This window comes from Folsomia candida, unplaced genomic scaffold (assembly GCF_002217175.1).
Source record: "Folsomia candida strain VU population unplaced genomic scaffold, ASM221717v1 Fcan01_Sc006, whole genome shotgun sequence".
NCBI classification, from domain to species: domain Eukaryota; kingdom Metazoa; phylum Arthropoda; class Collembola; order Entomobryomorpha; family Isotomidae; genus Folsomia; species Folsomia candida.
In genome coordinates, this window is record NW_019091198.1 from 3740562 (window position 1) to 3811532 (window position 70971).

The 70971-nt window shown below is 38.4% G+C and overlaps 2 protein-coding genes across 8 annotated transcripts in view; both read right to left on the reverse strand.

Annotated features, from left to right (window-relative positions):
* Positions 1-19060: 19060 nt before the first annotated feature.
* On the reverse strand, positions 19061-60575 carry LOC110850718 (serine/threonine-protein kinase pim-1). Of its 6 annotated transcripts, none has more exons than XM_022098241.2 (9): positions 60277-60575; positions 59743-59800; positions 59263-59583; positions 37405-37514; positions 36267-36314; positions 33965-34228; positions 30986-31085; positions 20938-21114; positions 19061-20192 (listed from the first exon to the last, which is right to left on the reverse strand). In XM_022098241.2, exons 3-9 carry the CDS (start codon positions 59474-59476, stop codon positions 19807-19809), a joined length of 1299 nt encoding a protein of 432 aa, XP_021953933.1. In that variant the 5' UTR covers positions 59477-59583; positions 59743-59800; positions 60277-60575; the 3' UTR covers positions 19061-19806. The 6 variants fall into 6 exon arrangements, with proteins under 6 accessions (XP_021953933.1, XP_021953930.1, XP_021953934.1 ...); XM_022098238.2 differs by having other exon boundaries at positions 59263-59588; XM_022098242.2 differs by having other exon boundaries at positions 59263-59455; positions 60277-60574.
* Positions 60576-63142: 2567 nt separating this feature from the next.
* LOC110851437 (protein SSUH2 homolog) overlaps positions 63143-70971 on the reverse strand; it is a 12162-nt gene continuing 4333 nt past the window's right edge. The window contains exons 1-8 of one of the 2 annotated variants that reach the window (XM_035853115.1): positions 70630-70971; positions 68444-68530; positions 64668-64792; positions 64467-64586; positions 64229-64390; positions 63882-64165; positions 63596-63809; positions 63143-63497 (exon numbers count right to left, since the gene is read on the reverse strand). The exon at positions 70630-70971 is cut by the window's right edge and continues 492 nt beyond it. In XM_035853115.1, coding sequence (XP_035709008.1) covers positions 63345-63497; positions 63596-63809; positions 63882-64165; positions 64229-64390; positions 64467-64586; positions 64668-64792; positions 68444-68530; positions 70630-70828 — 1344 coding nt within the window. In that variant the 5' untranslated portion in view covers positions 70829-70971 and the 3' untranslated portion in view covers positions 63143-63344. The remainder of the gene's footprint in view (positions 63498-63595; positions 63810-63881; positions 64166-64228; positions 64391-64466; positions 64587-64667; positions 64793-68443; positions 68531-70629) is intronic. The other variant, XM_022099212.2, reaches the window with a different exon arrangement.

A 70971-nucleotide genomic window follows, 5' to 3' on the forward strand; every position in this document is an offset into this window, starting at 1 on the left:
CGTATAAATCTCAGCTCCTTGTTGTTAATCCCGATGAAGTTCGTGTCGACTGCATCGCATCGACGGTATTTTAAGTAAGTAAGGCAGATAAAGTAAAGAAAATACGGACTTTTTCGGGAACGACTTTGATTTTTTGGTACACTGATTGTCCTCTGGCCATACTCTCTCTCTGGAGGAAATGAGGATGTACAAAAATCTCGGCTTCCTTACTTCCTTGTTTGTAACTAAGCAAACGACAAATCACAGCCAAACACACTCTGGAGACAAGTGCAAGCAATCTTCTTGCTTGCTGGACCATTTTGAAACCTCGTGCAATTGCTGGTTTAAAATGGATGAATCTAACGACAGGAGTAACACGGCTGGCTTCAAATACTGTCCTTTTAAGAGTTTTATATCCAGCCAGCCTGGCATCGTTTTCGGCACGGGTTGTTTGTGACCCAGGGTCGCTTGTGCAGTAAGCAACAGCGTACGTACGTATTGTTTTAATACGTAATAACGCAGCACATCTAGAAGAATGAGGAAGGAGGACGAACTGATTACTCTGTAATGGTACATAATAATGTGCTACGTATTTATTTGCCCCGTGAGGTCACTTTTACTCACCCACAGCAATAAAGCTAAAGAAACAAGAAGGCGGACAAGGTTACAATTATTAGTGCCTTTGTGGCCGGCAGCAGCAGCATACGACGAGTCTCAAGTGAAATGCAAATTGCTCACAGATTCCTACTCTCTTAATACGCTCTCCTTTATACATAGTCAAATTTAATTTCCTACCAAATCGAGTCTTTTGATGATGATAATCCGACATCACCACCACCACCAAAATCAGTCAGGCTTGCAGATTATTATGGCTGCAGTCTAATATCATTTTTGCCATGAGCGTAATAACCAATGTAGCAAAAAAGTTATTAAGAGTAAAAGTTCCAAATAAGTTATTCCGACCGGATTCTGCGTGGATAAAGTAGAATAAGTTTGTTACATATAAGTGGAAAAATTTTCAATTTAAATAGAAAATAACTATTTCTCGTGGTTATTTTTATACGATTTAATGAGCTTTAAGGGGCTTACATTACACACGTTGGCGGAGTCGTGGTTCACACAATGCAATAAATTTAGCATGCATATGGACAAATTACATTGTTTCATCGCCCATGGGTCGTCTTCCTTTACGGGAAGCAGCTTTCAGTCGAGATGTCGAGCCGACGAGGGAGAAGATCTTGGTTACAATGTTTCACACGTTGTTCATCTGTTGCTCCTTAGCAAACTTTGAATCTCAACACAATCTCCAGTTCTCGACCAATCTGTGTGTGTGGGTGAGAGACGTTGGTTGGGAGCGTGTGGGAGGATGTAATATAAGTCACCATAAGTCCAATAATGTATATTTAGATGGAGGTGACTAGAGAGAAGCACAACCATCATCAGTTCAATGCACAGGAGAAAACATGCCTAATAAAAATCGAAACCTTTTACATTAGGTTCTCTCTTCATTTATAAAAGTGCAATCTCTTAAATTCGGGTTTCATTACTTTTGGGAAATGGGAACGGGGACAGGCAAAATATATGGTCATTCACAAACCCATTGAATTCAATAGAATCCACACACACTCCCAGGAACAGTGCATACGGAGTTGCAGAGTGAAAGTCCACAAAAAGAGGTATAACATGCCGCCCCAGAACCATAAAGAGGAAAAGAGCAGAGAAGAAGCGTTACATAAAAACAAACTTTAGTCATCGTCACATGCACGGCCCATGCGCCATTTAGGTAGATGCGACTTGGCTTAGCTCCATTGACAAAGCAAGGACGACGACGACGACGACGACGACGACGACGAGGAAGAGCATGCAATTCAATGGCCAAGTGGAGCAAAAACACGAGTCGTACTTACAAGTGTTGCAGTCACTCAAGTATATTGCTTACTATGATGCGAGATACGACGGGATGGGTGTTGTTAAGCGGAGAAATTTTCAGGACAATAATCAGAGTCAAAGAGAAAGCCAAGCCAACTGCAACTTTATTTCATCCTGTTTATTATGATCGTCGCCTCTTCTTCCATATGGCACGAGGCGTAAAGACCTTTGCAAATAATTCCACGAAACCCAACACAACAACCGCACCACGACACATGGAAGGTTATCTCTTGCATGTTTTCAGCAAGTGCGGAATACGCTGCACTCTAAAATGTCGCATGAGACCAAAAGTCCATGTTGAATAAACAATCGCGGCTGGCATTATACAAGGCTTTTTTTGCGAATTCGACCAAAACCATAGTGCCTCAGTAAGCGTCAAACATCAATAAACACAATGTGAACTTGTCGACGTATTGTAATCGATTTACATGAAAAATGACATTTATGTGTCCATTTACTTTAGGGCCGAGTTCTGCTTTCCCCTCTGTTACATATGGGCATTACGTACGTAAGTAGCTGTAGTATGTGCATACGTCGTACGTACGTATTTGCAGAAATTGTAGCCATTTTAATATTCTTGGTAAAGCTCAAGTGCTTTTAGCACAAACTGATACATATTATTTATAATGATTATTCTCTGAATTACGTAGATATTTAGAACCCATCCGTTTAATACAGGTCGTTTCTGCACAATAACGTGGAGATAAATAGCTATGAATCTATCACGACGTGGTGCCGACAAATTTGCGTGCATCCATCCGACTGTCTAATTGGAAATTTCCGATGCTTTGAAGTTGCATAATGTCCCTATATCTACGTACATGGATTCGTTGAAAAAGTACGTACTACGTTGAAATATGTCGCATGATGATGACATTGCTCATTTGAAAACAAAATATCAGCATTATTTTCAAACTCTAGTCATAACTTTCACTGAATCATAAAAATGAATCATCATCAAACCCTTCCCCCGCAAGGATAAATATATTGTGAGCATTATTAGTAAATAAAGTAGGGTTTTTTCTTCATATCATCTTCTAAAAACAACTTTACTTCATGTCAATATTATCCCATAATAATATTCCAGAATAGAAAGGACGCAATTCAGGAGTCTTTTAATAGCACCAATAATGGCTCATCTGCCCCCATCCCACACCGAACGTTGACATGACGTGAGTGTCTCATACCCACCTCCACGTTGCAGTCGGTGGAAGGGATGGCAGGCAAACACAGACGGACGTACGTATGCAGCTCTCTTAGCCGACGTGGCAGGAGGAGGAGGAGGAGAAAAAACTGTTGGCAGTGTTCGATTGCTTTCACTGGTGGGTCCTTCTGGAGAAACCCGTGACGTGGGATGAGAAGGAGAAAGGAACCGTTGCGTCACCCTTTCTCCCGATGGCTCACCAAACCCGTGCTTCGTCAAAAACTGCAGCGCAGAAGGGAAAACCAAAAGTCCAAAGTTCACTTTCGACACGCAGCGGTTGAGACCAACCATGTGTTACCTAAGCTCAAGCGTTGTATAATTGGGAGACGACTTATACAACGAAAACCGTTACGGGGATAAAGTTCTGAGAAATTCCATAACCAAAAAGCACCCATTACGTGTCGCACTATTGTATGCATGCGTGCGTAAGTATGTAAAGTGAGAGGAGGCGAATTTTAAGAAATACAAAAAATATGTTACAGGTTGCTAATAAAATGTTACTCTGGGCGAAAGAAAATCTGAAAAATCCTCCTCCTCGTGTCCCTTCCTTCGAAGGAGCTTCGCTGGAAATCTACGTAGGATTTAGACTGCATCGCTCGCGCATCATTTTCCTGGAAAAGGTCGATGGTTCAAGTGGCGGCGGCGGTAACTGGTAAATGAGTTCCCTGACTGCTCCTGCTGCATGAGAATCGTCTGTGTGGTGACGTCAGAAGAGAAAAGTAGGAATGTCTAGCCTTGACTTTCTCCACAAACTACGAAGTAGTGAAAGGAAGGCACTGCTCTTGTAGTTTTTTTTGAGCTTGTGCATTAGCATTTAGCAGGAGACACGTCCCATGCTCATGATCGTGTCTCATGCAAATTTGTGTATGCATGCATTTGTGTAGAGAGAGAGTGGATTTCATCACATTTTTGTTTACTTAATTGCTTTCGTGCAGAAAGATTTCTACGCGGAAGTGTTGTTGACGAGGATGTGTGACATTCTTTCCTTCAGGTGCTGTGTTTCGTTTACATGCGTGCAGCGGAATTCCCTCCACGAGGAACAATACAATCGATATATAAATTTGGGCTCAATTTAAATTTGTGTATCCTCCTGCACGTGCTCCCGAGCTCAAGGACATTTGGGCAGAAGACAAGAAAGTGAATTATTAATGACAAAAGGTTTGGCGTAAGGTGGGTTTTCTCTCTTCCTGTCTTACTGATCAGGCCTCGTGTTCCTCCTGCTCACTCAAAATGTAGGCCACGCTCATATATCTACGTATTTTATTGAATTACAGAATTAATGGATCGATCTCTATAATAATTGAGTTGAATTGGCCATATAAATCAACCAGAAGGGCTGCATTGATACCAAAGTTTGCACTGAAACAATCAAAACTTTGTTCATAATTCAGGAAGGAGAATGCTTAATAGAAAAATAAATGCCAAAATGATGATAAGTAACTAGAGTTTGATCCGTTTGATGCCTAAATAACAAACTCACTCAGTTATGCAGTTTCCGATTATGGGCTCAAACATATATTTACATTGACAAACGTCCTTTTATCAAAGAGGTTGTAACACCTATAATTAACTTTGCGGGAGGATAACTGAGCCGACAAAAGGCTAGTATTTCTCCACAATTCATTGAACAAAACCCCGTAACATTCACTGGAATGGAAATTGATTGAAGTGTTGTCAATCATAGGTGCTTTCCGTCACATGCGGTGTACTATAATTTATCTTGCATGAGCAAAGGTTTGAAGCAAAGGTTTTGTTCACTTTTCCCAAGAAACTCATTTTTAATTTATATCACTCGCTTTTACCAGGTGGACTCGAAAAAACTCCCATTTCTACTAAAAAAAAATGAGGCGAATTAGGGTTTACGTACAGCCTTGGGATCATAGGGACGCAACGTACTTATCTCGAAACTGAGAAGGAAAGCAGCAGAAGGAGCAAAGAGATTCCTGGTACTCGTCTTATCGAGAGATTCGAGTTGTAAGGGAGCTGATGTTGCTGGAGGATTATGATACTCGGAACTCTTTGATTGTATGCTTGGTTAGTAAAAACCTGAACGCCATAATCCGCGTATAAGGAAAACGTGTGCCCTATTTTCACCACCACGCGCCGTGTCCCGCGTATTCTTGGAATTCATTGCTTTGATCCCCTGCAGATAAATGCGACTTAACTTTGTTACTCCCATTTCCAATCGTGTTAGTAAAAATTACACCCTTTTACCAGTGGACGACAAATTCTCGGAATTTTCCCTCCCGGGTAAACCATTCCACGTGCGAGGTGAAATGACGGCACTAATTGTAATCAATGAATTTCCTCTTCATAATGTAAAACTCAAGTGACGTTGACGTCTCTGTAAACTATGTGCTTAATAAAGATTCTTCTTCGCGCAATTCTCTGCATGCAAAAAAGTGATGTCAATACAAACAAATCAGGAAATCCTTTCTAGTTTTGATCAGATGAACCAATAGGCCAAGCGCTTGCGAAAGAAGACGAATCAATGAAAAAATCATGTAAAGATAGACCGTGCTGCTGCAAAGGCCTTGATTGATTGTCAAGACCTTCACCATTATAACTATAAAAACTTGCGAATTTCTGTATTTTTCGCTATATGTACGTTTCAACCATTCGGCATCCCACTCTAAATACAAGCGTATTCACTCTAAAATCCTAATCATAGTGAGGTTAACTGAATCTCATTTTCCCAATAAATCCATGTTTCATAACTCACTCAACATGTCGAATCGTCCACAGTGCTGCAAAGCCGCAAAATAAAAGCCAATTTCCATACTTAATAATGCAATGTTATTATGCACATGTCGGAAACTTGGCCAAATATTCTCGAATCGAATTAAATTATTGGAAATGAGTTCCCTCCTTCTCTCATATTGATTGATCTGTAAAGTGATACATCAAAAGGCTGCCGAAAGACAAAGGTTTTGACTGCCAGTCTCTCACCCACTCACTTTCAACAACAGGTCAAATCTTGTCATCTTGCTTACATATATGGACGCCATGCCTGCATTAATGCGAGATATGCACCATTAACATTCCTCCCTTTATTACGCGTCGTTATTGCAATGATTGATGTTAAATGCATTATTGTGCTCTCAGTATGTACCATTCGGAGTGTCCGACTTTGTTGTAGACCAATAATAGTAAAAATAATCATAAAACGTACCTGAAAAACTTTTGATGGGGCATCAATTCCTCGCCACAATCATCAATTAAGTAAATTTATTAAATTAAATTGCAATCATTGGAGTAAACTTTGTTGCTAATTTTGTAATTTAGCAATTCTAAATGAGCTTCCAGCCAGAAATTGAATCCAATTTCTATGGCAGTAATCCTCAATTTGTGTACTTATCTTGTATGTATTGACGTAAATACAACTTTACAACTTTGTGTAGAACTTAAATGACTATTTTGGCACGTTTTAATCCCATGTGTAAGTCTTACCAAGCTAATTATAAACTCACGCTTCCTGATTAAATTTTATTTTACTACGCAAGTTATACAGCTCCATTAAAATATTATCATTAATTAATAGCTCAGCCTGGTATGTGTAGTCAATTAAGGCAACATTTAAAACTTAGTTTCTCATCATTTAAACAATTTTACTGCCGTGTAAACGTTTCAGACTGGTACTTCACATAAGCTCGGACTCATTACAAATGTGTGTATGACGTAATAATTTTTACGTTTTGAGTCACAATGTTTCCTCCCTTTGCATACCTTCTAAATCATCTATGATTATTGTTAAAAAATATCAAATAGTAAATGATGGGGCAGAAAAGTAAGGCCAAACTCGTTGTATGTTGAGTCACATATCTTCTTCGTCACGAGTTGCATGATGCATCAGATACGTACGCTCACTCGCTTAATAGAGAACTACTACCAAACTAAACTTATGCATGTACAATACGCAGCCAAGTCTACTTTGTGAAGGTTGCTGGCAATCTTGTATTCGTATCGTGTCGTTTGGCTCTGCGTATTTATGTCTGAGACAAACTAACTGATATCCAGAATTGAGATCTAGAAATATCCGGAAATAACCACACTATGACAAGAGGTTAATAAATGTAATATGTAAATCTAATCAGTCACGGCTTGACGTATATGTTACATCGCATTGATGTACATGAAGCTTTGTTGTTGTTGCCTAGATTGAGCATTTATGCTCCATTTGCTCACTTTAAACTCACTTCCCTTTATTTTTATGCTCGTTTTATCATTTGATAGGAGGGAATTAAGCGTTATTACATTCAACAACAGTGTGTAGTATTTGTGCCATTGGAGTGTCACCCTTATGACATATTTAACATTAGAGTCAGTGCTAAATACATAAGTAAAATGCAGGTCCAACAAACAACATTGAGAACGGGTTAATGAAATATACTCGGCTTGATAACAATCCTTTGGGAGGAAAGTTTCTGCAGTATCTTGGAAAAGTTGTTTAATTTAATTTCACTGCGGAGAGAAGATGACTTCCTGTTTGTCGTCTGCGTTTGATGTATGAATTATTGTATGAATTAATTGCATTCAAAATTTGGATTTTCAATTTTTTGTGTACTTGTTTTACTTCCATCATCAATGCAAAATCGCTCATTATTTAGAAGAAAACTAGGAATTAGATGAGATGATCCACTCGCAAAACTTTCAACGGAAGCCGAAACGACGACGAGATTCTGTCCGGGGTTCGAGGCAATTAAACGACGTCGACCAAATTAGTGCATCACTGGAGTTGTTTGGTCTAAAAATTAATTTTCTCTTTCTTCCTCAAACAAACACTCAAGTCAGATCAGTCAGTCAGGGTTCAAGAATCCAAGTAAATATCCGACAGGTTTATTTTTATCCAAGGAGAAAGAAACAGAGCAAGAAGACTCGTATGCAACTTGTACATCGTCAACGAATGAAGATGAACCACGCCTTTGTGTCGATGCACAAACGAAGGATAGATGAATGGATGGATCCGAGCTGTCCAAACACTTATCCAACATCCTAAAAATAATTTTCCTTTTATCATAGTGTCACATTATTTTTAGGAGACAAAACAACTCTAATTATGTTATGCTGCAAGGATAATTTATAGAATGCCATGTTTTATTAAAAAACTTTATGATGTGTTATGCCACATAAATTAATTAGTCACACGTTAGAAGCCATACATACATACGTTGATATTTATGTACACACGGAGAACCAGCAGCTGACAGTAACCTTTGGTACGACGACTCCTGTTATGTCAACTGCAACAAGCAGCGCAGTAATTGTGATATACAACGTATGTGGATAAGTACGTTGCAACTATGTCTTTATGTGCAGAATATGCACAAATAACGTGAAAAAATAGCATGTATCTGTCCAACTGCGTACCTTAATTAGCTGTTTTTATTGGCAACGAAAAGGATGACTTTTAAGGGGCGTGAGAAAGTGAAAAGAGTTCAAAACCGTGACATTTGGAGGGGTAGGTTTTTTTCTGCTCAGCGTATTTTGAACTGCAGACTTCACACCTGGGTTATACCAGTCGGATCATAAATGATGCACTCACAGTTTTTGGCTATAGGAGGGCTGAGATTATTAATGTAGCTGAACGCCCCAAATTGTGAACCCAGACGGGGACGATGGATGGAGGAGAGATGCCCGACTTTAAATTAGGCGAATCTGAACGAAATGGAAATCAAAATGTGAGAAGGATACAGATTTTTATCCCATTGTGGTCGCGTTCGTGAAGGCATTTCATGAAAAGAACAACAAAGTTTGATTGTTCGCTCGTTTCTTGCACCGCTCCTCTCTTCTCTTCTCCGTACAGCAGAACAGGAGCGACAGCAAGGAGGATACTGTTACAGACCTAGATAATAATAAGTACAGTGTGAGCAGATCATGGGATAAGCGTTCCCATAATTTATTCATGCAGAGGGAAACTCCTGCCAATCTGGAGCAGATGAAGTAGGATCCCCAACCAACCAACCACCGCTTCGTACCAAGAGATCAGCCAGACTGAAATTGAGACCAATAAATCAAATCAAGTTGAAAATTGGTGTACATGCAATGCATCGTTGCATCACACTGTGTAGTGGTGGTAGAAATGGCCAAAATTATTACTAGGTGACAGAATGGGCCACCAGAATTTGTGATTCTCATCTTATCTCAAGCTGTACCAAATCTCATCGGCTTGGCTCAAACTCTCACTGCTTATTTCCCACCGGATCGTCAGGACAGGAAGAGAACGAACCCAGCCTTTTCACTTGGTGACCTTCTTCTTACGTACACAAATAATGGCTTTAAACCCTGTACGAAACTGCAACGGGAGGAACGGGATCTCATCTACATAGTCACCAACCACAGAAATTTATGGATTCGCTTTACTCAATTGCATCTTCATTCTTTCCCATCATTTTAGATTTGCAAGTTAATCCGAATTTGCAAATCCCTATCTCCAATCTTTAGCTGCTCTCTACTCCCAAAAGCAAAGGGTGAATAAGCTCCATAAAACTTGGAAACTGGACCAAAATAATAATGAGCGTACAGCAATTCTCATTTTAAAGTGATCGCCTACATGCATATTAATGTGACGTAGAAAATGCAAATAAATATATTTATTTCCAACGCAATTATTTGCAAGCATGTATTTAATCAGATTGGATGGAGGAAAGCACTGTGACGCATTTTATATCAAATTGCCTCGCAACATTTGTGCCCATACAAAATTTAGCTGCTTAAATAGTATGACTTGGTTGGTGCAAGATATTTAGCGAACCCATTAAGCACCACTCTTTATTTCATATCCATTTATTTATAGCTTTGAGTATAATGTATGAGAAGCTAAACTTGCATTGAAACACTTTTTACCCATTGCGATACAGCAAAAGTGAGTGAGCATTTGTATAGAAATAGATAACACACACATGTACATACACACGCTTATATGAATTCACCACAAATTAGAGATCGCGGATTGACGACGCCGAGCTGGATTTTTTTAGACTGAATCCGAGATTTATTTGGCAATGGGATGACAGGAAGACCGAGTCCAGGTCCAAATCGTCTGATGCTCTGAGACAGACAAAAGAAATTTTGATTTCAAGTTCGAAAGAAAAGGGATGAAGCAAAATGATGTGTGCAATTTGCGATATTTCCTGACTACGTAGTTATCAGTGGGGCAGAGTGGGAGGTGGTTGGGAAAGATGATAAATCTCGACTCGCCCTCGATATTTCGACACTTGATAAGCCAACCGTGGTGGTGACGATGGTATAACATTGCCCCCAAAGAGCACAATCTCCACTATAAATATTTCTCCAAATATCTAAACGACTTGACTGGCACCCCTCATTAATACGTGCTTGTCTTTGTCAGTCTCTCTTTTTTTTTTTACTTATTACACAATCTTAATTGATTCAAAGGGCAATTTACAAATCATGAAGTGGAAATAAAGCACCTACAAATTTTCCGTTAGTGGTTTGTTGCTAAGCACGCAGCCAAAGTCAGGGAGATTAGTTCTTCGTGCAAAACTCGTGGCGATTTTTATTTTAATCTGATTTTGAATTTAATCAGTGCTAAAGATATTTGGAATGGCAAGTTTGACTTTGAATAGTTCATCCAACTCGTGCTACGAGACAAGTTATCCAACATTAATTTGGCTACTTAACAAACATAAATGCATCCAAAATAATACGTCGCATAGCAGATTGGCATCACGGTTCCCATTTACCTCGTTTCGTGCAATATGTACATGTGTGTAGGTAGGCTTGCCAGATTAACATCTGCAAACAAACAGTGTAAGTGTGTGACAACAAATCGAAAGGACACTGTACCACCAAACGAATGCCAATGACATAACCAACTTTGGATTTATATGTATTAGTGGACATTACTAATTACTATTATTAGTAACTTTTTTGGCAAAGTGTGCCACAACCCACAGAAAGCTTGTAATTATTACGTGGAATTTCTGAGATTTGACATCATTTAATAGCTTTTCATAAAAATTATCTAGAACCAGTTACCGAAACATGAAGCTTCTTACCTATGTTTTATAAGCAACAACCTGAATATGTCATTTTTTGCAAGGGTTCTCTTCTAATTGAATTGAGAGAAGCGGCCTCTTGGACTTGGTCAAAAAGTAGTTGGAATTACAACATATTTTACTCCTTTCTATTTCAGGAACCAAATCAAGATTCATTAAGAATTGGTAGATAACTTATATTTATTTGTAATTATACGTTTGCCTTCTCTCGACACATAGTATTAATCGATGGACATGTTTAATAATATAGAAAAGTGGACGGCCTTTGTTTTATACTTTCCTTCGTAATTAAGTTTTTACATGGTAGCTGCTACTACTACATGGTAGCACCTGAAATTATACACACACAAATGAACTGCAGGGTTGTATTACTTGCACGCTATACGTACAAGTTTCTCAAATAGAAAATAAATAAGTAGGCATTTTTGGGCTAGGCTTCACCTTGTTGCATAACAAAAATGTTATTTTTACATCACAGCAAAAAAAATTATGGAGGTGCAAATCTCTAAAAGTCACATTTTTTATTGGTTCAGCTACCAAGTCCCCACATTCAGTGTCCTCATTGCTCAACAGGTGAACACTAACCAAGCAACCAACCACCTACGCTGTTCAAATAAACCAAACTACAAATTGTGTCCCTACTTAGCTTTGTCATATATCAAAGGGCTAGCACAGCAAGTAGTAGTGGTAACCTTTCATCCTTAGAATTGCACCTGACTGATTTTGACAACTACTTTGTCCTTGTACCTGGAAGTTAGTTTGTGCTCCCAACTTCAAATGATGCCTCCTTCATGTAAAGCCCTGTTGTTGTGTGGGCATGTTCAAAGTGATGAGATGATGATTAGATTCGCATCATAGCATAAAATTGATTAGTTGACTTATTTTATGTGTTGTTGGTAAGTATAATCTACATCAAAATGGATTTTGTATTCGTTACAATCCTTTTCATCAAATTTCATAGAAAATTACAAAATGACCTGACAACAAACATGAACCAAACTAGATTGAACATCAAAAAGCGACACATTACTTTGGGTTGGGTGAGCCTATTTACCAAGAAAAGTTAAATAGAATCTTGACACTTGACGTATCAAGCCAAATTATAATTGAACCGAGGCTTTCTTCGCGTTGTAATTATTATTTAGCGCTCTGCACAAGCATAAGCATGGCATGTCGGTTGGTCGGTGCGGCTCAACGGCTAATTTCTCGGAACGAGATGAAACTCCTGCTTGATTATAATACAAACAACGAAGTACAATTCCCTCATTGAAATTGCATTCAAGTGTGTAAGCAGGCCAAACATGAATGCGTTATTGGAATCTATTTGCATGCAGAATTAACATTTAGTTTACACATTGAATGAGCAATAAGACAAGCAAACAATTAATGTGAACATTCCTAATGTTATAATTCGTTGAATTGGATGCAAATTAAATTAATTGCTGACCGAGTGATAACAAGTACATTGATTTTTTGCACTATACTACCTGTAATTCCGCACATTCGATATCAGTTTCAACCATTTATTTTATAATTGTTCAAGTGATTTTAGGCAGAAAAATTATGAAAACATCTCCGTGAAACTGTGACAATACAGTATTACTAACATGCAAATTAGTATTTAGCACGAACAGAGATCAGCGATGTGTGGCAGATTTATTTATGTATGACGCAGTTCCATGTGCACCATATAATACGCTCATTGTGAAACATTATTCCAGTAAATTGTTCTCCTTCAGATGATGCAGAGCCAAGAGACGACGCAAGTAAAGCGGATCTGTAAATGATGAATGAAAAATGCAACTGGTTTTTGGCCACGTTATTAAAATATCACTTAAAAGCTTTTCCATACAAAAAGTAAGGCAGACGATGCTTAACGGTAACTTTGTGTGCGCTTGTACATAAACCTCATTTCAATGGAAGTGGATTATAAATTCTGCCCATGCCAAATTCCACTTGTTTGTTTTGGTTTTACAGTGGTTGCGGTGAAGTAGTAGGAAAAAGGCGACGCATAAATCCATGAAAACTTTGATAGAATACTGAATATTGTCATTACTACAGATTGGCGTGTAAGCCATATCATTTTACAAGCTCCCCGTCGTTTATCCAATTTATTGAATGACCATCATCCCAACCGACGACGACGACGCAACAAACTTTTAATAATCCAGGGCAATTGTTCTTTTCTGCCCACTTACGTCATGACGAGGATGACGCTGATGATATAAAAAATAGGCTGCGGATGCAAATAGTTCTCTATTTAATATGTTGCAGGTTGCTCGAAATTGAATAAAGAGAAAATAAATATTAGCACAATTGAATATTTTGTACATATGTCGATTTTTTGTGGAATTGATCACCTACAATTTGCGAGGTGAGAAGCAAGTGCTTACGTATTTAACATATTTAAATAATCGCCCAATATGCCCAGCGATGAAGAGAAGGTTAATTAGAGCTTCAGCCCTGGTTCTGTTTATTTGCAAACTTTAAACTAGCCCAGCTTCACATTAACATCATAATTCATTAATAGAAATCCAGCCGTGCAATGTTGCGTTACATGAAATAAGTTAACAAGGCGAAGATTGAAATCACTTGTTTCATTAGGAGCTTCCTTTCCGACATAAGTTTTGTTGTATAAACACTGATTGTTGTGGTTAGATAAGAAAGGCTGCGGGGTTGCCGGAATGATGAGGTAAATACGTAGGTAATTGCATATGCGTGTCGTTAGGAGTGGCTGGTGGGAAGAAAGAAGGGAAAATATGCATTGAGGGAAGCGCGATTAATTAAGACTGATATAACCAAAAATGAGTATTGAATAGCTCATTAAAATTAAGAACAAATCCTCAATTCTTCTTCTGTGGAATCATGTAATATCTTGGCATTCCTCTCGATTTATTTATTGCTGATGGCTTATAAATTGCTGCAGACAACACGACAAACTTGCATAAGCTCGATAAATGCATGCATATGTGGACATGCTGACAACGGGGCTTTGGCTGGAGCGAGAAGCGTTACATAAGAATGACCCTGCTTGCTTAGCATATATTGTGTTAACGTTATTTGAATTGAAATGCTGATTTTTGGTAATTGAAAGCGATCTAATTCCAAGTGCAAGACAGACTAGTTACGTATGCACTCATTCTGCTCGTCTGAGACGAGAGCGAGAACCTCTCACGAAATATATTAGGCATTTAGCATGTCATAAAAACCAACTAAAACTGGAAATATCGGGAGACGTCGACTATGAACGTACATCTGTACACACACTGAAAGACAGGACAATGATAATTTCTATTCTTGACTTTTCAGTCTATTGACTGATCTTAATGGCAGTTTGAGCTGATTGAATCCTAATGAGCCTTTCCCTACAATGCAGCAAATAAATCCTTGCGACTCAACCCAGACGACGCACATTTGTTCTCCCTAAAATTTAAATGGATAAAGTCGTAGAACAACGACTTGGAGGTGATTTGGACAAATTCAAGTGAAAATTTTGCATTTAAATTACTATAGCGGCTGAAATAACTGATACTGTGCTCACACACGCAGCAGCAGCCAAGGGAAATGCAACATGTTGTAGTAACAATTTATATTTATGGAAATTTCTGCTCTTCTGAATTCTACTACCAAGACTTTGTTTCTTGTAACAAACATTCGTTTCGTCCACCAGTCGAAAATCCTCCTCATATTTTATCCTTCACCATTTCAAGCCTTGCAGAACACTTTGACAAGAAAGGGACAAGAAATTCAAGAAAATTTGTTCTGAACCATCTTCCAGTTTATTTTTTGAGGTACACATCCAAATCCTGCGTCGTTAAGTTAAAAACGGAGGAAACTATTTTAACCCACTCATGCAATTTAGACTCCCTTTCTCTTCATTAAAAGTGTTGTTGTGTTTGAGGTACAAATCTGGCTTGACTATTTGTACACAGACATATTTAGTGACACACTACTGGGTGCTGTCATGTTAGCCAAAATGTGCAGTCGACTCGCTTAATGTTCCCAACCGGATTTAACTGGATTATTCTGGCAAAATTATCCAACACTTTATTTCTCTAACTGATTTAAATCCCTGCTTTTTCACTTAAAATTATAGACTTGGTGGTTAACTCTGAGATAACTATTGTTATTTCCAAGGGTTCTAAGAGATCTGTAGCCACCCAGCATCAGAAAAGATTAAAAAGTATGTTTAGCCAGTGCAATTGTTATGCATTAAAGTGAAACAATGTTACGGAAAATGCACAAAAATTGTAAACCGAGCATGTGTCGAGTATCAACAACAACAATCATTTAGAGAAGCAAAGAGGCGAAAAAATAATTTGGGGTTGATCACCATCAAACTACATGCATACGTCTGCCTTGGGTTGACTGGGGATGAGAGTTTGTGGTTATGATTAGACTGACTTTGCATGACATTTACTTATCTGACTGAAATTGTGATAGCAGGAGCAGTCAGCACATATTTGGAATATTATTATTATTACACCATCATTAAATTCACTCGAAGTGATAATCTCAAAATGCAGTATTAGGGAAATCCTTCAAACGTCATCCCAAATGCTTTAACGGCCAGGTCAAATTGTATTTGACGCCTATAGCCATGACCGAAATTATGAAAATTAAACCCATTTTATTCTGCGGCATGTTTACTACTATCCATATGCAGGCAGGGAGGCATGTGTGTGTAGCGTGGTAGGTGATGATGAGACACTAGTACGAACGAAAACCAAGAAAATTGGAGCAGCTACAACGAGCAACGGGAACTTTAACATAAATTGACAGCTAAATTTACAACCAGTAATAAATTTAGAGTTAAAAGGGTCACATTATTGATATGGTTGATAGGTTATTGGTGGAGAGTAGGTATTTTATGCTGTTATTATTAGTCTCATTTTCCCCTCATTCCAGGAAGCACACGACTGTGTGGATGGAGGATCAAGCAAGGTTTCGCCTTGGGGAGGCTGACGCTGAGTGGTCGTATTGAATGAGTTTACTTCCGGTTTGTAATTTGTAAATCATTGGTTCGTTCATTTGTGGATCGCCTAAACGCATCCTCACGTCATATCAAAGTCAAACGAACTCCTGTCTGCACCCAACAGGCCTAATTAAATTAACCCTTTGGATTGAGCATATTGGAAATTCCAGCTTTGCCGTCACTCTTCTCCCTGCATGTTCCACACTTTCGCTATCTCTCTCTGCCTTGCAAATATTAGGAGAGGAATGCACTTCAAAATTGGAAATTTGAAAATTGCAAATCCGAAATTGCACTCGACTGGAGAGAGGACCGGCTGCTGCTGCCGGTTGACGTGCACCATAAGGTTTTCAGGACTTGGGGTGAGAGATATGGTGAAGGTGACGTTGATTGAGGCCAAACTAAATTCGACCACTTTACATTAAACAACTGAACAAAGTTTGAGTTCATTTCAAAATTCACTCTGAAATTGAAAGTGCAGAGACTCAACTTGCTGAAATTCATGTAACTTCAAAGGCCTCCAGTGGACTTATCCAGTGGATGCAACTGACAGTCAAGTGCTGCGGCCTTATCAAATTCTGCAACGAGTTTTATACATGGCCAAACTTTCTGGTCGTTATGCTCTGATCCACGGGGGCGGCTGCTTTGGGTTGCTTTCAGACGTGAATTTCCAAAAGAGGATTTTGAACTTTGGACAAGAAATTGCAAATTGTACTTGTATTCTATAACCTTTGAGAGACAAAGCATGGAGCACTTGAGACAAAAATTGCAATTCCTCTGGGACCATGAAACCCAGAGTCGTTCTTTTCCCATTTGACTCCTAGTTTTTTATTACATCATCATGACCCATTTCGCAAACTTGTCAAACGGTTCACTTTCATTTTGAGCATATGCTTGCTTCCCTTCTCCTCTCCATTTGTTGACCTAACAAGAACTTTGACGAGGGGCTTGATGATTATGAGCAGATTATGCCACACATGTGTAAATGACTGTGCATAATATGACTTTTTGTGGTTGGCTGGATAAATGCATGGTTAACTAGAACGAAACTATGCTTTTCCTTGAACTACTAAACAAAAAACCTCCAGCATGGAGAAAATTGTTACTGGAAAGATCAAAATTTAAAGCAAGAGCGACGAGGCTGGTTGAGACAACTTTAAGCAACATCCATCCTTCGTTTCCATACTGTGAAAACTGACACAGAACAAAACTTTTGTCTTTCTGGTATGTTCCTGCACACGCCATAAAATTTAAACCGTGTTGTCAGGTGAAAACAGGCCTTGGAGAAAGTAATAAAGTCTTGATTAGCCATTAGTCTGAAAAATATAAATATTTGTAACATAACATGAATCCGTCGTTGTATAGCGTCACTGGGTTTTATTCAAATCTCAAATTCCCGTAAATCTCTGAAGTGATTCGTTTGATTGGTAGTTTTGAGAGAAAATGGCAATAAATTGACAGAGCATCAGCATCACCATCGTTATCCCGATGTACATATTTCCAGGTAGTCGTATCAGATTCATGGTCCGCTTCCAGCAGATATCACTCACTCAGGCACTCAACCGTCCCATTATTTCATTTGATTATTATTGCCTGACTCTCTCTCTGTCTCAATGTCTGCTTCTGCTGCTGCTGTATGGGCCTTGTTGCCATTTTATTATTGCCATTGTGCAGCATGGGTTTATTGCAGGAAGTGTCACATTATCAAAAGGAGAAGAAAACGGAAACGAATACCATTCAACCTCATAAAAGGGCATTATTGAGTTGGAGAGACTCTGTGTCACTCAAATTCAAATCAGAACTCATCTTCAATAATCAACTGTCAACTTGAAAATTTGGCTTTTAAGCCTTCAAAGGTTGACAGTGCGTCGTCATCATATTTATGACGGATATAAAACGGCATTACAAAACGATGCACAGTATGGTTCACTTATTTACTTCCCGATGGTTGACTACACGTCTGCCCCACGAACCACACACAGGATTGCATTGTGCCAGCCAAAGGCGAAGGAACAATGCTGCGACACTCGTAAAATAAGCGAAAGTCTCGAGTGAAGATGCGGAAGAGCATCATGTGACGATGATCATCGCGATGTGATAGTGAGACGAATGTTAGAAGAAGCAAAACAAACGCAGCCTTGGCTTCATTACATATTTGCACGCTGTTACGACAACGATATTGCTGATTGCGGGCCAATCCATGTATTTATTTGGCCAAGTAGGTGCCCACCACACTCTCACCATTAAAGTGCATTATTAGATGCACAGCCAGTGGTGGTGGTGGTGGTGATTATTATTGTTGTAATAACTCGGGATGATGCATGCCATATCCTATCTTGCACTTGCATAACGGAAGAATATTAGCGATTTCACTCTGTGTGAAATTACGAGATGATGATGGTGATGATGGTTGTTAGGCCAGTCTCTCTCTCTGATCAATACAAAGTCCACTCAAAAGTAAGTAGGCTGAAGAATTCATCTTTCCATGGGCAATACCTCAACATTTTAAGTCTGCTCCTTACTTAATGGGTTATGCAATGCTGTCGTCAGTCCTCGTCGTCGACGTCGTGTTGCTATCCCGTTTGGCAGACAGGTATTATATATCCCACAGCAGTCAGCCAGCCAGCAAGTGGGTACATACGTACGTAAGGGAATGGAATGTTGTTGCATGATAGCGACCGACCCAATTTCCTTCTGTTTTTCCTTTAATGAATCGAATTGAAGGAAGGAAAGCTACAAATTTATTGCTATGAATAATAACAAAATGCTGACAAAAAGTCTCGCCGAGAGTGAATGCGGTGTATTTTTGTTGGTGGACTATGCTTCTATTATGTATTTACTTATGATGCATTATTATGAGCTCATAGACAAGTTTAGTCCTATGAGAAATGTATGTATGTATGTATGTATGTATTCACGTTCTGGGGCAAAATGGGATGTAAATGAGGGAACAAATGATTTTTGTAGATTAAATATCAATGTCAGAAACCGACATATGTTTTATTTAAACGTTATTCAATGTAATTTATTGCATTAATTGCGCACTGTCTTACGCTGAAACACAAACTTTCTTGAAACTGAAATCTTTCAAACATTATAACTTACTTGTAACCCAATACATCAAAAACTATGGTTTGTAATAATCATCTTAACGTCTACAATTAATTACGTCTCCCTTTTCTTCTTTTACTGCTGCTGCAAAGACATGCAGCAAGTTTTCATAACTTATACTACCAATAAGAATAATAAGGGTACACTAAACGACAGTATATTATTAATAATATTATTATTTTATCATATCCAAAAGTATGTTACCTAATTTTAAATATATCATAGTTAAATGTCGTATTGAAAAAAAATGTGAGTCTATAAAAATACTTTTTAATCGGTCTTATACTCTCATTTCAGTCCTTAACAGGCTACTGTAACCTATTACCTTAACAAAGATAAATATCAGTAATTACAATTACACACTGCTCATATGTATATAATTATAATTACCTAAACACTTACAGTACTTACAGGAAAAAGTCGCTTTGACCTATGTAATAGCTGGAGAAAGGAGGAGGAGGAGGAGGAGGAGGAGGAGGAAATGAGGAAGTGATGTACTGTTTCTTACCCCCTCATACACATACATTTTTCTGAATTGTTAGTTGTTGTGTTGGTAGATGTTTCTGTATTGTGATTTCTATTTAACAATTAAGTCAGAGACAATGACACGCGGCCTCCATGGCCGTGGCCCCCTCGCAACTCGTCGCCATCATTACGGGCTCACCCAACAGCAGGGATGTGTTACAGCTCAAGGGTGTTGCTTCTGGATTTGAAGGGTTGGTGGAAACTGGAGGAAGCTCTTGTCCAGGATTCGAACCACTTTCGAGGTTATTCTGACCTTCACCCCCCAAGTGACGGGGGACCGTGCTTGCAGAAGAAGACGGGGAATGCGACGGAGAGACAGAGGGGGATGGAGATGGACTCGGACCTTGAGGAGAGTCCAAGGGAGCTGTCATCCATGCATGGTTCAAAATATCCTCCAGGGTGGGACGCGACTGGGGTCGGAGTCGGAGACATTGACGGATTAGCTCTTGGCATTCTGCATAAGGAAAAAATAATTCGTACATTAGTCAGTTGTCTCAAAGTGCCCCAATGCGAATTGTAGTAGCATAGCGTGGTCCAATGTTACATGCATTTAATCATTAAAGTTTATTTTCTTTTACCAACCCCTCATCACTCCCACTCATTCGCTCATTTAAGAGTCAATTGCATCATTTTTCGAGAGATGAGGCGAAACATTTACTCTATCGAGAGTGATACTAATGCAATTAGCCAAGTTTAGTCAAGTGAAGTCTGAAACCAGTTGGGGTTTTGTACTCTCTACCCTCATCTTTAAAATGTCAACTCTGTATTGTAAAAATGTGCAGCGTTACAACTTGAAAAACTAAACGTGTCTGCACTTTAGAAAAACCCGAATTATTCTGCTACATAATCTCATCAGGAGAAACACTTAAAAACGGGAGAAAGAGAGAGAGAGAGAGAAACAGACAGAACAAATTCTGAAGGAGGATAATTGACTATTACCAATTGGGAATGGGTCTGCTCTATAAATAGCACAACTGACTCTTTCGACTCTGACAATTTGACACTCTAATGCCAACAAATATATCTGCAGCAGTAATGAACTGAAGCACTGGAGTGCCAAGCCCATGTTTTAAGTCCCTAATCTCTAAAATGCCAGACAATGTCGGGGCTGAAAGGCTCTACAATTCCTCTCTTTTTTTACAAACAAGTGGACCACGTGCCAATACATGTAGATATGTCTGGATGTAATGTATGCTTACCGTGAGTGAGACGGGTTCGAAAGCTGATTTCAGCCCGGAGAATTTGCTCATCTCGTTCAAAGGGAATGTCTCCGCACACCATGTCGTACAGCAGGATTCCCAAAGACCATACGGTTGCAGACTTGCCATAATACTTTCCATAACGGATCCACTCTGGTGGAGCGTACACTCGGGTTCCTAAAAAAAGAAAACAATTATTGCAACAATCCAACAAATATTTCATGTATTTACTGGCAACACGACTGGTCAAACACACTGCAACTGGTTATCGTTACATTGTAAATCTTAAATTCTTGCAAGTTGTATTGCCCTTGTAATAAGGTCGAGATAAAGTTGAGCAGGTCTGGTGGAGGTGACCGAGTTTCAAGCAACATAAAATGTAGGCATGGTTTAGCATATGATTTTGAGATTTCAAGAATGAATCTCGCCTCAAGGGTGAGCAACAAAAGATCCAACAAGACGGTTGTTCTCAAAGGGAGTGCTGGACAAAAGGCCTTCCGTTCTGACACGGGTAAGGTAAATAATAAATTGGTAGCCTTACATCAAAAGAAATCATTGAACAAGGAAAATTGAAAAAAATGAATTTCAAAGAAAATTGGAGACCCTTTTGCCAACTACGAGAAGCCACCCTTGAAGGGAAGGAAGGGTCTCAGAATGAGCAGCTATTCATCCAATGGAATTCCATTCCTTGTCGGTCGGTACCTTCTTCTTCATCATCTGCTCCGCTTTAAAATGGACCCCCAAGAACAAGACCTTATTCCCTCACCTTCCCTCACCTTGCCGACGAGACGACCTTCCCTCGAAATTCTATGAAACTCAAAGTCCGCACTCTAAACCTCTGCTATTTAACTAACCATTTATGATTTAACAATCCTAAAATTCCAATAGTCTGGCTCCAGACGACTTTCCAGTTAGATCATCATCAGCTACTTTACAATGCCAAAGTGACAGCACCTTTTCCGTTTTCTCTCTCTCTCTCTCTCTCCACTTGAAATCGTAATAACCATCCGAATTGGAAATTTGGTTCAAAATCTCAAAATTGTTTTCTTTTGTGGCATGGAATTCACAAGAGAGGAGAGGAAAATACAGTGGTGTAAAAGTATTTGGTTCACTCTCTCGTCATGCAATGCATCGCCAGAGGAAGAAGAAGAACCACCACCAAGCAGCAGGTTGTTATAGATGTGGCCTCACAATAATAGTACTTGATTAAAGGTATTGCTGCAATGTGGCAAAAAGTGAACCGTTAAAATCTGGCCGTGCCGACACACGTTAAAACACGGATGACCTGAATTCCTCAAGTCGGATAATCTGACAATGGACTAAACGGCCATTCCCACACTTTAGAGTCACCCCATTAGCATAACCGCCAGTCAGTCGTCAGCATGCATTGCTTCAGACCAATTGATAACCACTTATCGAAATATATGCTTCGTTTCTATATATTGCCAAATCAGCAGCATTCTCTTATCTTGTATAAATATTTGAAAAGGTGTGTAAATACAGCGAAATGTGCGATTCCAGGTAGGTGGTGATCGCAATCCCACGGCCTATGAGCACTGCACTAACATCACACGTTCATTCATTATATTAAGCAAAGTCTGCCATTGATAATTGTTTGACATGAAGATATGCAAAATTTGTACACATTACTTTTTTTTTTACTACCCGCATTGTTTAATACAACTTTTTTCCCCTACGTAATGGATGACAAACATTGCGAAATTGTGGATTTTTTTAACATGTCGTCATGTGCCCCTCATACGATCCCTTCAGTGGTGTTAGTATACCAAGTATAATCTAATCTTTGGTATGCTGTCTCATTTATAAATGTCCGACCTCGACCTCAACCTCCAACAAAGAATATGTGTTCGTACTTCTTGGTAGTCGGCACCATAAAGAATCATGCCATGAACAAGGAAACGATTACAAAATAATCCAATGCTTTTGATTTTTGAGGGTTCCCAACAAATTTTCGCAGGAGAAGGGGTGCGCATCGGTGAGGGGGAATTTTCAAGTCTCTGGAGAATAGAAATGAGAAAATTGGGAATTACCAGTTTTAAGGGACAAGGAGGAGGAGGAGGAGGGAGAAGTTGGAAAACTGGTGGCGTGATGAGCCCGAATTTCAAATTATTAGACATTGACACGCGGATCACGACTTTCTCTCGGAGTGAATTTTTCTCTACAAAAAAACCATTATTCCAACCATCGTTTTCCAATTTCTGTCTCTAATCTCCCAATTTCCAAGAGAGAAAATAAAGTATAGAAAAATTGGAAACCTGTTCAAAACATACTTTTCTCTCACTTCATACATACAACTTGTTTGATGGAAAGAGGGAAGGGAAAGGGAGACGGAATTAAGAGGAACAATATAAACTACTGAGAGAACCAACAACCATGTTCGAGTTTCTCCTGTGTCCTCTTTAGGAAGAAATCCTCCAATTTTCTTTACCATTGTCATGTTAATGCTAATTATTATTGTACACTGACTTCTGACAAGAACTTTCACCACCACAAAACCACTCATATAACTTGTTTAGCTCATCCTGACAAAGTTTTTATTTCGTGAAAAACTTGCTTAAGATCAAGTGATGATGGCAGCGAGAGCTTTCAAAAACAGAGAAAACTCTGCAAACTACTTGTAACCATATTTTCAACTTCATCAAGTTTAACACAAGTTAGTTAACTTGTGCTCTTTCGCCCGTCCCTTGATTAAAATATGGTTGTGAGGTCAGAGCAATTGCAACTTTGCACTTTTGCAGCGTTGAATTGATTACTTAGCATAAAGAAAATGCCAGCTTAACTTATTGCATCGTGGGAAAGTTGTGAAATATGAACAAGAAGAAGGAGAGAGACATCAAAGAAGTTGTGCTGGGTGGTTGCTTATATAATCATAAATAAATAATTCTTAATTCTTTCCTTCTTTTGCACGTGTTCCACGTGAATACTGCATGCTGCGTTCCATTAGGTTGCTGCTGCTCAGGGTGGTATGCACTAATAAAGAACTACCCAAGCAGTGGGCAAGCCAAGAAGAAGAAGTGATTATAAAATAGAGGAACTGGACTGAACTGATACAATTGGTTCTTGGATCGTTAAGATTTTGCGAGTTGAACAGAGTGCATCAAACCAGCCAACCGTCAATACTGGACTCGATGCCACAAAAAATTGCACGCTCAACGTAAAACTAGGAGTCAAGGTCGGTTGTATGGAATACAACGTCCACAAGCATGCAAAAGTAGTTGTAGCAGCGTGAGGTTCGTTGTTGGTTAGTGATTAGGTAGGGTGGCAGTGGTGGTGGTGGTGGTCATTGTATTAAGTGAGAACTACGTTGCAGGTCGGGGTTGCAAATCTCACTCATTCTTTCTTCTTATTAGGTAATCATTTGCCAGATCTTTCGGGGATTTGAACTCGACCACCACCACCTGCATGAACTCGAACGTAACCTCATCCATTTCATTCATAAACTCATTAACACACCATGTAGTGATAATTAGCTAATTAATTCGTTAATTTCGTTCCCCACTCCAGAACGGATTTCCTGTAGGGGCCCATCAGGATAATCATTTAAAAAAAACAAGGCAAGCAAATTTGCGGTTTCTCTCTGGTCCAACAAAGGCATATAAAAAATAAGTATCAATATTGGAACGAGATAACATGCCTCGGTTTGTTCACAGTGAGCTTGGCTATCATGCTGCGGTCGTCTTTGCGGGATCTTTTCAGCAAAGACCAAAAGCTAATAGGACATTAATAAATGACATTCGCAGCCTCAGTCCCAGACTAATAAGTTTGTCTGGTTTTGGATTTTTGGATATAGAGAAAGCTTGCCCAGTATGAGGCGAAAAGGATCGCGGCGATCGACCACGGCGTGGAATCGGGTTCGTCGACACCCTCGCACAATCTGTCTGACTTGGGCCTCTTATGTCATTCATAGTATGAATTTCATACTGCCATAAAACCACTAAAATACAAATGCGAGGTCGCTCAACTAAACTTTTCTTTACATTTCCATACACACAGCAAACCTTCCGAACCAAAAATCGCAACTGGACGTGAAATGAATATTGATTATCTTTTTGTCCACCTGCTTATCACTGCTTTACTACCTCAACCCACTCCACTGTAATAACTACACCACTCTCTTGCAGCAGTCTGGCATGCAATTGAATTTCAACAATTTCCCAAAGAAAAACCCGAGACTGTGAGTGAGTGCATAATAGTGACAGCCGTCGTAGTTTTATAGGTGGGTTAAGGTAGGGAAGGGATTTTTCTCATCCGCCCATTAAAAATTATACCTGCAGCTGCATTCCTTTTGGCCAACTTTTTTGTGCCAAAGTCTTACTGCGCATCTTTATTTTACTAGCGTGGACTAGGTTCCGATAAAAAGTGCAATCCCAAAAATCCTAATCTAATCCAACCAGAGAAGCACGGAGCGATCAAGAGCTAAGCATACTAAGAAAGAGATGAGAAGGAAGGTCGTTGCGCTGGGCCAGGAGACGACCTTGTGCATAAAGAAACATATTACATTACTTTTTGCAACAACTGGAAGAGATGCCAGAATAAATGATGACGAGTAAAAGTATAGCGAATCGTCCATAATGTTGATTTAGTTAGTTGCCTACCTGTTACCAGCAGAAGGGAAAAAGTTGTCGCTGATGCTACTGCCTGAATTCAGCCAACTTTTACTATGTATCCAACTCCACATAGATACTAACTAGCCACTACTGCTTTGCAGAGTTCAAATTCTTCTTGAGACGAGATTGTAACAGGTGAATAAATTATCAGAAAACAGGATACTTAAGCAACTGGACGATGCTCAACACTAAACCAACCAGACAGTGGCGAACCAGACAGTTTTATTGCTGCAACAACTAGCCAGGCATCCACATGCACACAATTTCAATCTGAAACCTCCATCTCAAAGGCAACGAACTGTTTACATTACAATAATTTAATGAACAAAGCAAAGGTACGATTCCCCAATTAATATGCAAGCCTTGGCAGTGGTTTTACGGAATAATAATAAGTCTCAATCTTTTTTTTGCTTTATGTGTTCTTAATTTGTTCCACACCCACTGGGTTCGTTGTAGGAAATCTACAAGGACATTTGGGTTACAAAAAAGTTCATCGATTTCTACTTATTATACATACTCACAGATTCCAACTGCTACTGCTGTTACTATGCTAAAATGAGACAACGTAGTAATCGTCTTCTTCTCAATATTTAATATTTTGCAGTTACATCTTGACCTTCAGCTCGGCTAGTTCCAACACATGCCCCATTTACCAGCATAACAGATTTGTTCTACTTTATATTCAATGACAATATTTACGAGAGGGACTTTGAACAGTTACACAATACAAACACACAACAGGAAGTTACAATGAACGAAGTTTCAACTTGTGAGATAGATGACCATCTGCCTGATGGACAACACTTTTACTCATCGTCGTGATACTTTGATACGTATAAAATTTATATATGAATGAGACAAGACGACCAAGACGAGCCTCTCATTTTATGGCTCAAAGACTTCTCTCACTCACTCCCCTGATATTAAAATGGTCTTTTCTTTATTGATTCTGCCCTGATTGTGATGCCAACCAATTTCAGCTCTGAACTTTGGAACCTTTACACATCCTTGGATACATAAATTTACAAAGTTGCGTATATTATCATTATTAGGTCAAAGGGTGAAAATATCATAATTAAGTACATCAAAAAAATTTTAAGGATAATTTATGAAATCTCTAAAATTTATGATTATTTTTGGCAACAAAGATTCCAAATTTATGCCTTTTCTCTTCCTCAAACTGCAATTATCTAAAACTAGCAATTTATTATAACTCCCTACATTTTTATCAAAGTTTAAAGGCGAAACAACCTTCGACTTTGAATTAACTGCTACGCCACCATCCCACCACCAGCCAACACGTATTATTGATATCAGAAAAATGGAGAGAGGAATACCGTGCATTGCATATGCATACCTCACATCGCACTGTAATGATTGGATATAAAACGGCCTTCGACACTCCGTAGTACAGATGCACAGATATACACACACAGATGCAACACACTGTAATGTAAACGAACAAAAATTGCAGAATATGAACAAAGACGACCCTGAATTAATCATGACATGGCATAGCTCTTAAAAAGTTTGATTCTCTTCCTATTTGTACAACCAACCCACGATTGTCAAGAATTGTTGTGCATTAATGCATCTCCCAAAATCAATCTTTTCCATTTTTTTAGCCAAATTTTAAACCTGCAAATTATTTAACTCCCATTCTAAAAATCCAGCGCATTATAATTTTGAATTAATTATTTTTGCATAAAACAAACGCAAATAACAAAGAGCACTCGAGAGCAAATATTTATTTATCATTGCTACAGCAAATTTAACCCACGTGACATGCAGATGCACAATTCAACCATTATGTATTCATTCATTCATTCACTCATCGTAAGCTTATAAACTTCAAGTTGAACAAAGTCAACGGCTCATTAATGATTTCATTTAATTCATTCTCAAACAGAGGAAACTCAATCTCGATAAAATATGATATATAAATATACAAGCAAGGTAAATCCTCACATTCGTCCATGCATGAGTGAAATTCATATAAAGTTATCAGACCGAAGGCAACTCTCAGCACAAAAAATGCACAGTAAACTGGAATTCATCAAATTAATGAATTAATTTAGTTGTACAAAGTGCAGACAGCACAAATTTTAATCCAGAGTGCGAAACTCCAACTGATGAACTTTGCTCTAGAAATATAACCTTCTTTTCCGTTCGTTGGCCAGCGTCAATATCATCACAAGTAATTCTAATGAGTTTGAACAGAGATTTGGGCACTAAATAAAAACGAAGCAGGAAAACTACTAGGCAGTTGGTGTTGCCGTCACTTGTTGCATAGGTACACACACAGGGCAAACGTTGCAATCGAGAGGAATTGCGTCGTTGTTGTTTAGATTTCACCTCTATCAAGTGTGGGAAAGGCGCAACGTGCTCTCGTGTTTGGTAATAAGCTTTTGTGCAAGGTAACCAACCTTGCGTGGCTGGTGATGGAACACGGGAATCCTTTTGGACACAAACAAGGGAAAGATACCATCAAATTGCATTGCAATTGCGAGCCGAGAGAGAGAGAAAAGTGAATAGGGAACATTGGAATTAAAATTAAATTTAAAGGCCAAGCTGATGTTTGCCCAAATTCCTTTGGCTTATCCGTCTTCTTCGTATTTACCTGGTTTGGGTATTTAGGGAGAAAAGCTTTCGAGTAGGAAGTACCTCTCACATGTGCGCATTACTCTGATGGGATAATCCTTGGCAAGACGTAAAATACTTGTCATTTCCACCGTCTGAAGGATTTGAGATCTTTAAAAGAAATTTCCCACATAATGCCATTATGAAGTATTATATTGCTGATGCAACTAATAAAAATTCTTTTGGTCTGAATCTGACCACCAGATAGCATCGCATCGCAGAGAGGAGAATGTAATAAGTAAGGAGTTGTGAATGAAGTGTCCCGTCAACCAATCGAGAGCTGTATAGTACGTGTTTTTAAAGAGTAGAAAGCTGAGGTTGACTTGGCTTACTTGAATGCTGACTGCATCGAATAATAAATAAAATAACTGCACTCTTCAACAATCTCTAGAGCTAGGTTAGTCTTCTGCGTCGTATTATGACCTCAATAAGATCAGACGTTCAACCAACCATCAGCTAAACAATCGTTGGAACGGTACCCACCACCATCACCACCAAGTGAGGTAAGGTAAGTATTTCCCACTACTACGCCAACCAACAGCAGCAGCAACATTAGCAAGGTGTGTAAGAGTATTAAAGATAGCAACACATAGCATAACCAGCTGCAGCAACAATGCCATCCGTTTACTTCGTGATGTTGCCAATGGGCAAAAGGGAGTAGAAAAGTGAATGCGCCTCGCATTTACCCCCCTCGTCCCCCCAATAAAGCTTTAAATCTTCAATGTGCATCGACTCTTGGCTACCTGTCCAAAGTCTAACCAACTCACTCTCTCACATTGGTGCATTGTGGTGCATGATGATGGCAACAAAACTAGAAGAATCTACAAACGCCTCACAAATGCCAAAACTCTCGAATAACTGTTTCTCACTTGCCGTGCTGCCTTATGCCTATAAAATCACCACCACCACACATTCCTCCTGAATGTTAAGGTAAGGCTGCAAGTGTTGCACAAGGGAACCGCAGAATCAAAACAAGAAAATTAAAACCAACGCCACACTCACTCGCACATTAATAGAATAGCTCATCTCTCACAACAAGAAACAATTTTTTTAAACTATAAAACTAGCATCGTTATTGTCCCAACGAAAGAAAAAAACTATAAAGAATTTGATAATATTTTGATTTGCAACAGCAGCAGTAGAAGCACTGCAATAATGAGGAATAGCCGTTGTTGAGAGTGGAAAATATTTTTTGTTTGATGACGTCCATGTCTCGTATTAGAGCAAAAAATCCTTTCTAAATTCTTTCCTTGATTCGTAGTTATCTACGTTACGTGCCGTCTTCCATCCACAAACTACCATCCACTTCTTCGAGTCGTCCTAACGAGATGAATTACATGAAATTGTTCCTACAAGTAGCTACCACGGAGAAAAATTACAAATTAGTGGGGAATTTCGTATAGCTGCTGCAATTAAAAATCTATTTACCACTTTCCACCACTGCATTATAAAAAAATGCGAAGGCAGCATCGAATTTTTAACTAGTTTTGCACTCCATTTGCATACCAAATGTACAATGCAGGGATATTATTGAGCACAAGGAGCAGTATTATTATTTTTGCAGTAGTCAGTAGTGGATGGATAAGTGCATTCAAACAACCAACCGACAATAATTCTTGCATGAATTTCACAGAATCCTCCACACACAGCTCCTTCTAATCCTTAAATTCCTCTGCTTTTACTCATATTAGTGTAAAAGACTTCCTTGCTAGTTAACTGATAACACTCGTGGTTGGCACTGGTCAAACAGCCAGAACATGAAGAGGGTCTCCACTCGGAAAACCTGATTATCTTAATTGCACACAATACCCTCTATCGTTTTAGAAATGTGGCAAAAAAAGCGAGTAAAGGGAGTTTTTTTTATATACTTTATTTAAAAATGCAACCATACACACTGGCTCAAGTTGCTAGAGCGAGTTTTAAGAAAGTGGAGTTGACCTCTTGTAACCTGCTGCAGCTACTCTTGCATGCCTTTGGTTTTAGGATAAAACAATATGACAGTAGTACTGCAACTCTGCTGCTGCTATTCTCACTGCATGCTCAAGAATTCAAGCATTTATTCATTCAACCTTTTCTCATCAGCTTCACTTACTGCATTTTATTTTATTGATCGTGCAATTCCAACTAATTTCGAATTCATATCATTATTTTTCCCTCTTTACTTAGACAACAACCTGCTTCTGCTTCCTTTAGACGCCACTTTACGTGCTTTTGCCCTCTCATCATGCAATTTTCTTTTCCCTTTAATAACTCACTGCTTTATTTGAATAGTTCCTTCAACATACATTCCTGCACCACCACCACCGTCGCCTATTTACCAGCTCATTTGTATCATCGTCGTCTTTACATTTGTTGGGGCTGAATAGTCTGTTATTTGATCTGCATTGTTTGAAAACAGCAAATATTTGAGGACCTGCCTCAACTCAGACTTTATAGATGATGGGTAGTAAAGTCAGAAATTATTAGCAATTAAATGCACCTGAAGGAAACTAGGACATGGTGAGCTGACAATAAATAGTGTGTTGCATTGTAATTGTAATCAAGAACCTTGTTGATGATGATATATGTGATGCGATATTCGTTACGCTGCATTAAATCTCAACTTGCAATTTGCATTCGCCTTGCTATTGACCATACGTTAAAAGTTTACCTTCTACACTTTCCAATTCATTTCTTGTCTCATTCTTCGACTGTTATGCAATGCAACGCGATAATTCTCAGAAGCAGTGTGTCTGACCTTCTCACATCTGAGTAAGTCAATTATGAAAGGCAAAACTTACCGTCAAAATCCGTGTACAAGTTGTCTCGAAGGATGGCACCTGAACCAAAGTCGATCAGCTTGACGCTGTGAGATTTCGCATCTACGAGAATGTTTTCATCCTGTAAACAAAAATATACAAAATATTATAATTGCCCAGTATTAAATAAATCATTACGGAATAAGTAAGCGGTACGCGGGCAGGTTACGTGACACATTTTGGGAATACATATTTCAATTGTTTGTTTGTTTGTTTGTTAGATAACTAACATTAAATTAAATCGAGAAACTAGCGTCACAAACAAAAACAGCTACCATTATCCTAAGCATCTATTACTTGGAAAAACATAACGTTTTAACTTTGCATAAATTGCGATGTGTGGTATATAACAGGGCTGCGATGACACAAAAACAAAGTCAAGCACGTACCAATAACACAAAGTCAAAAGTACATGTTCCATCTCAGCGTTGCAAATCATCATCAGCATCAGACGAAAGTAGTTTCGTCATCGTAATACCGTCATCTTCCATAATAATATTCCCAGCTGTTTGTTTACACTAGTCACATTACGTTTATTTATTTCTGCATAGCCGACCTCCACTCTGAGTCAACGTTTTCCTAGCTACTACGTACAACATGGCGGGGTGACCTTGTGAAAAGCAGTGGCCAAACACCAGGCAAGGGTCGATACAGCCTTGACCAAAGGGGCGATTTATTATAGTGTACTTCCTAAAACTGTGCATGTATAAAGTTTTGCCTGAAACGAGATTTTTGTACCAAATTTAGCCTGAATCTGTAACATATGGGGTAAAGGGGAAAAGAACAGCGACTAATAAATGGTGTTAAGCAAGAATTGGCATGAACACGCTACGTACTACGACGACACAATGTAACAAAAAGGAGGAGTATCGACATTAGAAACGTAAGAGAGCGAAATGAGGACATAACCTACTTTGCACATGATGCAAGCTTCTAGTTTAGGTTGAGTTTTGCCATTCCTCGCTCGCTCCTCCATCCAACCACCACGCTATGTATAACTGTACAGTTTTGCATGCATTCCTTATACTCACTCAGTCACTGCCTCCAACATTCCTTTCCTCTTAATTCCTATGAATACTCATCTATTACCATTATCAATTTCCCATTAGCTAACTTTTCCACCAAGAATGAGAAGCCTCATGCAAGTCTCAGGATGGCTGATATGCAGGTAAGGATCCTACATACTTATGTACGTCGCGTCCTTCTATACTTTCATTGTGATGGCGACTAGGTTGAGGCCACTCTATCCTAATTTAGTACGAGTCGCTATTCATTAATTTGTTCAAACGATTCTTGCTTAATCCCCAGTTTACTTCTTTAAGAAATGTCTATCTGCTTGACAACCGCAGCGGTTCGCTGCTCCCGTGAACATAGCGCCAAAAACTTACTAACTTGGCAAATTAACTTGGAATTTTTCATGTCGCAACATTGTCGACACCATGGACGGAGATGATGATGATGCTATTACTAGCTTATTATTCTGCTGTCGCCATACGACAAGGTACTGCAAAAAACGTTGTTTCGTGTGGAGGTGTCGTATTGGCTTGTGGTTAGCTTCAACCACTGGCTGAAGAAATATACACGTCATCCAATAACAACGTTAGAGTAATTTCATGTAACGTTTGGCCAAATGATTGTTGGAGCTGTGTACTTATTTGGAAGGGTTTTTATACTCGAGCGTTTTTGCGAATTGAGGAACATGAACATTACACAGCGAATAATTTATCATCGTTGATGACGAAGACTTATTATCAACACAAATCTGAATCTCTAGCTATCTATCTAGCTAAACCAATAAACGTTGGGTTTAGCAGGTAGTTGCTACTATTTTGTAAGGTATGTAATACATAATGTGCAAATTTTGAACGTTCTTGCTTGCATGCCATTATGAATGACAGATGTTGTTATGTGTACATAAAGAACAGGAAACCAGCACTTTTGTGAATTCTCATGTAAAACAGAATAGAATGACCTCGGCCCAGCGGTATGTAGTAGTCACTGGTAGTTCAGTGGAGGTTAATCTAATCTGCGATCTAGCATCTAAAACACTCAATGAGATTCATTCATAATTTGTCCGATTTTAATCCTAACATTAATGGTTTATTTTTATTTTTATCCTACACTACGTTTACTACTACTTGCCCCCTACAAAAATATGAGCCCTTCCATTGCAACGAAATAGAATGCAATTCTGGACGTGTTGGTTAAATTCATGATACCATTAACAACAACAACAACGAAGCAAATCCTTGCTCCGTGCAGTCCCCCCTCGTCCGTCCAACATTCAATCTAGCTCGTTTTCATATTATTACTATTCAGCTTTGCTGCTGCTACCCAGATTCGGTGGGATCGGATTTATTTGAGAGAGGGAACTGAACCACGGACGACCAGATCAGCCCGAAAGGGGAGAAATAAATAACGACCTATTCAATGCAGTCCCAACACCTCGTTGGAGCAGGGCGTAAAATAAATAAATGCTTATTTAAGGGTAGATGACTCATTCATCGGACATTAAACTATATACAATGTTAATCTGAGTCCAACAGGTCTAAGCAATAAGAGGACTTGCTTTCTTGACAAACTTTTTTTTAAATATCAACAAGTCACAGACGCAGATAAAACTTCTCTCTTATTCGTAGTTAGTTGGATGGAATTTTTTAAAGTTTATCTTCACACCACTACTACGACTGCCCAATGTATCACAATTTCATCTCGTGCCCTGTCTCATCAGAGAGGGAACTGGACATTGGACTGGCATTAGCATGAGTCTGACCACCCTAGTGATTGGTGGTGATCATGAATTTTATTAGTGGGATGAGTGCAACTTGGTATGTGTTTATATTTATCACTCTGAATTCTTTTTGCAACTGCATCACATACGTTGTGGCGATGATGATGATGATGATTTGCAACTTGAACTACCCAACTGAATTGCCCATTGTCATTGAGTATTGAACTAACCTTAATATCTCGGTGCACGACGCCAGCCTTGTGGCATGAGATGATGGTCTGGACAATCTGCTTGAAGAACTCTCGAGCCACTGTCTCCTCCAAGATACCTTTCTCCGTGATGTAGTCAAACAGATCCTTGACGGGCTCTGGTCGCTCCATGACAATGATGAAGCTGTCGTTCCTCTCAAAGTAGTCGAGGATCTTGATTACTCCTTCTACGTGGGCTACTTTACATAGAAGGTAGATCTCCAATGGGACTCGACTTCCGTTCAGCTGTAAAAAACATGGAAGTACAATTAGGAACAAAACTCGGGGTTTCTTCTTTGTATTAAGTGACAAGCGAGCAGGATGGGTAATGATTATTATTATTATTATTAGGTGATGATGTATGAGAGGAGTACGCAATGGGACATTACTGGACTTATAAAGGCATGGTGAGACGAGACGCCTACCTTTTTTTCGTCTGTGGATGTTTCAAAAAATTGGACCAGAAGCAACAACAGCGCACGTACCCCGTTCAAGTCAAATGATGAATGACTTTTGCGCATATGCGTATGTAGTCTGAACAAATCTTAGTTTTAATTTTGGCACTGGCATTCACATTCATTCAGACTAATTTCCTTGTCGAATTTCGAGTGTCGATTCATGCGCAAAAAATTCGCAAACTAAGCCGACTTCCTCTCATAAATTTATGCTAAATCTATTCTTGGCTCTTTGTGAAAACTATGTCATGCAGCTTTTTTTTATATATAAACCATCCATATGAGTCATGTTTAAAGTCGGCAATTCATGAAATGAACTCTGCTCAATAATAATTATTTGGCCGTGTTTCATAAACAAATATGAAAACAGAGAGCCAGGCTTGTTTTTTATATCGATCATAAACTTTTGTGCTGAGAGGTGAGCAAAACTAATAATTTAGCAAAAACTAAAGCATAGTTTTATTAAATGACGTGTACAAGTGTAAGTAGTTTCTTTAACTGTGTGCGTAAGTAAGTGGAGGAAGGTACACACTCATTATCCAAATGACAATGACAAACTACTAAAGTATGCAATATCAGCTTGTAATACAAACGGTTAAAGCCATTGTTATTATTATTATCGATCATGTTGGGTTGGTAAAGTTGATTTAAAATTCAGTTAATGTTTGCACTCGTCATGTTAATCCAAGTAGTGCGTAGTAGTGGCTCAGGAGTAAAGGCCACTCTCAAGGCAGTTTGAGAAAATTCATTATTGCTTCATGCATTCTTTAGTCTGCCAATAACTGTGCACCACTTTTCCAACGAGCAATATGCTGGCTATGAGCAAGTACATATACATATTCTAACCATATATGTAGTCGCTCAACCTACCATTAACTACCAACCCAATATATGTACATTTACATATTCATGTTTACCATGCCATACTATGAGTTTTGCTGATAATAATGATTTGATTATAACATTCCGCGATCTAGAATGATATACATTTTGATAATTCACAAAATTATGTTCTACTTTGCACTACGTTGGTAGTTTACTTTGGTAAAATAGAATGAAATAAATGCCTCAAATCGCCCAGATTATATATCTCTCCCATTGTAATATGAGTACGCGGTTAATAAATAATTATTTATGTTGCGTTCCGCAACATACGTAGAGCCAGGCAACACCACCAGCACTACATTAGTTAGCGTAACACCTTTGCTCCTCGTGCAGTTCATTCATTTTCGTAATACCTCGTTAAGTAAATATATACAGCCCTCACCAACCAAGGCATGTAAAACCAACCACCTACACACCAGTCTTGTTTATTCTTCTTATATTCTGATTTAAATTGGAAAAGGTGAATTTGAGAAACTGTTTTAGCACTGCTTCGTCAAGTTGACATAGGTCTAGACCCAACAATGAATACTTAAAACTCCTACTGAAAACTGCAGCACTACTATTGTAGGAACCAAGAGAAATCCGTTTATGCTTCATATCACATTACAGTACTTTGTATTATGCGAGGAGTGATGTGTGCATGTTGTGAGATGATCTAGAGTGGAAATTTAATGAAATTTCAAACATGCGAAATCTGAAGGTGTATCTCAAGTTTATCTAACATTACTAAATAAGCTCTTTTATCTAAAAGTTATGACAGTAAGTAGTTCACCACCAGTGTTGCACTATTGTATAGGCAAGTAAGCAAGCCATACAATTTTCATTCATAAACTTGTCTCGCTCATAACTATTAAATCTCGCCGTTGGTATGAGATGAATGAATTTGCATATGCTAAGCATTGTCCTGTTAGGAAATGGTTTGCAAAATTCAAAGGTAAACTTACGGGTCTCCATTCGGTGACTTTGGCCTTGGCCACGTGTTTGATGGCCACCTGAAATACATAGATTGTACGGAAATTAGCAATTAGTTTGACTCAATGTACCCCATACGACATGTAATGAGATGTGTAGTACACGGGTGAATGTGTGTGTGTGCAAGTCCAGGTATGATGGGACCAGAGGAAGAAGTAGAAGGGAGAGGACACAACAAGAGAACAGAAGGGACGGAAGTAAGAAAAGGGATCGCATGTAGTGAGTTAGCAGGGCCCCAAACCCTTCTTCCCTCCATACAATGCAATTCAACAGATCACTCTCTAACTCTCTCGTCATCTTCACCGTTTTGTGGCGGATCGTGGGAATCTAAACTTTTGAGACAAGCTCATCTCGAGAACGGTCCTTCTCCTTCTCTTAAATAAGGCAGACGGCCTCAACTGTATGCTCCACTTTTTATATCACAATTACATTAGGGCACATTCAATGAGGGATTTGAGCCACTTTCCCATCAGCTCTTCTCTCGTTCTCCATCTTTTAAATAATAATCTGTTCCATTTTGCTTCATTGTATCTGCTCTACTAAATTCCCTCTCAATTTTAAAATTTCCCGTAACTCTTGCAGTTATTTAATTAGCATTGAAATAAATAATAGCCATTTAAATGGTGCTCCCTCTCTCTCTCTACTTCCTTAAACCTTACGTCACCAGACCAACTACATAAGTTCGGGATAAACAACAGCATGCATACAACTTAGTGAGGAAAGTGGGTCATGTTCCCACACGAAATCGAGACAAGGAGGAGGGAGAGCAATACTACTACAGGAACTTGCAACTAAATAACTTGTATTTTATACTCAAGATCTAGTAGCAGTGTGCATATATCTGGTTGCTCAAGATATGACAGTGGCAAACAGGAAGGAAACGACAGGGATTGTTGACTGATTATAAATTGGATTTCCTACACTGACATGCAAGTGTTCTTGTTGTGTCACCACCACTAAATACCACTAAAGAGATTCTTCTGTTTGAAGTTGATAGGATTTGAATTTGGCCTGGCCCTGAACTAAAAAACTGTTTTGTTGTTGTGTTCTGTATCCACTAATTTCTTTTATCTCGTTATGTAAAATGAACCACAAGAGATGCACACTTACGGGAAGACCATCCCTCAGTCTAACTCCAGAGTACACGGTTCCGAACCCGCCTTGACCAAGGACTGGTCCAACACGGTAGGCTCGTTCAAAGGGCTCTCGGGACGGTATCACTGCAAGGAAAAAATTAAATCAAATTAAATCATTGCTATTTCACCATTTTTACAGCAAAGTCAATGCCTTCTTGTTATTTATGCAAGTGTCGGAAAATTTCCACACCAATCGAATGCATAACGAAGAAAGTGGGAAGAAGTATGCCTCTCCTACTTTCCTTGTACATACTTCATCACTTCCCGATTCACCCAATCATCCATCCAACTGAACTCGCTCTTGACATGAATGTGTTTACCAACACCACCAACCAACCAATATTTTACACACAGATTTGTTTACCAAGCAAGAGATATATGCTCCAATCAAATGCTAATATTTATAAAATTCCAACACACACACACACACACACATGCAGAAAGTCAGTCTACTTGGATTTCCATTTGGATGTCGATGTAAATATTAGTGCTCCATTTTCATACAGTGGTATTATAGCAGTGCAAGTATTATTGCTCATACATACGATTTGGATACACAGTTGCCCGAGTTGACGTTATGCATTTAGCGAGAAGAACAGAGAAGATTGAGGTCACACATGTATTCATACAGTGTTGTTCTGCCTAACTCGGTTGGGCATATTGCTGGCAACTAATAACCGTATTGATTCGATATCCCTTCTCAGTCAGATTGTCTCCAAAAAGCAATCCAATAATGCAATAATATTGACCAATAACTGAGCAAAACTTGGCAAACTAAAGTACTTGGTGGCCAAGTACATCATCATCCAAGGCCTATTTTGAATTCTGTAATATTAATCCATCCCGTTTTAATAGTTTTTGTTTTCAAGTTGAAAAGACTCTCAGTTGCACTTGCAATTCGCCCATCATGCATCTTTCTGAATGACAAGACAGGAGCAACTTTCATTTCCCTATTTACCTACGCATCAGATCTGTAAGTAGGTGGTGGTGGTGGAGGTGCTGTGTGTGTGGTTCACTTGTTCGCAGAATAACCATTCAACCATCTCTCCATTGTTGTTATGCAAGCTGGGATATGAAAAGCTTGTTCGACAAAACGAATGCAAAAATGTCTCACCTGCTTTTTTTAATACCAAGTATTTCTGCATGTTGCTGGTTATGTATTTCTTTAAAAATATTCACAAGTTTATCAAATCCGAACAGTTATGACTGACTCTTGATGCGTCAAGAATTCAACTGAATCTGATTTTCAACAAGTAAACATTTCATGAGAATACAGAACCAATAGCAAAAAGTCGTAGGAGGAGGAGTAAGGTAAGGTTTAGAGTAAGACAAATTTCCCTGTATGATGCAACATATTTAGCACGATTGAGATTCAGAGAAGTAACGATGACATCATCAACTTGCGGAGGAAAACATCCTGCCCAAGATGAGACGGCTAACTCATTACATCACGTCTCATCAGGATCCATCCAGTCATATCATAAAAACAACAACTGATATCTCAATTTCGTCTAACTGTACAGACCCTGCTTTTTACAGACACACCACCGTTTCATGTGTGGGCGTCAAGTCAGTTTCAAAGAATCGCCTCAACTAGTGCAACATGAAAATTTGAGACGAGTCTCAAATTCCTAATATTTTTATAAAACTGATGAATATTGGTCTGAATAAACTATTTATTTATCCAACATTAATCTGTCTATGCAGAGAGAGAGACGACGCAATAAGTTGAGATGAGAAAGTGTAAAGTTCATTTATGAGTGTTGAATTGCCCCACTGTGTAAATACCAACCAATTATTTCTGGTAATGCCCATCTCTCCACATTGAAGAGATAGAGATATGGCTGAGGCGTAATCCTCCTTCGTAGCCTGTTTGCGTCATCGTCATACATACTCAAAACAACCAACTTTGTCCCAGGAAAAACCTCCTTCACTTTGCACACAGGCTAGCTTAGCATAATGCTACATTGCTCAACAACGCATTGAATAGTGCATCATCATCATCATGAATGATGCTCATGATGACTATGCGAGTGAGCACCACACACAAGCATGCATACGAGACAGCTATGCTATATAATCTGTTGCTCAATTGTTTACAATCAATTACTGGTTGGTTTGATGATGATGATGATGATGAGAGCAACACTAGCTGGAAAAGTCCAATGCATTCAACGTTCATGAGTCACCTGTACACATATGCATGCAGTTCTATGAATGCAGATTCGCAATAACTGACCCAGACCCACTAGAGTAGTGCTAAGGCCCCACAGAAACATGTACATACGTACCATTATTTGAAAAAGAAGGGCAATGTGAAAAATGGCACTTTTCATAGTGTGACCATCCTACTCGTATTTTTTCAATGAATGGAATATGCATAGTGCAATATTGAGAACGTATTGCAGCAGTGTGTGTGATGCGATTTTCAAGTGGAGCGAGATGATATTATTACTATTACTTAATCTCAATCGCTTAGTCAGACATTCATCAATCAACATTGGGATTCCCCTATAATGTGTGGTACTTAATTTGAATAGGCCAAAAATCCAAGGAGATTATTGCATCAATTACACTCGAGTTGGTTGTCAGTCTCAAATATTATGGGATGAATTTTTGTATGAAATAAGTAGTAACAAGTGTGGAGAAATTACCAGTGAAAACGAATTCCTTTTCTTTAGGAGTGGAATTTTGGAGGCCAGATCCACTAGAACTGGAACTAGAACTGGCACTAGATGAGGAACTGGTGGAACCACTACCATTATTAGAACCTACGATGCTGCTACTACCATTATTAGACTTATCCATACTAACGTCGAAATCTGGTATACTGTTCGCACCAAACATGTTGGCAATGTTATTACAGTTATTAGAATTATTTGAATTAATAGCTAGAGACGACGGAATAGAGGTAGAAGTTGTGGAGGTGGAGATGGGGGCAATGCTGCTGCTGGCGTTATTAAATACACTAAGGTTTGAATTATTATTAGAATTTAGTTCCTTAAGGTTGGATGAACCTAGACTTCCGCAGGGAAGAGTGGTCGTCGTTGTGGTCGATGTGGGTGGTGCGAGAGGGGGGTTCGGCTGTCTCTTTGTCGACAACATTTCCACATAGTTTTTCATCAATTTTTTCTCCAATCGCTTACTCCTTCGGCAGGGAGTGGTGGAGGGTGCACACTTTGCACACTTTCTCCCAATTTTACCTCCTTTGCTGACACTCTTATGCTTGGCTGTATTCAAAAGCTCCGACTTTGATTTAGAGCTGATTACCACAAAGTCCAAGTCAAGGGGGAGCGATAAGTGATCCGTTTTAAAAGATTTTTGAAAAATCTTGACAAAATGAAGAAATTTAGTGTTCCACACTAAAGCAATGCGTGTTTCCTTTACGTATAAATACTTTGTAATAGTCGCAATAGAGTATCTGGTAGTGTACGAGTCTCACGACTACTGGTGTAGATTGAGATTTTTGTAAGATAAGGTTCCGTTCCGTTGAACTCAACTGAGGCGATGAGATACACTTTTTGATTTGGGAGTGAAAAGTCAAGTAAAACCACGAATGTACTGTGCAATGTCACACACTTGAGATTTTATACTCAAGATTTTTATGCTTCAAAATTGAGATTCTGTCAGCTTTCACAAACTTCGGAGGCTGCAGTTGTGAAGTCCACACAATGTATTATATTATGAGAGATGAGAAAATATTTTTCACTCCAAAACTGCACAAGAAAAACCAGTTTCCTTCGATGTTTGTATACAACTATTTCTATTCAGCTGCACACACAGTATATTTTTATTTGTATTACTATTTTACTGTTTAAGAGAATATCCAAATTCTTAAAATCGTCTCCTTTTTTTCAGTAAAATCCAGGAGGGTTATTTTCTCAAGTTATTTCAAACGATCAAGTTTGTCTCAACTTTAGAACTTGATAAGCACTCAAGTCACTGTATGTAATAAATATGTATTTGCTGTCTCAAAGTGTCTCAAAAGGATGCAAGAGGAGCGATGTCTTCTTGTTGACTGCAGATGGATAAATGAACTCGGATTTCCAGAGACATGAGAATTTCAGTGTATGAGTGGAATAGTTTTGAGTACTCACTTTCCCCAAACTGAGAATTGGAGCAAGTTTACGAGAACGAGAGAACTGATGATTTGTAGTGTTCAAGTAAGTAATATATTGTTCCTGGTTCAGAGGAACAAGAACAAGTGATGCTTCCCAAGCGGATGGACACCTTTTAATAGTATGTTTGTAATGTAGCGTATGTATTGGGTGACGCTATGTATTTTTTGGGTATCGATAAGTGAACTAATCGTATAATGTAATGTATTAGGAGATGTCAACTTGCGAATTTGACGTGATGTTGGATCGACGAGCGTAAAGAACCTCTCTCTGCAAGGTACAGAACGAAACTGAGTGCATAGCTTGGAAGTCCTTACACTTTGAGCGTCTAAACATTCAAGTATGTATATCCCAGGGTACGTTTGCCCCGAATGCATCCAATACCCATGTTAAGGAAATCCAATCCAATGTCTACTATGTGAATGTCTGAAAAACCCCCATCCTCACAGAATGAACATTACACGAAGGCGGCATATCAACGTGGCCAGTATAGCTGCTGCTGTTTCGTACCATTTGGGGGTATAGCGTCGTGGAAGAAGAAAAGATGCAGCTGTTCTGTGTGGGGGTATAAATTCTATGCTTTAATATCCTTTTTCCGTGGACATTGACCGACACTGCGCGAGGTACCACACACATTCTACTCCTCAGCATCTCTCCCATGCTCAGCAATTACCTCCACACAACGCCAGCGTCCTCCGCCTAGACTGGCGGGACGTGTGCCAATCAAGCCCCGGAGGTCACAGGGGGCTGAAATTTCATCAGAGAACTCGAAATTTTGAACGAAACCGTCCCCAGTTTTCCGATTTCCGAAATTCCCCCCACGGACAAAGTTATTCTGACCCAGACATCGGATTAGATGTCAGCGAGGAGGAATAGGGTTGTGAAAGGACGGCTGCAACCCCTTCCCTCTTTCGCGCTTAGGCATCAGAAGCAGCAGGCGTTATAGAGAGAGCTAGCGTTTGTATAAAAGATGGATGGGATTCTTCTCGTGGCCCCTCTGACGCGATACCACACACTGTAAGGATTTCTCTCTCTTCTATGAAAGAGTGGATGGATAGCAATGGTAGCTTTGGAACAAAAGAGGGATGGCGGGTCTCCCATTCAAGCAATATTCAAGCAAACGTTCGTTCCGTACCCCAAACACGTTGCGACGGGGCTATCCGAACCCCCCATCCTCGTGCGATCTCCACTTGGCGTCCCCAGACATATTGACAATCGACGTATATTATGCTCTTTTTACTACCACACTCCTTCTCCCACTACAACCACGCACACAAAACTTTTCATAGTAGTAAAGAAGCATCATGTGCCTCAGTTATACCCCGTGTGTATACACAAAAAGTGGGTATACTACTCCGAGGGCAAAACCCGTGCAATTCAAATTCAACTCGATATCAACAACGCCATGTGCAGTGCCATCCGAGATGAACCGCGCGTTGGTTGCATGCAGCCTTACTACTTACTTAGTTATTAACCTAACCTTACTACGAACGACTCCTCCAACAACATCCTTTTTAAAACCAAATGTTTTTCACCATGCATATACTTTTCTCTTCTCTCTCTTTAGCCTACGTAGCATTGACCAGAGATTTCTTCTTCCCCCCAACAACTCTTGCCTTGCTACTACGTGGATATAGCTTTATACGGATGCACCATCATAATAATAACACCGACGACCGAGAACAAAATTCCTGTCTCTCGCAAGTCTGCACCAAGCAATCCTTGGTCAGATGGATTCTCATCTTCTCCCGCGTTCTTTCTTTATACAACAACTAGGAACACATGCATGACATTGTACCCACAATATCCAGAGCGTTTAAGCACAAGGTAGAGGAATATACAAACGTATGAAAAGCAAAACTAGAAACCAAGGGGCAAGAAACCCCAACCGAAGCCATCCAAGCATCACAACAACCATCATCGTCATCAAGCAACGCTCCTCTCCGCGCTCACTCTCACCCCTGCTTGCCTGCATTCCTATGAACTTTCATGAAACTGACTAAGCGAAAGACGCTCTTTCTCACATCGCGTTCAGAATTTGGAATCAAGAGCACAAAAAACCATTCTTGATGATTTGTTCTTGCGGCGGTGCTGGCACATACGTGAGCCTTATCCATCCAGAGAGTAACTACACACATACGATTAAATACTCTCCGCTTCTTCTTCCATCCTCCACGATATTAGTAACAAAAAGAGTCACTGACTGGAGAGATGGGAAAGTACACCACCAAAAGTATAGTGGATCAAGTCGTGTTAATAATGCTGCTTCTGCTCTCATGTGGTCGTACACACACAGATGATACAGCATAACATCATATCCGTCCACCAAATTTCAGCCCAAACTCTTTTTCATCATTACTCATTGTTTGGATTCTTTCATGAGCAGGGTACACATGATGAGGTCTTTATGCTCAAGAAACATGGCATTTTCTTTCTCTATGGTATAATTTGTACTTTTCTATATATTCTGTTTTCTTTGCCCGCCACACCACCACCACTCGAGACCGCTACGCCAGAGATTGCAGTGATCTTCATGCATGAGCTTGGCTAAAAGTGAGCTACGTACAACTTGATTCAATACTATTCTTGGTAGTGCAGGGTAGAGTTTTTAGAGATTCTTGACGTAATAGTCAATAGTAATAGTAAGTAATGCATGCAGTTGTTGGCTGTGGTGGTGCATTGCATCACCTCACATTCCTTGATTCCTCGCGTCTACAAATAAATGCATCTTGTCGAAAAGGGAGAGAGCCAAGTAATCTCGAGGGACGATAGGCTCAAAGCATTTCGACTACATGTGGACTTGAAATTCTTTTTATTTTTTGCTTTACCTCCACCACCACCAAGAACCAGCATCCCGCCACAACGTTGCAGCAGCGGTAACATAACAACAACGTAGCGTCTTCTCGCATGGTCTTCTTACTACGATGATGACGACGACGATGCTTTTATTATTTCCCAGCATCATCGTCGCTCCTAACAGCTCAAGCGAACCTGGGCATCTTCTTGGTGTGGGGTTATTGAACACGAAGACTGCAACACGCCATTATCAACTAAAAACCAAGAAATGGTGCACCGCCTTCCCGCCACGCCACGCCACGCCAATAAAGGTATCGAGCAGGTGAGCGTTCTTTCTTTCTTGCATTGTGAGTGTGCATATAACCAGGATTGTGCCTATGTTGCAGGGATTTCTTTATATGCACAACAACTACAATCCGCTACATTCTTATGTAGCAGGCTCTTCTACACCTTGGAGTCTACTTATTGGAAAGGATAATTAACGATCAAATAAATTGGCTATTTACATTAATGAAGTATTTCCGCTGTATTTCAAAACTATTATTTTTTTTCTGAAAAAAACAGTCATGCACTTCTTTCACACTTGTGAGTACGTTTCCTACATGAAAAATTAACTACGGTGCATGCGTTATGAACAAACTGGAGGAAATGAGACACATGCACCACGAGGCACACACTACGAGTTGCATTTTCAATCCAAAGTGTAAATGTCCAACCAAACCCTTGTGATTGAGCATCTCGAAGAATTTTGTGGACAAAAAAGGCTGAGATCTCATCTTCGAATCGCAGGCGTGCATCCATACTACTAGTCTCAGTTTAACAACAAGTAGATGCATGTGGCTTAGTTTTGGTTGGATTTGGATTGGATGACTGACTGCATTTTGAGTGAGTGATGCATGATGCAAGCAGAGGAAGGCTTTACTTATTACTGCACACACTGGCATAATGGTTCAACGTAGCGCCAGTCACTCAGTCAGTGTAGCATTTATCTTATGAGATAACATAACAAAACATTGCATAGTAAAACAGTCCTGCTTTTTGTTCCGTAAACGTCGTCTGCTGAGATTCAAAAAGTTGGTTGTTCGCTAGTTGTACATGTGTAACCTCTTCTCGATCCTCTCTCTCTCTATCTATATGCACATACGGATCTCAATCTGTTGTATTATGCATTGCCGTCCAAGGTCTCCCATTTCCTTTCCAGACTGACTTCACCATCCTCCTGCTTCTTCTTCTTCTTCTTCTGAGAGATCTGTGGTTTTGTTATGGTATGCTAAATTCTGAAATGGTGATGGATACGACGACGACGACGCGTCCATGCTCGAGATCCGTTTTCATACGTGGTCACCACACCACCACGATTACCCTCTCTCACTCTCTCCTCCAGGAGGTTGCGATATGTGCATGGTTCCTTAGACTCGTCGCTTTAGGCCTCCTCCTTCTTTCCATATATATATATTCCCATATTCGACCAAGATTTTAATGTCTGAGAAGACGTAAACTTTGGAAAGCTTGAATATTCCTTACTTCAAAATAGTCTGCACTTGTAGTTTCGAATTCCATCAATGTTGCAACAGCCTCCAGCCAGCAGCAGCACAACAACCCTTTGATGCATCCTTGCATACAGCCCATTTCCTTGTTGTCTCATATACCGCAGATCGTGGTACGTAAATATTTTCATTGTTTGTCATATGCATAAGACGCCCATTTTCAGAAGTGTAACAAATTCGAACAATAGCAAACACAAACAATTACATTTGGAGATATTCTCAGAGTAGAAGTATTCCATCACGAGGGGCAAATCGGAAGAAAAGGAAGAAGAATATAATCAGGAATTGCTGATTTGTTCCAGGCAGAGCCATTTTTCGGTACAGTCACGATGGAGGAGTACTTAATAAGACACAGTGGTCCACGTGCACGATGATACAGTGATAAGTGAGCATGTAAGAATTAGAATAGTTTTCTCTGGAATAAAAATAATTGTGTGACTCGGCCTGGTTTCGGTTTGTCTGGAATTAGAATCGTCCCCAGCGTCTCTCAACCCAGCCGAGTCTAGATAACCATTTACATCACACATCTAAAACTTCCTCCATAATACTCTTGCGGTCTGGCTTGTCTAAAGTTTTCTAGACGCGAGCGGGTCCTTAAGGACATAAGTTTTTTAAGTAAGTAACTGTAGCTCTTAGCTTTAGCTAGACCACACGGTGTTGGACACACAATGATATGCAACTTAATACCACCACCACCATCCCACCGCCTTTTGAATTTATTTTTAAAGTCAACCCTGAGAACGATCAAAGTACACCTTTAACATGAAGTCAGTCCTCAAGGGTTACAATAATGTAATTCGTGAACCTTCGTCGTCCTTTGAGTGTTGCTCTTTGATTTAGCCGTCTCATGAGAAAGTGTACAATATATCTAAATGCATATTCTTATGTATTTATACATATGTGAGCTGTTGTCCCCTCTCTATACGCACAATCGCATTGAGTAATGTGTAATCCCGTTGGTTGTAAAGTGAAGACAGCAAGTATAAGATGACATTACAATAAAAAAAACTAAAAAAACGATATACATATAACTGCATTCCAATAGCTTTCTAATCTAAATAATCTTTCTGTGGAATTTCTTAAAAAATATTCCTGCTGTAGGAACTCCATTTACGTGAATATTTATAAATTCTTGAGCAATGGTTTTCTGAACAAATTGGTACTCAACAAAACCTTTAAGAAAACCTAAAAGTTGGGTTAAAGTGCTTTGCTAAGGACACAAATCTATTCTCTACAAATGAATCTGAAACATTTTAAGAGCGTCGACAACCCAGTTTCTTATTTTTCTACGTAAAATACAAATTTTGTTCACTTTGTAAGGAATTAGCTATTCTTCAAAGGAATTGAAGTGGATGAATGGAATTTGATGTATGTAATCTTGTGAAGAATTTAATAAAAACAAATGTCTCCCTTACAAATTCGTACATAATTTGGTCCAAAAAATTTTTAGTAATGACTAATGCTAATCTTACGTAGAAAATATATTTCAGAAATTGTGAGGCTTCATCTTGTCAAAAATAACAAATTGTATGCAATTCGACTCCCAAATAAGCATAATGCTCATGATACATATACTAGTATGTCTGCTTTTGAGTAGTGCATGGCCATGCTTTTTGTGAAACTCCCCACAAACCGCATTCGATATTTGCATTTTAACCCAAAAATATAATACCAAGATTGAAAAATTATCCCCTCCATAAATTGCAACATTTATTGATTTTCACGCTTCTTGTGTCAATGCATATTGAGGAAAAGGTTGGAAATATATCGTATCATATACATATTATGTGACCCCAGTAAATGGTTACAAAACGTATTTTTGTGCATTATATCCAGATCTGGTAAATGTACTTTCTCATCACTTTATTCTCATACAGATACAAATCTGTAATATTGAATTACACTCCACAACCCATCCATTGCAATTGTATCTACATATTAGCATGCAGTCAGCAGCAGATTGGGTGATGAGTTTCCATTTCTGGAGGAAAACTGTATTGTTTTATTCATGAAATGCCAATAAAAATATGGCAGACGAGATTTAGACAGGCGAACCTCACCATTGTTTTGTGAGTAACACAAAACAATGGTCCGATGAGTACACCGGAATTCATTACAAATAGTAATAAATCATTCACTCAAAATTTAGCAAACATTTTTTCCAACAGCAAACAGAGACATACCGCAACAAATAGCAAGGGGTAAAATATCAGTATATCGTATGGCATGGCTGGCTATTATGTAGTGCAGCCAGCTTCTTTTGCAAGTCACAAAAAAATCCACCCAGACACATGAACTCTCTTCTCTCATATTCATTATTAATCGATCATCAACGCATGACGAAATCTGTCAGGATCCGACAAATGCAAGCTGTTAGAAAGTTTAAATTAAATCCTGGGTCAGCAGATTCATCCAAATAATCAATAATGAATTAAAACTATGCGAGATTATGGCGATTATACGTCAACAGGAATTTTTACATTCCGACTTGGCAGCGAATACTCGTCATCTGGAAGACATGCCTATGTACATTCACACAAGCGTCTCATAACCTAAGTAGACTCCAATTAATCTAAATTTTATTCAGGTGGAAATTGTTACGTTACACATTCACGAGACATCAAACCTTCAAGGATGGAAATACTTGTACATTCTGACAAAGAAAAATGTTTAATATTCTGATGGATCATAGGACAAATCGCATAAATTGTGTAGACGATTTATGCTCTTTATATACATATTACTTATACCTGCTTAAATTCCTCAAGAAATAATATTTTGTTACCAAACAGCATAATCACTGCAGGTATGTATGTATGTACATATCTCTAAAGTTCTTCAATAAACCAAGTGAGTCATACTAAAAAAGACTACGTATACCAGATAAATTTTCCATCAAAGGGTAAAAGTTAAGGATGAATCAAACCCAACAAATACTGTCTAAAAACAAAATATTTGTTTGTTGGTTTATCAAGTGAACCGATTACCGAACCGAAGTCCAGCACACATACATGAATACTATGCATAAGGCAAGCGCTATTTATACTCTATTGAAGTAAATTTTTCACACTGGTCCTGATTATTTGTGACCCCCTCGAACGCTCAAAATAAACCAAATCGATAGTGATAAAATATTCTCCTGAAACATTGATAACGCTCGCACAATCATAAAAGTCAAAAGTCTGCTTCAAACAAAATTACTCTCTCTGAAAATATGCTCATAATTAATGATGTGCATCCAGTCTTTCCGAATAAATTGAACCGGATCCATACCAAAACAAACTGGTCTCATTCGTCTCAAGTTCCCACGGCCATTTAAAGTTTGCCCCATGAACACAGCTCATGCATTTAGACTGATAAGAAGAAGAAGACGAAGACGAACATATCATAGATAACAACAGAGATGATTCATTATCTTCCTCAATTCTGAGAATGTTTATATTACGTAACCCCAACCACCAAACACATGACGCAGACAAAAATTGAATCTCTGTTAACACTTGAGCAATGAGACTAATATGAGACGACATCGTCATACTCGAACTGCTGCTCATCAATATCTTATTCTATCTTCCCTACTGACGGATATATGTATGCTGGCACATACTGGGTCTCTGTCTCAAAGTTCTTTTTCCTAAGTTCCAAGATTACAAAAACATTCAATTTCTTTAGTGAATCACATTTAAACTGCTTCGGCACAGATTGAATGGGTGAGTGATGTGAATGTTGTTTTGAATCGGGGTAAATTCTTGAAGATTAATGACCGAACTCATAAATGAGATATCTTTTAGAGTAACAGAATAAAAGTTGTTATTGTTCCACATGACATGACTTTCACCGTCCATTAGTCTCTTGTTGCAGTAATTTCGACAAAGCATGCCACACACACAGTCATAAATTGCCACCGTTCATATCACCCAGACCATGTCTATCGCTAGATTCCAGACTTCCTCCCAACATACATTTCCTACAAGATTTAGCTGCCTCCTGGATTACCTAAATACACAAATACTTTAAGATCGTAGAAATAATTTCAATAAAGATGAACAACAACTCTTCTTTTGAACTTTATCAATCAAACGGATGGATCGGAAGAAAACAATTTTTTCGGGATGAGATTGATAAGTTTTCAAAAAGTATCAGACAATACAGGAACAATAACACAATGTTGTTGTCGTTACAACGACGCACTCATTCTTCCCCGTAAAGTTTAATCCTCTTAATAAATAACCTCTGAAGAGTAAGGCTTATGAGAAAGAAAAACTGTATGTAGCTTGATACAATTTATTTTTTAAACAAGTTACAAACGCCACATTAAGCACAGGTCACTCTGTAGATATTCTTCAAAAATAAATAAAAAGCCAAACGATTGACTATGATTTCTGCACGTAATGACCTAAATTCATTGCATGGGGTACTACATAGTAACAACCCAACATGCACTCTGTGTACTATGTACATAGCTGCACACTCAGACTCTCCAGGAAAAGTTGCGGGTGCCGATAACGAACGAAAACGAAGAAATAAAGTGGTGAGTCATAACTCAGGTACACTCAACCTACGTAAATACGTACGTACTGTGTACTTTCACTATGCGTAAGTAACAAAATAACCTCTTACCTTGGGATGGATCACGTGAAAAAGGAAAGAATAACAAATCTAATATCGTGCTACCCTCTTTCCATCCCATATTCCACAAGCTAAACTATTAAATTCAATCATTCCTTCTACGAATGTTTTTAGGAACTTTATGAAGCCGCCGATATATTCTTCCTATGTTACTGGATGTGGTTAATGCAACGTATTTTTAAGGGGGAAAGTGGTAAACGTAAGGAATGTGGTAATTAATTCAGTCTAATTAATAATTTTCATGTAAAACCTAGTTAAGTGAGACTCCATGTTTACGGTTTATCTGTGTTCAATACTTCTGACAGCACTGTGTTTACTTATAATGTAATTCGCTGCTAGACGTCCTTCATGCCGACACATGAGTCTGCTGACTGCTGCATAGCTCCACTTATTTTTCTTCTACCTGTGACATTAAGGAGAAAGCCATTGCTTTGGAATGTGGTTTTGGTTCTAGATAGTGATTCCATTAGAAAGAAAAGCCAGTCGTGCGGTCAGACAAAACAAGCTGGGTAAAGTTAGTGATGCAGTGGTGAAAGTCGATGCCCTACTCTTGCTGCTGGTAGGGTCTGGTTTTGGGTTCACCTTGATATACGCCAGTTTTTACAGTCCAATCAAGGACGCCCTCATTCAAATGGCTGACCTCGTTGCCCTAACTGTGTCATTCATTTTCCATGGCCTCAGTCAACTTTCTCCGGGAATAGACCGTGAGCATACCCACATTAATGATTGGTTGTAATGACTGGCCCATATTATCCGGGATAAATGTATGAAACATTTATTTTCTCGTATTGGGAAAGACCTGTCTAATTATGCCTCGCAATCAACTTACAAACATACGCAAATATTGGACCCTGTCTCTTTTTGGGCATATGGTGCACACGCATATTAAAAATAATATGTAGGTATTAAATTCAAGTCGTGGAATTACAACGACTTTAGAGTTAGAAGTGGTTCGTATATTTATGAGAAGGATAATCGTACACAAAAGGATAATTCTCGCTAGATTGAGAAGAAGGAAAATGGATGTGCTCATAGTAGTGGCAATAAGAAGTTAATCAGGATCCAGATTCAAACCCGATACAAAACCAAAGATGAATGGGTAAGCTTAAAATTCTATTACTGCAGATTAATCATTCCTTTGAGCACTTAATATCCTCCGTTACGGAGGCTAAAATACACAGTCTAGCCGTAATAATCATAACATTAAGGTACACTATGTATACACCGATATGTACAGCACACAAGTAATTCGTGAAGCACAACAAAAAAGAGAAAGCACACGGTAAGTAGGGAATTATTACTGGCGCAACCAAGTGTATAGGCAAGTGGAGAGAGCGAAGAAAAAAACCAGTTTGGCCTTTCCCCCAACCTACCAACCAACCTCCTTGTATATTGAATGATGGTGAAAAAAGAAAAGTATACATAAGCGGACGTGGGAAGAATTCAGCCGGACGAGACGGGTCTGAAATTCACAATACTGCTGCTGCTGGTGCAAGGCATGAATAATCCTACTTTGCCTCAGCTGGTCTGAACACTGAATGACTTGTACATCTCTCGGATATGGACACGGGAAAAGAGAAACCTATCCGAGTAAGTAAGGAAACCCATCCCCAAAATAATATCCGAAATCGTCGGGTGGTGAAGTTCAACGCTGCGACTACGTTACACAACTATCTACGACCCTCCATTCCAACAACTACAACTGTCTCGATTGCTGTCTTTTTGAGAGAAGGGGTAATAATGGCGTGAATGGTCAGGCAGGAGAAAGCACTACTTTAAATCAAAAACACGAGATGAGAGAGACAAAATTCATTGAAAGGTGCCGCTTTCTAATTTGTCCCGCGTCTCAAAGAAGTGCGAGAGAAAGTGGGAGAGAGCGTCTTATTTTGAGCATTAATGTTGATAACATTATGTCCAACAATGATGTTGTAATATGGAAACTACAATATCTTTCACCAGGCGTTTGACTCGACCCCCGCAGGGTAACCTTTCATATGTGAGTGTATGTACATATACATACGTGGTGGTGAGCGAGACAGAAAAATTATAGAACTTAGGACTTCGATCCAGCGGTAGTACAACTGTCTGGCTTTCCTGGCTGGCGTGTTGGCGTGGCGGGCACAACTGCTCAGTATTCAACTCAGTACCACCGAAATTCCGGGATGGAAACCATCCTCGTCGCATCTCATCTCATCTTTCTTCATCATATTCTCCATCCAATGTTCACCAACCACGTGAACGGCTGGAATAAGAGCTCGCCTGGCTAAATTGGCTGTACATGAAAGCATGAAATGTTAGGAAAGAGACGGGTGGACGCCCCAACTTGTTAAGTATCCCCCAAGGAGAAAGATTCGGATTGGGATCTGAAATTCAGAATTTCAGAGCAAAGCACAAAGGAACTATTTACTGGCACTAACTGAAATAAGTGGATATAAGGAAATACGAAATAATGTAATGTCACTCCCCTCTCGTCCTCTCTCTTCCTTCCTTAAAAATTGCTCTTACTACCATTACTATTACTACTCTACTCCTACTACAACCACCCCGATTACTACGACTACTCCTCCTTTTTACTACGAATAGTGAACTCATTCATTAGAGGTTATGATCACAAAACCAACAGTCGTGCTCATTCGCTTTCGATTTCCGAAATTTGTATTTTTCTCGCTGCAATACCCTTCATGTTTATACCTCGCGAGTATCATTCACTGCTCGGAGGAAATCCAAATTCCGCCCCAATCTACTATCTGTCGCCCTTTATTTTCATTAGAGGCTCGATAATGTGGTACACTGACTACCAATATGTCATTATTCCTTCCTGCCCCTTTGACTGTGTATTACCCAGCATAAATTCGTCATACTTTCTCTACGTGTTTATTCCAGTGCACAGAGCACCCTTTCATTATATTTGCTACTAAATATACATATATTTATATATGGCTGGCAATCTAAACAATTATTTCCTAATCCAACCTTATGCTACCCACATTTAGCTATCCATCGTTTTCATTGGATTTATTACAACTTTATCTTTATTATGTCGTCTTTAATCCTACACAACCAGAGAAATTGCCTTACGCTACATGGCTTTTCCATCAGATTTATGCTCAAAGTTTGAGACGAATTGTGTCGGATTTTTCATAACACACTGCCTAATTTACTGATACAAGGGGACAATATATTGACACTAATAAGTACCTAAGAGCAAATTTATTAATGTGGTAAGTGCAGCGTATGAAATTTTGAACATGTTTCAATACACACGCCATGAACTAAAGAAATAGTGAAAGCGTTATAATTTGTACGACTGCCGACTGCCTAAAACATGAAACAGTCCAACTAGCGCCACCGTTCAACTCACACCCAAACTATTCACAGAGTTCGTAGCGTTGTCGCTATGCTGCGCTCTCAACCGAACAACTCGCTCGTTCCCAACTACGAAATACATATCTCGAGCTAATTGGTGTTACATATTAAGTAGCTTACTAAATATTATAATGACATGATTTCCTACAACACAAATTATACTGCATTATAACGAATTCCCCCGTGTTGAACTTGGTAAAAATAGTATCAGTGAAGGCCAATCCAAGTTCATGAAATCTGATGATCTTTCATGAAACATCATTTAAGTGATAATGCTCACTCAAAATAGTGATACAATTAGATTCACCTGGCAGAAATTGCTCGTGTTGGAGCGTTTACTTTGTCGGCTTTAATATGCATGCCCAATGTTAATTGAATGTTATTGAACTTGTTCAGGAAATCAAAACACTCAAACATCATAGTACTCATGACACAGTATTTTATATCCTACTTTGGCTAATTGATTTTTACGAGTTCATTATTTCATTCTACACGAAGGTGACGGTATTGAAATAAAGCTACATTTTCTGCACCACATGGAGCAATATGCAAGGCAATTTCCTACCAACTACTACATAGTTGTAACAACGTCGCAAACTTTCAAATTTTACACCACCATTAAATCGAGTAATTATTTATTACATGCAAGGCAAGTTTAAAATTCCAAGCATTCTGAGTGAGGAAATGGCACGTGCAACAAGTGTAAACCTCGTCGCTGAATAGGTTTATTCGCTATAGGTTGTTTCAAATGGCGGTGGGTGAGATTTAATTTTGCTCAGTTTAAACAGTGTGTCTACGCTATATATGTCATGTCAACAACAATAGTAGCTTGTAATCAAATATTTATATAGAGAAATTCCTTAATTGACACGTCAATGGTATTAATCATGTCTTAATTGTTGTCTCAGAACGCACTCACCGCTCATTTCGGTCTATGAAACGTATATTATGGCCTCCAGAACAATGACCAAAAGAAAGGCCGCATATAAAAATTTCAAAATGTTTGACCTCCGAAGTAAATATAATTCTTAAAGGAATGCGTCGCACTCTAATAAAATCTTTTTATCCTGTAGCGAAACTAAACGAACTTAAATATCCCTAGCTTTATATGTCGTCGTACGTACCCCTTGTCGATTTTTAACCAAAGTCAAGTTACAAATAGCTGAGCACCACCACCAACACTTTTGACAAATAAGTCGTGTATACATATATTGTTATTTCTGTAAATTTTATTTCTTCCAACATTGATTTCTACCCGAGCAGCACGTGCGAATGACTAACTAAGAAGAAACCATAAAAATAGAAAGAAAGCTCATGACAAGATCATGCATGTTTTACACATCTAAACGATTCCCCTTACTCATTTATTATTTTGTTGTCTTGAGGTTCCAGCAGTTTTTCAAAAGTGAACATGATCTCTACATCGCTGGACATAAATAAATAATCTTTAGGCTCAAACTATTATTTTTGCTACGTGTTTCGTTGTGGTGGGTCATGTTAACAACAACATGCAAAAATTAAACTTGGCAAAAGAGCAACATATAATTTATGGCATAACGTTCCTACATAAACTATTCCGCACGTCCAGTCTGGTTCAAGTGGCGGGGGATTGGAACTTAGTACCTGGGAAACGTCACCCAAAAGTTCCGATTCCCTGGACATTTTAGTTATGCAAGTTACAGGGAAACGGAACCCACTTGTCGCAGGATTTAGCGGGCTTCGATTCCCCGGTACCCTCTTACGCAAAAGTTACGATTCCCCGGAACCCAACATTTTTCTCCCATTTTTCATAAATTGGATATATTTCCAAGAAAAAATTTTATTTTCTCAAATTAACCTCCCACCAATGAACAACATTGGATAAAAAAATTAGAATTTTTTATAGTGGCGAAGTTTCCTAAAATCGCAAATATCTGACAAATTTGAGGAGCGGCAAGTCCAAAAAGGTACGGGGAATCGTCACCCAACAATTATTTTCAGGGAAAAATGCAATTATTTTGAGAGAAAAATAATTGTAACACAATTATAACGTAATAATTGTTACAATAACTGTAAAATAATTGTATTTTTCCCTGAAAATAATTGTTGGGTGACGATTCCCCGTACCTTTTTGGACTTGCCGCTCCTCAAATTTGTCAGATATTTGTGATTTTAGGAAAAACGCCACTTTAAAAAATTCTAATTTTTTTTATCAAATGTTCTTCGTTTGTGGGAGGCTAATTTGAGATAATTCAAATTTTGTGCGGAAATTTATTCAATTTATGAAAAATGAAAGAAAAATGTTGGGTTCCGCGGAATCGTAACTTTTGCGTAAGAGGGTACCGGGGAATCGAAGCCCGCTAAATCCTGCGACAAGTGGGTTCCGTTTCCCTGTAACTTGCATAACTAAAATGTCCAGGGGATCGGAACTTTTGGGTGACGTTTCTCAGGTACTAAGTTCCAATCCCCCGGCACTTGAACCAGACTGACGTCCATGCTAAGAATCAATATAGTAATATATAAGTATTTCCAAGTTAAGAAAGACTATTCCCTCAGTTCGTCTGTTGTGTCTGACTTTTCGTCTCTCAGACTCGTGATACTAAAATAAGGATAAGAAACTATCGCACTCTAAAGTTTTCTTACTTTCGTTCTTTTTCTAGTGGTCTCACAATTGACAATAAAAGGACACAATGAATCACGTAGTCGTAGATAATAATATTAATATGAAAATAAATCAACCCCTTAGTCAAAAACACATATGCACGGCTCATTCTCTATCAAATACTGCGTTGTTGTGGGAAAAGTATTGATTACAGACAGACTCGGGACAATTGAAATGAACCTGATTCAACTAATGGGTACAATCTAGTTATAACGTGACTTGGTCAGGTTTATCAGGACTTTTTCATCGTTTCCCTATATCATCAAATTACAAAAGAACAGAACAATATCAATACATGCACCGTAACGTTGTCTCGTTCTCATGCAAGACATTCGTTGATCAAGTAAACAAAATTGCAATCGTAGGTTGTTATTAAATGTTCAGACAGTTAAACACTACTGCATAACTTATCTACCTAGATATATGTAACAGTCCTACTTTATAATCTAGTATTTACCTACGACATTGGCAATATTGCATTTCTGCAGTATTTTTTGTAGTGTCAAATTTAAACTTATGTTGGTACGATGGGGACCAGCTCATTTTATGATATCAGGTTTAAAAAAGAAGCCAGTAAGTCATGTTATGCAATTTGGTTTGTTTTGGAGACATGAACAATGCACTTTTTGCGTCTGGCTTAAATCGATGCATGCAATTATAATATAATTAACCTATTCTGATTTCATGGGAACTTCTGATACGTCTGTGTCACACCCGCATCTTGGCCTTCACCAATGTCTCATTCAAATAGATCATTGACTTGGTACTAAATCACAAGGTAATAAAAACAATTGATGCCAACCACCTTTAATACGGCTTAAAAATTGGACCCCAGTTGGAAGCAGTCCAGTTAGCATGTGCATAAGCCCTGGCCAAGTGAACCAAAGTACAAGGTAACTTCTCAAATTAATGATTACGTCAATTATAAAACGAAATAAACCAGAAGAGTCAATAACACTGACGAATTGCAGTGCAGCAGTCTGGTCGACTAAAAAGCGGAACCCTTTATGAAATGCAATCTGATTTGTGTTTTATGCGATTTTATGTGAGCAAATATTTATCATCAGCACTGATGAATCAGCTCTCCAGAGGTTGTCGATATTTCAAATTTCATCATTATAGCACAACGAGACATGTTGAGTGAGTGTTTGGTATGCATGCATTACTTTCCGAATCAACAAGCATCAGACGAGAAACTACCTAAAGGTGTAATCCCACGGTGCAACGCAATAAATCTATAATATGGTGTAACGGTAATTAATTTCTGAGTTTATAGACCTCTTGCATGTAAAATGACCCCAGATTAAGGTGTCAAATTGCGTTTATTTGACCTGGTTGCAAAATGTGTTTGATCGATGCAGTCCAGTGCGTGGACGGAATAAAAATTGTTAAAAGTAATGACTTCCAAGAGCTTTAATATAATTCAATGTCAACCATTTTTTAAGGTACTTCAACTATGTACAAGTGTCACACATATCTCGGAATTTGTGTATTATATATATGAACAATTTTATAACATAATTTTTCGTGTTAAAACCATGAGAACGTCAATTCAACAACCTTTTGGGTATGCATATGTGCATTTAGTTCGACTGACGTCAACAAAGATCAAATTACTCGTATATAAATTGAATTACCTAATTTTTTTAATTTACAAAAATTATATGACTACAAATCTCCACCTTAATTAAAATGAAAGAAGAGAACCTTTTGGTTTAGTCCGTTGACTAAATACTACATGGTCACTAAATTCTGAGGTGATTAAACTGATGGGAATGACAGTCAGAACATAAATGCTAGTTAATCAATATCCCGCAGACTTTACACTCTTTTTAAAAAAAATTGGTAGAATTTTTCAGTAATGAATTTTTCAGGTAGCTGTCGATTTTTATTTGAAACAATACAAATTTCTACACAACAAGAGCTAGACAAGTGCAGCAAGGAAATAACGAAATTCATTCAGAAATGAGGGCACAAGGTTTCCACGAAATCATCCATTTGTAGGATTAATGTCACATTAATGATTTTTTAAATTGTTCAGGTGAACCACCTTTACCAATTACCAGGCATAAAGTACTAATTTGTTTTGGTTAAATGGTCAAATAAAGAGTAGTTAAAGTCAAATGTATAAAGTCTTTGACTGAATACACCTCCTGGTTATGTGTGTATGCACATAGTACTATTGCTTGATATGCAAGCATTTTATTTTATTTTAGAAATAGGGTCAATGTAGTCATGCATGAGGTAGGTGACCAGCAAAGACAACGGCATCCAGTACTACTTAAGTCGTAATTAAAGTCTAAACATAAATAATTTCGAGAAATAATTGGACACTAAATACTATGCTCGTACTATAGGAGAGGAGGTTCAAATCATATTTTTAGTACTGCAGTGCTCTCCATTTAAACTCGCGCAAAAGAAATAAGGAAATGCGATTGATGCCTATTTCCTACTTTAATTTTTCTATACTAAGGTCATTAAAATTTATGCTGTCCTGCATCGACGTCCCCCTTATCGAGAATTCAAATATGCATTCTTAAAATCAAGTTAATGTCTGAGGTTGTTGCAGTTTTTTTAATGCGGCAAAGTGAGACTCTCCGTGTTTGCAGTTTAGGTAAGTCAGTACATGTGCAGTTTGTGTATGTCGTGCGAATTGTACATTGTATGCCATGAAATGGATGCAACTCTACTCCGATGCTGCTGCAAAAGAACAAAATAGAAACCAATATGCTTACCTATACTTTCTGGAGGTATGGGATCTTCCTCCGCCGTCTTGACCCCAGTCTCGTCGTCCATGGGTTCAACCAGAATATCGAAATTTTCCAACGCTTCCGCCGCTATTTCCACGCGATCCTTGGCCGATTTAACGTCCTTGCCTGTCGACATAACTGCTTTATGAGACGAGGTGGAGGCGATTTGAGATTGTGCCTGAATCAAAGAAGCTGCCATATTTTCTTTGGAATATTTGCAAAGTAAAATTGGTTCTGTTTCTTAAAAAATGGTGGGTTTGAAAGTTCGTATCCTGTCCGATTTCTACTAAAACGTGTAGTTAACACCTAATCTGGGAACAAAAAAAGAGGGGGGAGAAAAAAAACAAGGTCAGTGCAACCAATTGAACCCACTATGTACTATCACCACCACCGTAAAATGTATTTAAAAAAATCAAGTAGGGCAATTACAAATCAAACAAACAAACGGAACAACCCGTGTCTCACCTTGTCAAGAGTCCGACAGTGAATAACCTTTTGGAACGCTGTCCCGTCTTCTTATGTGCTGGAGAAAGAAGAAATTAATAAGTAAATGGTGGGAGGATGATGATGAAGAAGATGAGTGAACAAGTCCAGCCAGTTAAGACCAGGGAAGTTGAGACGTCCTCCCGAACAGATTCCGAGTATTAAACTCTAACAACAACTAACTAACTAACCACACTTCTACGCACTCTAACCAACTCAGCCACCGTTTAATAATAATGAGAGGTGACAATTCAATAGTTTGGCTTCCTCATAACTCAATGCATTGTATGGATATGCAGCAGACCCAATTACTCCAGTTATCGTGAGTTGTTATTATAAGTTCAAAACCCAACACTCGTGTACCTTCGCCTTCTCTCTTGACTTCCAAATAATATCTACCGTTACAGGCAAAAAAATTAAAAGGACAAATTTATTCGCAGGTTCACTCAACTTTCAAATTTCTTACTTGTCCCTCCTCAATAAAATATTGGACATAAAAATAATAATTAAACTTACTATATTTTTATAATAATACTCCTCTAAAAAAACTTGGTAGACGACGGCGATGATGGTGGTGACTAATTCACGGAGGAGGAGAGGAGAGGGCAGGGGCCAATGATAATGCTTTTCACTTCACAGGCCGGCGAGGTCAAGTCAACGGTTGGTTTTCTCCGCCAAAACAAAACGGAGAGGAGGAAGCAACAGGTAGACGACGGAGTACGGAGATAAGGTGCAAGTAGTAAATAAGTGGTGTCCCCTTGAATTCGGTTCTTCTCGTTGCTCCAGTTGTGGACTTTACTCGACTGGAAGTTCGCTGTAGAATATTTAAATTATATAAACACTGGAGATAATACTAGTTGGTTGGTTGTTGTTGATGGACGGAGGAGTGCCTTTCCCTTGGAATTTTCTCAAAAGTCTTCGCTCTTGGCATATATATAGACATCTGATAATGGAGTATTCCTATGTGTCGTCATGGTGAGTAAAGCTTTTGGTTGTCAACAGCAGCATAAATAATTAAATACGAGAGAATATACTACAACAGAGGACACAAATTTACAATATGGGTTGGATGTCCATATGAACAATGCATGCACAAGTTAAAAATATTCCAAAAGGCGACCATAGGTTTGGGTAAGTTAGTTTCTAGGAAAAGGGTTCAACCTCCATCCACTTCACCTATAATGAGATGACGGATGTTGTGAAGGAAGAAGAACAAGTATCTCGACAGACTCTTAAGATAACGACCAATATTTAGTTTATGCAAAGGCAACAAGTTCCAATTCATTGGGAAGGTGAAGAGTTGAAACTTGTAATATTCAAATGAAATATGGAGGGCAATGTCTCCAAATTCTTGACCGGGTTGTATTTAGGTATATTCAGTTGCAACGTTAAATGTGAATGGTGGTGGCCATCACTATTCTCACGTTGAGTCATTCAACCACAAAAGATGTGCTTATCGATTTTCATAGGAAATGGAGGATTAGTGTAATTGTGTAGGAGAATGAATTGTCCGGATCATCATGAATGAGTCGTCATGCTTATGCAGGAAAGAGAGAGAAGATCTTCTGGAGGAATGCGGAATAAATTGAATGATCAATTTATTTGAATGAAGATTATTGATATAATTATTGATGGCATCTTCTTAATCCGGCTGACGAAGGATACTATATAGAACCGCGTTGCAAGCCGAAGGTTGTAACGCCCAAGAAATTCAAGTTAAAAAGCAAACTTCTGTTGCAAGCTGCTGCTCCTGGGGACATTTACATATGTAAATATGACATCATTATAATTAAGTAGGAAATGTCCCCATGATAACGTCAGGTTCCGGTCCCCAGTTATGATTAAACCTGATTAAACTAGTTACATGTGTGCATATTAATTTAAATTTGTGGTCGTAAGATCGGTCTTATTTATGATTTTTCGAACTTGAAATTTATAAAGTTATAATTATTGTAATTTCACGAACAGTTCATTAATCCTGAAAAATAGTCACAAATTAAGGGGCACGCTGTGTTACATTAATACATGTGTACCACATGTATATAAGAAAAGGGTGCGTTACACAGTTTATTTTGTCCTCGTCGTCGTCTCACAACAATAATATTTACTACCGAGTTCTTATATTTGGGTTGGTGATGATGGAGGTGATGGCAGAGGAAGGTGGAGGTCAACTTTCTCCAAGCAACTTTAACCAAGCAATTCACTGCAACTTATTCTGCTAACTAACTAACTATTTACATACATAATATGTATGTGCCATTTATTCTAATTGGTTTCCTATTACCTATCTATCATTGCTAATGTGGTGTCGTCAGGGTCCTTTGACTGTTTCCTTGGAGGATTTCTAGACAGGGTCGTGTCAGTTCAAAAATTCTCCAAAATTTTTTTTGCAGATTTTAAAGTTTGAGAATACGGCAATTTTTGCTGGGAGAGCTTGGTTGTCAAGAAAAATAAAATATTCTATAAAACGTCATAAGTGCATGCGAAAAATTTGTAGGTACCATTTTTTATACCGATTCTAGTTCAATTATTTTATAACTATCTTAATTTGCAATTAAATTAAATCGTTGTCATTTTACGACGGTTTATAAAATATTTTATTTTTCTTGACAACCAAACTCTCCCAGCAAAAATAGCGCATATTCCCAAACTTTAAAATCTGTAAAAAAAATTTTGGAGAATTTTTGAACTGACACGACCCTGTCTAGAAATCCTCCAAGGAAACAGTCAAAGGACCCTGGGTGTCGTGTTATAAGTGTTGTAAGTAAATTAATTGATGGTTCAATCTCATTGTGATTATTTGAAATAGTGCAAGCCTAGTGCAAATGAATTTATATTGGGGAGGATGTGTCGACTGTTATTAAAATTACACTGGAAGAATAGTAAACACTGTAATCTGTTTCAAGGAGGTAACGAAATGAATGTGCATTAAATGACTGCCTGGTAATTTTAAAAGCGATTAGCTTTCCTTGTACTATTGCTCCACACACTTATCACCACTAACCAGTAGCATTGCTAATGATTATGATAGTTTAGCTGCATAACTTAACTATGTACACAAAGTTGTCGAGGGGAGTTCATTCTAAGAAGGAAAGTCATTAAAAGTGTGTACCAGTTAAGATGTTAAATTCGGAGAATAAATCCCTAATTTTAACCTTAACTGTTTCTTTAACTGGAGAAATGCTCTTGTGGGAATTGCGTAGATATTCATTCAGGAATTTTGTTGTTATTATGATTTTGTTGTACCGTCTCATCATCATCTCACCGAGGAGATGATGAGATGTGTAGAGTTACGATGAGATTGGAATGGAATCTGCATGACATTACAAACCATTTAAGTCACGAAATTGCAATAAAATAATAGTAACAAAACCCAAACATATGTCTGGATGAACTTGCCCTGAGTTATGCAATAATATTCTATTTATTTTCTCATAAGCCATTTCATACATAATCTACACAAAAGTAAATACGTAGTTATTTGAAATAAATAAAAAAACTTTTTACCAATTAAAATTTTTGAAAAATAAAATTATATCGCCAAACAATTCAATTATAAAATTGTGCCTCCACAACACAAGCTGCTACACTATAATACAACGGCTAAAACAACAACAAGTTTGTGGATAATCTGGCGCATAAACTTTATTATCAAGCCCATAAACGTAGTAGCTACCGGTATGACTTTTCCATTTGTAGTCGATGCATGTAACCGGAATTACTCGAACTTGGTGTCTCTGAAGAACGAAAAAGCATATTAGTTTATTCAAAAAATTTCTTTCAAAGTCAAAAAAATCAACGTATATTGTCTGGGCGTATCAATTTAATCAAGCACCTGAGCTAAAAGTAGAGAATCCGAAGAGTTCTGAATGTGCTCGTTGATCAGTTGAATTGACGCCATGGCCAATGTTTCGTCCGCTATTACGTCAGCCGGAAGTGGAGTAAGATGGACCCCAAAGTCTTCAATGCCAATTTGTCCCTCTGCACCTCGCAAAAGGTCGGTTTCAATTTCATCCGCACCGGTGATATGTTCTCCAATATTTACTTTCCTATACAATTTGTAATATGAAATCAACCTTCCATGCACACTTTTGCAATCAATTTACTTTATAAACACTCACCAGGAAACAGAGAGCTGAATAAAGCACTTGAGTTGACCATAGGAATCACACACAGAGCAAGCCACGCGTCCCTTGGTGTCACATCGGTTGCAGTCTATCCTTCCATGTCCGTGCGACGAGGTCCCACAAACGATACAACGCTCCCTAGATTCAGACCCAAGTCCCCAACCTTCCCCTTGACACGAAAGGCATCGAGTCCACCCTTTCCCGTGACAGTTGGGACATGCCAGCGTTCCGGTTCCACGACATCGATGACACGGTTTTATTGATGCCGTATGCGGAATCTGTACACGATCAATTTAATGGACAAAGATCAAAATAATTTTCAGAATATTTGTGAGCAATACTTCAATAGCTTTGATTTCTGTGCGAAAAAATTTCGTTGGAAAGGCTGGAATGTCCCAGGGGGCAGGCGCAAGTCCGTTTTCAGGTCCATCCACGTCCCCAGCCACATGAGGAGACCAGGACCATCTAGCTTCTCTCTTTTCGGTCAAGGTTTGTAGCACATACTATTAATAATTATATAATAAATTGTAATTTATATAATCGAATATCTCTTTAATTTATATTAATTTTATATCCAACGTGATATGCAGAATTGTGCCTGATTCCAGTTATGGTCATGTGTTTGGCTGCCCCACCTCCCCAACAACAATGGTTTTTGACGTAGCCCATTAACGCAGATCTTGCTGTTGGTTCCGTCACCTAAGAAATAGTTTAAAGAAAGATTACCCAAAGAAAATGCGGAAATTAACACATCGTTTCGCTCGAAGTGAAAGCACTCACTTGCGGAATATCGGTACGAAGGTTGTAATCTGGAGATGGATTGGGTGACCATGTTCCCAGTATTTGCTGCTGCTCTGGATCCAGTGAACCTAAATCCCCATAAGGCTCTGGGGGAGGAATACTTACTGCAAAAACCAAAGGAAAAGAGTTCGTTAAATTAAGAAAATGAGCGTCGTCTCTGTTTTACATACATAGTTTTCATTTGAAATACTAATATATATTCTATATTTCGACTCTTTCAGATTAGGCCTGTGCAGAGTCACTTCTGATGGTTTGAAGCACATGTATGTATGACATGATCCTGTAACAAATGTTTTGCAGGTGGCTTTCAATGTCGACTCCATTTTTTAAAGTGTCGTATTGTTCTCTTGGTTGTTTGCGGAACAAATGATAATAATAGTAATCGGTGGAAGTGTGGAACCGCCCAGTAAATTAAAAAATCGCAAGCGTGTCTTTAAATTGCTTAGTAGTTTTTGTCTTAAACTGTGCCCAGGACCGAAGAATTATTTCAAACGTTCAGGAATTCAAGGCTCAATTCAAACAACTGAACTGAATATTTATTTGACTGAGATGTGATTGCAATCAATTATTTGGTATGCACATAAAACTGCCAGTGTGACTTAATTTATATTTCTAACCGCATCACATTCACATCACATTATCCTACACTTTTGGACGACATGTTGCAAAATAATGGGAGTACAACAATAGCAATACCGAGTTGTTGATGTGATACCTACTTGAAAACTGCAACTAACTTTTTTCACAGACAAAGGCGCCTCGCTTGATTAATAATTAACAGCTTCAGGATAATAATCTGAATTTAAATTTTAAGATAAAGACCATGATTTCATTTTAATTTAGCAAAAATTTAGCAACGAAATAACCTTTTAAGATTCATCATATGCAGATTTCACTAGTACAAAAAGCTAGTGATACCTTAACATTGTGGGCAAGATGCCAATCGTAAGTTCAAACTGTCTCAATACTAACCGTGTGTGTGTACAATCAGCTCAAACGGTTATCAACATGCATTATATCCCACGTGAAACCGAGATGTGATAAATTCGAATGTCATCCTCTATTTCAGAAGCATACAGTATTATGAAAGATAAGATTGGACACATGATAACTTCTTCGGTTGTCAAACTGTTGATGAACTATATCTTTCTCGTCACAAAACGTCTCACGGGCTGGTTAGTCATTCAAGTTTTTTCAGATATCAGATTTCAGATATAAGTTTTAACATATATTTTCTAAATATTGTACCTTGAATCTAATCTCAAATTGAGAGAATAGAAAATTTAAATGTGCAGTTATGAACTTAAAAAATATATATAACATAACAAACTATTTTTTTTACTGGTGACAAGCATGGCATGGAAAACTTAGATATACAGCTTGAAAACTAGAACACTCGTTATCGCTCGTGGCCACATGTGTCGTTGTGTGTTTGAGGCGTCACTCGACAACGTTGTAAGTGGAATTGTGCTAAATGAACACTTGTCCATCAGACGTTGACACCTTCCACTTTGTCGAATGGTTTTATCTCGTCATTTCCACCCGATTGCAGTAAACAGAAAAAAGTTTTGGCTGAAAGCAGGACTTTTGAAGATGATATTATGTATGTGGAGCCTAATGAGCTCCAAAGCAGATCGCGTCAATCAACCTATTCCTCATAAGCCCCCGACGCCACCACCACCACATGAACCAAGGTATTGAACATTTTTCAAGAGAAGTGTTAAATTTCTGTATAGCAAAACCATGTAAAAATTAAGCTTATAGCTATAATTAGCATAAAGATTTGCGAAATTTCATGCGAAATTTCTTTGAGATATATTCTTAGAATATGAATAGGAATTTCTTTGAAAAAGTTTTGCTGCTGCTGTCCGTAGGAAATTTCCACAAGGGGGTCTCTTGATCTGCAGACATTGGTCCAAAGTTTCCCTTGCTTATAGACAATTAAGAAAATAAATATTTGAAATCAAGCCTGTCAGGAGCCTTGTTCTAAATATATAATGTACATTCATACATATGCGTGCCGCCATCTTTTTCTTCACAAAATCCTCGCCGGCGTTCAACGTCTGCCATTTAAAATCGTACTTCAAACCCGAACAGTTTTCAGAAGCAACCTCAACTTTTATGACATTTGTTTATGGCAGATTTTACAAAGCCAAAGGAAATAAAATCCTTCTCGTATTTGCTTTGTAGATTTAACTGTTAAATTCGAGCAGAGATTTGAAAATAAGCGAATATTTTGGTTAAACAAGCAAAGTTAGGATAACCTTGTCATGTTGCTCGAAAAATAAATCAACAAATGAACATTTATCTTTTTATTGAGCTATACGCCTCGAAATTTCGAGTAGCGTCAAACTCTTCAAAAAAACACTTCTGTTCTTTTGCTGGCAAACTTGACACCGAAGACCTACCACACACATATTTATAAATATGCATAAAAAACGGCGCTGCAAAAACATTTATAAATATGCATAAAACGGCTCTGCAATTATTTACCAGCCATCGTTAAATTAACAAGGGAGGTAGTGATAAAGTACACATAAACATATTCATAGCCATCCTGAAGATGTTGGATAATTTATAATTTTACAGGAGATATTTTCTGGCTAAAGACGTGTCTAGTTTTTTCACACGTGGGAGATCGACTTTTATTGATTTATACTTGAAATTTGATTCCGTCATTTGGACAGAAATTTATTGCTTTTATTTTTAGTTGAGCATTCATTGCGAATCATGAAACGATCATTTACACATTTGCACTAACCTAACTTCATCTCTAAAAAGTAGAATTTAAGGAAACTCTAAAGAACATATTATGTGTGGATGGGCTTATTTATCTAAATACAAGGTTGAGAACCTTGACTTAATATTTACAATGCTACAAATTAAATCCCTCCGCCTACGTTTTAATTAAACCCATTCTGGAATCATCTCACACTTACAAATACAAATGTACATACGCATCACTGTAATGATTTTCCTGAGACACAGAGACCTACAGAAAGCAGCGTTTGTTTTTAAAGCCAACGTTTAATGATGCAGTTCTGTAAGGATGAAGAGCAGGTTACAGCAATTAATGCATGTGTTGAACAATACAATGTCTGCATTGAATTCCTGGCATGTGTGTTAAAGCCGAATAAAAGTCAGTTAAATTTATCTCCTCCTGTTCTCTTGTGTATTTTGTACTCCAATTCAACGCACACAATTGGAGTAGCAAATTTTCAAATGACTTGTTGCAAGCGACAATAATGCATGGCTTTTTGCCACCTATTTTAGTCGAAACATCAGGAAATAAATATTTTGCGGATTTGCTGCATCACAACGTTGAAGCCAAGTGCCAAATGTCACGTAATAAATCCACAAATAAAAATCCACGTGAATTAATTACTTTTTCCAAGACGCACATAAATAAATAAATAAATAAATAACAACTGTTTCCACTTTATGCACAAAAATCGTGCTTAAAATCATTCTCTCTCTTTGTTTGACATTTTTTTTGCAGGATATAAGCGGCGGATGTTTACTAGAGACGACAGTGTTAACGGCTTGCAACCCTTTCGACATGAAAATGTTTTCACACTTCCGTAAACTAAAAATTCTTTCCAACCCGTAATGATCTGGACGGACTAATTGATTCAATGTTTCGTGGCACCAGTGAACATTTGATGTCAATAGCAATGAGGAAATTGTGGTGTAATCTTTATTCCTTTGAAACTATACCTTCGAATAAGATGGAGAAAGTAGTTTTATAAACCTACCAGAATCGAATGACAGAATCTCGTATCCTGCGACAGCGTCCAATATTTCCAGTGGAGGTGCCGCTGGAAGAATGTCTCCATCTTCTCCTGAAATAAAATGCAATATACATAATTTTTTTAAGCGCACAAAGGATTGAAGCTGGAAATCAATAATGTCAAATGCTCAAATTGACATTATTAAATCTGTGATTTCGAAAAGTGGGAATTTATTTATGGGTGAGATATATAAATAAAATCTTCAACTTCCTACCGAACCATTAGCGTCCTCATCGTATTCCAGAATGTCGTAAAAATTAAAATTGTAAAATATGTACATACGTCTAATGATATAACGTCACATAACTAATAATGTCGAAATCATTAATCATTTAAATAAGACGTACTTGGCAAGCACTACTGTTCCTTCTGCTGAGCAACGGTATTGAAAATGTCTAACCAGACGAATCCGAAATAAATGATGCAGAATTTGCACGTCCATTTTAATGAGTGTATTGCGGTCGGTGGTGATGGTGGAATATTCATTACTCCGAAATTCCCAAAGAAATAATTTATCATGTTCACGCTTCAAAAACTTTTTAATAACAAGCGTACAGAGAAATGGATGGATTTCCGAGACCATCCTCGTGAGATTTCTGAGAGCTTATTACAATCAATGAAGATATCAACAACAAGTCTTTGAGAGAGAGAGACAGAGAGAAATGAAAAAGTGCCAACGCTTAATTTGCGACGGCTACTCATTTCTCATCATGAGCGTTGGTGGCTTCGCGTTGGAGGTATTACATTTAGTTGTTGGATCTCAATTATTTTTATTTATGTAATGTTGTGAAAAGTATAAAGTCATAAAGCCGAGTGTCATCAAGTCCACCCGTCCAAGTCACTCGTTGAGTTGAGGAAGAAACAAGTAAAACAGCGATTAGTAACTGGGTTGAACGGGTGCCAAAATTATGTTATTTCCATGTTACACGTTTCACCAATAGACATCCACACAACATTTTGCATATTTTTGTCAGACAATAATCTGCACAAAAGTACATGATATCTCCCAAAAGCCGTTTTTAGCAAGGGCAGCAGCCCTCCAACAGAATCTGCTTACTTTCCAATGTACTTATACGCAGTTTATGTGCACGTATTTACGTTGGGACAAAGCCACCCCAGATGTACAATTTCAATGTGTCGATGCTTCATGCAAAAATATTGATAGTTTAGATTGGCGATTCTGGTTCGGATGATTCTCCGTTGGCGATTAGATAACTTTTCGCAAAAAATAGCATGAATCTATCCCGGATTATACAAATAATTAGGAATAGATTATAATCTCTGATCTTGGCTACCCACATTGTGTGCGTACTTTCATATCCAAAGGGCGAGGTTAAAATAACTACATGATTAAAATTTCTGCGACACTGTATCTGGTTGATTTCACAAAGAGATGGGACTCATTAATTCCAGACGGACGCATGTAATTCGTCCCAAGAAAATAATTATATACAACTAAAATAGAATCAGAAGAAGAGGGATTGAAATAAATGAGAAGTGCTAAAAGCAACACCCGATTTTCAATTTATACAAAAGATTCTTGCGAAAACATGGAATGGAATCCCGAGACGTCCTGTATTAATTTTGTTCTTCAATGGTTTCGCCGATTCTGAGCGTTTCCTGCCTATCCTGCACGTTTTAGTCACATTTTCCATGAGGCGAAGCCAAACTTGGCAATCATCAACCCCTGTCGTACATTATTGTAATTGCTTTTTGGTTTAACTGATTTTAGTATCAATTCATTGCCCTTGTTTGCAGAGGATATTGTTCACAAAGTAGCAAAGTTTGATAACCGGACAATATTATTATTTTTTATTCAGCTAATAAAAGACTTGTGTGTAAGAAGCCTTTAGCAAGAGTAAAGTGCGATTTAGAGTATTATTTAAAAGCACAAAGTCATGAAATCATTAGAATGACATAGGAAATGCCAGTACTACCGGGAGTAATAATGTCAGCGCCCCTAATACCGCATTTTAATGATCAAATTATTATTGTGATATTAAATTTACTAGAAGCGGACAAGTATGTAAACAAGAAGTTAAAAGTAATACGTTTGTTTCCCACCAAACAATAGAAAGCAATCAAAATATAACCATTTCAAGCCATGACCACACAATCTGCACATCAACCCCAATACATTTCGTATTCACCTGCACTTCTAGCCCTGCACCTTCGCTGGAATAAGCTGAATGATGCAAAGGGGTCCGAATATGGCTCGTAAACTCCGTCAGGAGTAAGACTTCCGCGACTGTGACCAAACGGATTTGCAACTGAACCTCTGGTCGGCTTGCTATGCCGAAATTCAAGGCGTGCCCTCGCTCGCTCGCTTCGATGACCTCTCGGCTTCATTGTAACTTCACTTAACTTGAACTTGATGCAAGATTAATTTAGAAAAATTAGGATTTCACAAAACTTTTGTTTCTTAAAAAAATCAAGCCACTCGTCACCGCTGTCACCCTCACCCAATCAAGTAAATAAATGCAACAATGCAC

Coding starts and splice junctions, on each gene's coding strand:
- LOC110850718 (XM_022098237.2), bottom strand. CDS start 40,553: ATGAAAAACTATGTGGAAATGTTGTCGACAAAGAGACAGCCGAACCCC. Junction 31,086..33,964: donor TCGTGCACCGAGATATTAAG/GTTAGTTCAATA, acceptor TTTTGTTTACAG/GATGAAAACATTCTCGTAGA. Junction 21,115..30,985: donor CTTGTACACGGATTTTGACG/GTAAGTTTTGCC, acceptor TTCTTTTTTTAG/GAACCCGAGTGTACGCTCCA.